The 72,089-nt window shown below is 32.0% G+C and overlaps 3 protein-coding genes across 5 annotated transcripts in view; 2 read left to right on the forward strand and 1 right to left on the reverse strand.

The window, feature by feature from the left end:
* The window catches only part of LOC139485423 (C-type lectin domain family 10 member A-like), a 15,963-nt gene extending 13,744 nt beyond the window's left edge, over positions 1-2,219 (forward strand). The window contains exons 4-6 of the mRNA XM_071269898.1: positions 267-355; positions 1,205-1,286; positions 1,872-2,219. Of these exons, the coding sequence (XP_071125999.1) occupies positions 267-355; positions 1,205-1,286; positions 1,872-2,098 (398 nt within the window). The 3' untranslated portion in view covers positions 2,099-2,219. The remainder of the gene's footprint in view (positions 1-266; positions 356-1,204; positions 1,287-1,871) is intronic.
* A 20,625-nt stretch (positions 2,220-22,844) lies between these two features.
* On the forward strand, positions 22,845-36,122 carry LOC139485425 (leucine-rich repeat-containing G-protein coupled receptor 4-like). Of its 2 annotated transcripts, none has more exons than XM_071269901.1 (2): positions 22,845-23,283; positions 34,009-36,122. In XM_071269901.1, exon 2 carries the CDS (start codon positions 34,028-34,030, stop codon positions 35,636-35,638), a length of 1,611 nt encoding a protein of 536 aa, XP_071126002.1. In that variant the 5' UTR covers positions 22,845-23,283; positions 34,009-34,027; the 3' UTR covers positions 35,639-36,122. The 2 variants fall into 2 exon arrangements, with proteins under 2 accessions (XP_071126002.1, XP_071126003.1); XM_071269902.1 differs by lacking the exon at positions 22,845-23,283 and adding an exon at positions 32,008-32,304.
* Positions 36,123-38,918: 2,796 nt separating this feature from the next.
* Positions 38,919-51,921, reverse strand: LOC139485424 (uncharacterized). Of its 2 annotated transcripts, none has more exons than XM_071269899.1 (2): positions 51,623-51,921; positions 38,919-40,753 (listed from the first exon to the last, which is right to left on the reverse strand). In XM_071269899.1, the coding sequence occupies exon 2, from the start codon at positions 40,738-40,740 to the stop codon at positions 39,046-39,048; it is 1,695 nt and encodes a 564-aa protein (XP_071126000.1). In that variant the 5' UTR covers positions 40,741-40,753; positions 51,623-51,921; the 3' UTR covers positions 38,919-39,045. The 2 variants fall into 2 exon arrangements, with proteins under 2 accessions (XP_071126000.1, XP_071126001.1); XM_071269900.1 differs by lacking the exon at positions 51,623-51,921 and adding an exon at positions 43,470-43,582.
* Between the last annotated feature and the right edge of the window lie 20,168 nt (positions 51,922-72,089).

The following is a 72,089-nucleotide window of genomic DNA, read 5'->3' on the forward strand; positions in this document are numbered from 1 at the left end:
GGAAACCGTAGTCTCAACGAAAATGAATTTATAAATTCTTCTTCGTCAAGCTTGTCCGAATTTAAAACATTTCTTGTGAAGAATCCTTGGTATAATAGATAAAACAAAACTCTAGGTAAAGGTTTAATTGCTTGCAGTAACTTCGAAATACCAAAGGAATAAATAAAATATGAAGTTTAAAACAGCTAAAGGTTAACATACGGCTTTCAAAACTTCGATTGCCATCTGACAGAAACTATGAAATGTTTAATCAATTTTTCTTTCAGGGAATATTATATGTGAAGAAGGCTGGATATTGAACAGAAAACATTGTTACTATTTTTCTCAAAACAAACTTTCATGGCATGCTGCAAAGGTAATATATCAAAATAAAAGATAACACGATTTTGATTTACTTAATTCTGAATAATACAAACCAAAGAAAAAATAATAAAAAAAAGTGTTTTTGTTAGTGTATTTCTTAAAAGATTTTATTATTTTTATTTTGAATTTCAGCTTCTCAAATGAATGCTTACATACTAACTAGGAAAAAAGTTAAGAGCCCAAACTCAATTATGGACGAAAATCTCAAAATATGACACTCGAATCTTGTTTAACTTTGTTTGAAAGGCTAGGGATAACTTTTTAGCGTTTAATCCTTGTTGTTGTTTTTTCAGTTCCATGGTATTTCGTGATGCTTGTTTTCAGTTCTGGGGTTTTCTGGTTTATCCTTTACCATGCTTAACGGGGTAATCCAAGGACAACACAAGCAGCTTTGTCTGATTTGAGCACTAACCTTTCATAATATCAAAGACTGGTCCGCGTTAGAATGGTGCTAATAAATTAAAAAAAATTAAACTTGCTTCACACTGCTAGTTTGTTTGATAGCACGTTCAAAATTCTATTAATGATTTCGCTCAACAATAGAACAAGATAAAGACACACAACATTTATATGTTTGAGTTTATAAATGTGTAACAAATACTTGCCACTGGATAATATTATAACAAGCTATCAATCAACCATGTGCTCGAAATCTTTCGTGTGTGTGAAAAACAGAAGTGCAATATTGTATTTTTCTGTTTTTGCTGATGAAGAAGGTGTCGGTTTAACAACAATAAAAATGGTGATGATAGTTAGTTTTTTTCTTTTGTAACGTTTCATACTGAATTTCTTTTTCTGATAACCTGACATACACTATATTTCTTATTTCATACAACCTAAGGATGATTGCAGACGGAAAGGTGGTCATTTGGTCAAAGTGGAGGGAAAGGCAGAAAATGATTGGTTGCTAACAGCTTGGAAAGGTATGCAAAAAAACATACGTGATTTTGACCGTTTCCGTATGATATCGGATATGTTCCTTACGTCGTAACTACAATCCCCTTCTATGTTGTGTCATGTGTACTATTGTTTTTCTGTTTGTCTTTTTCATTTTTAGCCATGGCGTTGTCAATTTGTTTTACATTTACGAGTTTGACTGTCCCTTTGGTATCTTTCGTCCCTCTTTGATTCATTTAGTTACAAAATATGAAGAAGCGGTATTAGTACCAATGATACAACTCTCCATCCAAGTCACAATGTTTAAAAGTACGCTCGTTAAAACAGAGTCATATTTCCTGAAATGTAAAACAATTCAAATATAAAAACCAGCAGTCAAATATAAAAAAAATATGAAACACATCAACAAACGACAACCACTGAACAACTGTTTTATGTTGTTTATACCAGCGTTCTGCATTTTGGGCAATTGATTTCATTTGCACTTATACAATCTGTCTTATTTCTTTTAATATCAAGTTAAACATAAATCAAGATATTTTTATAGTTTATATTTTAATGACGGAAAAATAATGATATAATAAAGTAATAGTATTTTATGTATATTCTAGAACTAGACTTATATTATCCATGGATAGGTGCAAATGACATCCAAAAAAAGGGATCTTGGAATTGGGAGTCAGATCAATCGTCCCTCAGCTACAGTTTCTGGGGTCCGAACGAACCGAATGATGAACAGGGCATCGAAGATTGTGTCCATTTTTGGTATTTAAATACAGGTGGATGGAATGACATAGAGTGCACAGAACCATTTTCCTACATTTGTGAAAAACCTTAATCAAATAAATGTTATTGTTCATGTATATAATTATTTTGAATATAGTGGTATAACAAAGAAAAAATTAACTGTTAAGTTATGTAATACTAGTTTAGTGTGTCAAACAAATGTTGTTGCTTTTTGTTTTTGTTTTTTATTCTCATCTGTTTCTACGCGTGCATAATTTTATTTTCAGTTTTGTAGACTATTGATTCCATGCCATTTGTTATGCAAAATGATCATTTATAAAATCATCATGTCTAACCCCTCACCTCCAAAATTCAAATGATAGTCCCTTAAAGAAATGTCGATTAGGAAAAGAGAAGCGAGTCGTCGAAGGGTAGTCGGATTTTTCCTCCAGGAAACACATGATAATCTGGTCGGGGAAATACTTTGAGTACTAGTATCTAGATTTTGATACCAAATAGTATAATTTAGGAACATTTAAATGCCGAAAGTTAAGAAAAATTAAAGGAGGTGAGTGGTATCCGTTATTGAGAAAGTATTCAATCGCCACCAATAAGATAAATAAATTTAGAAACAAAAGCTCATTGTTTTCATGCCTCATTTATGGTCATTATGTTTTCTGGTCTTTGCCTCCGTTCGTCCGTCTTTTCATCTGTTAGTCCGTCTGTCCCAATTTCAGGTTTAAAAAAATTTCAGGGTAGGTGTTGATGAAGTTTAAGTCTAATTAACTTGAAACTTATTACACATATTCCCTAAGATATGATCTAACTTATTGTTATGCCAACTAAAAGAGGGACGAAAGATACCAAAGGGACAGTCAAACTCATAAATCTAAAACAAACTGACAACGCCATGGCTAAAAATGAAAAAGACAAACAGAAAAACAATAGTACACATGACACAACATAGAAAACTAAAGAATAAACAACACGAACCCCACCAAAAACTAGGGGTGATCTCAGGTGCTCCGGAAGGGTAAGCAGATCCTGCTCCACATGCGGCACCCGTCGTGTTGCTTATGTGATTACAAATCCGGTAAATAGTCTAATTCGGTAGGTCAAATTTATGAAAGGGAAGGGGATTGTAGTTACGACGTAAGGAACATATCCGATATCATTTGTGAAATGGTTATTCCATAACGGTCAACCAACTCGTGATGGCGTCCGTAAAATTTACGAAGGGATGATTTCAGCTTCACCATTTGGAAATCTTGATTTAATAGCTTCCTTGTGAGCAGTAACCCTCTATCAAGAAAATCATGATAGGAAATGCAAGCACGGGAATATCGTATCAATTGAGAGATATATACCCCGTATGCAGGTGCTGCTGGAATGTTGCTACTTAGAAATGAAAAGTTCACAATTGGAAAGCTGAAATCATCTCTTTTGTCGTAAAGTTGTGTCTTCAACCGACCCTCATTGTCAATTTCTAGATGCAAGTCAAGATATGAAGCTGACTTAACTGTATCTGTAGTATCCTTTATCTCCAATTCGATGGGATAGATGCGTTCCACATAGTCATCAAATTTTGAATTGTTTAGTGAAAGAACGTCATCTATATAGCGGAAAGTAGAGTTAAAGGATATTGCTAACTTCTTATCTTTCTTCCTAAGAAGTTTCTGCATGAAGTCAGCCTCATAATAATAAAGAAACAAGTCAGCAGGTAGAGGGGACCTAATTTCACGGTCCACTAAACATAGAAAATTATATTGCGATTGGAGCATCCGTGTACTATGAACACATTCTTGTTTTTGAAACTCTGTTCTTTAAATTTTTGCACTCCATTACTTTATTCTTTTTTGTTGCACTATTTTTTAGTACATCCTAATTTTTTGGGGATTCATTCTCCTGTATATTTTTCTTATTATCGCAATGTAATGACGATCTTGATGAATATGCGACAAAATTACAATAAAATCAATTACCTTATTATGTTCCATATATTTGTATTATAGTCATGTCATGTCATGTTGTCATTTTAATGTTATATTGAACATTTCCATAAAAGCGGAAGGTTTGGCATGCCACAAAACCATTTTTTTAATGTCCTGTACCTAGTCTAGAAAATGGCCAATTTCTATATAAATTATAGTTCGTTTCTGTGTGTGTTACATTTTAATGTTGTATTTCTGTTGTGTCGATGTTCTCCTCTTTTATTTGATGCGTTTCCCTTGGTTAAAGGATTTTGTTCTTCTCAATCGATTTATGAGTTTCGAACAGCGGTATACCACTGTTGTCTTTATTTATACGTTGCGATGTTGTACAAATTATAATTTGTACAGATTTTTTGTACAAATTATGGGTGCTTCTCCTATGCCAGAACTGTCTTCTGGAAGATCAATATCAACCTAATCTTCAGGTGTGTAACCAGTCGTGTTAAAATAGAAGGTTCCAATTATCGTTACACCACGTCACGTTCACATAATTCAACTAAAAGATCTAAAGAGCCTGTGTCGCTCATCTTGGTATATATGCATATTAAACAAAGAACACAGATACATCCATGACATAATTGTGTCTTGGTTATGGTGATGTTTTTATAGATCTTACTTTACTGAATATTTTTTATGCTTACAATTATCATTATCTATGATAAACTTGATAAAGGGCAATAGTAATATTCAAGATTATTACCAACAGCTGCATGATTTTTTTTAAATTACTAATTCAGAGGCAGCAACCCAACAGCGGGATGCCTAAATGGTCTTAATATTCTAGGGCATATATACCTTCACCTAATGAACAATTTTATCCCAGTCAGATTTGCTCTAAAAGCTTTGGTTTCAGATATATGAGCTAAAAAGTGCCTGTCACCCTATGTACTATTTTTAGCCATGTCGGTCATCTTGGTTCGCGAGCGGGGTCATCGGACACAATTTTAAAACGAGATACCCTTCTGATGATTGTGGATAAGTTTGGTTGAATTTCTTTTAAGTAGATTTAGAGGAGAAGATTTTTGTAAAAAATTACAAAAATAAGAAAACTTGTTAAAAATTTACTATAAAGGGCAATAACCAATAAAGGGGTCAACTGACCATTTTGGTCTTTTACTTATTGGTAGATCTTATTTTGTTGATGTTTACAGTTTATGTCTATCTATTATATTTTTAAAATATTAACCAAAAATGGCAACATTTCCTTAAAATTACAAATTAAGGGACAGCAACCAAATAGCGATTTGTTCGATTCATCAGAGATATATGCCATAATCTGTATTTAACCCCTTTGTTCTATGTTTAGCCATGACAACCATCTTGGTTGGTTGGCCGAGTCACCGGACAATTTTTGTAAACTAGATACCCAAATGATTATTGTGGCCAAGTTTGGTTGAATTTGGCCCAGTAGTTTCATAGGAGAAGATTTTTGTAAACGTTAACGACGACAGACGACGACGGACGACGGTCGACAAGTTATGAGAAAAGCTCACTTGGCCCTACGGACCAGGTGAGCTAAAAATGAATCATAATAGAAATAAGTAACTCGAATCAGAAGTGTTCCGACACCCGGACTCTCTCCGACCCCTCTCAACCCCCGAAAACCCCTATCCAATCTTTGGAACCACCAACGAACTCTGTTTAATAGAGAATTTTAGGTTTTTGACGTACGTAATACGTAACATACCTTAACATTTCAAAAATGTCCATTGTTATCTCCCGTTGACCATTTAACTTGTAAATTAAACACAAATAAATTTTTTGACGTACGTGATACACCTTAACTTGTTCGTTGTAAAATTGTGTTTGTCTCCCTTTTTCCATTAAGTTCAAATCTATTTAAAAAAGCGTATTCCACGAGCGAGATTTTACACTTACTTGTCTTATATCTGAACATACGTAACAAACAAATTAAACTTTGCTCGCAGGGGACACAGGTATATATACCACTGGGTCGATGCCACTGCTGGTGGACGTTTCGTCCCCGAGGGTATCACCAGCCCAGTAGTCAGCACTTCGGTGTTGACATGAATATCAATTATATGATCATTTTTATAAATTTTCTGTTTACAAAACTTTGAATTTTTCGAAAAAACTAAGGATTTTCTTACCCCAGGAGTAGATTACCTTAGCCGTATTTGGCACAACTTTTTGGAATTTTGGATCATCAATGCTTTTCAACTTTGTATTTATTTGGCTTTTTAACTATTTCGATCTGAGCGTCACTGATGAGTCTTATGTAGACGAAACGCGCGTCTGGCGTATAAAATTATAATCCTGGTACTTTTGATAAATATTTACACCACTGGGTCGATGCCACTGCTGGTGGACGTTTCGTCCCCGAGGGTATCACCAGCCAAGTAGTCAGCACTTCGGTGTTGACATGAATATCAAGTATATGATCATTTTTATAAATTTTCTGTTTACAAAACATTGAATTTTTCGAAAAAACTAAGGATTTTCTTACCCCAGGAGTAGATTACCTTAGCCGTATTTGGCACAACTTTTTGGAATTTTGGATCATCAATGCTCTTCAACTTTGTATTTATTTGGCTTTTTAACTATTTCGATCTGAGCGTCACTGATGAGTCTTATGTAGACGAAACGCGCGTCTGGCGTATAAAATTATAATCCTGGTACTTTTGATAAATATTTACACCACTGGGTCGATGCCACTGCTGGTGGACGTTTCGTCCCCGAGGGTATCACCAGCCCAGTAGTCAGCACTTCGGTGTTGACATTAATATCAATTATTAATCATTTTTATAAATTTTCTGTTTACAAAACTTTGAATTTTTCGAAAAAAATAAGGATTTTCTTACCCCAGGAGTAGATTACATTAGCCGTATTTGGCACAACTTTTTGGAATTTTGGATCATCAATGCTCTTCAACTTTGTATTTATTTGGCTTTTTAACTATTTCGATCTGAGCGTCACTGATGAGTCTTATGTAGACGAAACGCGCGTCTGGCGTATAAGCGTCACTGATGAGTCTTATGTAGACGAAACGCGCGTCTTTCGTATAAAATTATAATCCTGGTACTTTTGATAACTATTGAATGATATTAAAAGTTAACAATGATTCCTATTTTCGTAAAAAAAAAGTTTCTTTTCAACTAATTTGTGAATATGACGTTTTTGTAAAAAAAAAAGTTTATTTCTAGTTTTGGAAGAAGAAAAAAATTGTTTTTGATTCTGAGAAGAAAACAAAATGTTTGTTTCACCCTTAGCTGCAACTATATGTAATGCTAAAATTGAGAGAAAAAATTGTTTTCGACTTGTCGCGAAAAAAATAGATTGTTTTCATGTTTAGAATCACTTGAAGAATGCAGATTCGCGAGTGACCACAGGGGTGTTGCAAACGGACGGACCTACGGACCGACAGCGCGATTGAAGGTAGCATTGTGTTACTATTACCATTTGAAGCATCCCTGATTAAAGGTTATTACTCTGGAAAAAAGAAAGTTATTGCGGGAAAAGAAAAGGTCGGCGTTTCGACATAATAAAATACCAAGCGACATCTATGTTATCCAAGGCGAGATGCGGTATCAAATAATGCAGAACAGGTTATAATATCTCAACCATGTATGTCAACGAAGCGTGACTTGATGCTTAGATTATTGGACCCTTTGACGACAATTAGCAAATAAACTTAAAAAATTGACTTTTACAGGCAATTTTGTGTTGGCTTAGCTGTCAATCAAAACAATACATTACCATAACAGGTAAACCATGCCGAGTAGGGTTTTCGGAAATAGCAATCTCAATATTTTTCCCTGTTGCTTTGTCTTAAATATTTGAGCCAAATAAGAGGCATAAGCAAGAATCAAAGCTGAAAGAAGCAGAATATTTGATACGTTTAAAATATCTGTCGTTTCAATTTGAGTAGCTATCAGACTATATCTTCTTCATGATAAAAGAGGGACGAAAGATACCACAGATACCTCATAGATTGAAAATAAACTGACAACGCCATGGTCTTAAACAAAAAGACAAAAAGACAAATAATAGTCCAGAAGAAACAACATAGAAAACTAGAGACTACGCAACACGGACCCCACTTAAAGATGGGGGTGATCGCAGGTGCTCGGGTAGGGTACGCATATCCTGCTCCACATGTTGCACCCGTCGTGTTGCTTATGTAATTACAAATCTAGTAAACAGTCTACTTCGGTAGGTCACATTCGTCAAAAGGGAAGGGTATTGTAGATAATCCAGACTACAATAAACTTGAATATATAGTAAAACCGTGGTTCTAAAGTGGTAGATTAGTAACTGGGGCGGATCCAGACATTTCAAAAAGAGGGTTCCAGAAAAAAAGAAAACAAACAATTGGTGTCTCCTTTACCGCAATCTTCACGTATTTTTTTTTTTAATTTTCGAACAAAAAGGTAGAATCCAATCACAGTCCCCGACCCCTGGTACATGCACTGAGTAAATTATTTGTAACTTTTTATCCGTTGCACATGGTAAGCTTGCATGGTCTGCTGGCAAACTACCGAAATTGATGCGCAGGATTCCATAATTGATGATCCTGACCTTTGCCTTTTTTAATTGGTTTTTTAGTTAAATTTCTTTTCTGATTCATAATTTTTTTTTTAAATGTATAAATAATATATTATTATTGTTCAGGATAACTCGTTTCCTCGATGTATTTATAAGTTATTGTGCTTCGAGTCATATAATCACGAGACAAGCGTTGTTTAAGTTATTTAACTTGTTTATTTTAAATTAAACTTGAAACACAAAAATGTTTTTGAAGTGTAAAACTTGCCACTAGTTACCAATAAGCAGACTGAAACGGCCAAATCGGACTTAAAAGTCTTAAAAATGTTTAATGACTGAGAAACAAAAAAATCCGTTTAGATTTTTCAGTTTTTACAGTTCAATTTTCAATCACAGGCCGTGCTGTAATGTCAATCAGTTTAGTCTGTTTAAATCACTCACCTCTAACCACTCAATAGTTGGTTTGAAAAAAAGGAAAAGGAATCGTCCTTTCTTAATTTATCTCAAGGACTGTAATTTGAAAAATTGTCTGAAAAGGTTTTTAAATATTGGCTATTTTATCTTGTAAGAACAAAATAAAAACGAATCTTGCTTGGCCTTATTGTGCAACCATCGGAACATATTTTTCTCCATCAATATCATTTATAAATTCAGCCCTTCCCTTTGCAAGTTCAACACATAATTCAACAATTCTCGAGAGTTAACCTTTACACTTGTCAACCCGTCGACCCATGCATTTATCGACTTTTCAACATGTCGACCTGTCAACCTAGGCCTGTTAACCTTTACAAATGTCAACCTGTCGACCTATGAATTTATCGACTTTTCAACATGCCAACTTGTCAATCTGTTAACCTTTAACCTTTACACTTGTCGACCTGTCGACCTATGCATTTATAGGAAGATATGTTTGCGCCAAAAATGCGTCCTTTTGCGCCACAATATTTTTTCTCAATTACTACGTATGCGCCACCTGTTTTAAAATTACATGGTATCATTTGCGCCAAAAATAAAACACACTATTGCGCCAATTAGAATAAAAATTACTTCCCTCCTTCTTCATTCGGACTTGGAACTGGCAGTTTACACTGCAAATGGTTTCTTTTCTGAAACATACTTTCTTCTTACTGCTGTTGCATGGGTATTTCACAATTGAATGCATGTAGTAGCTTATTACTTCACTTTATTGACAAAAAGACAATCATTGAAGGATGAAATGCATGAAACAGTTCATAATAATTCCTATGGAATGCTTCTGCTCCATTACTGGTACGTCTTGTGGTAGATAGAGTTTACCGACTTTTAAACCTATCGACCTGTCATCCTTCTAACCGTAACACTTGTCAACCTTGAAGACATTTCTAAGGTCAATTTGTCAACCTTTCTAGTGTTAATCTGTCGACCTGTTACTCTGTCAACTTATGTACAAACATGGCCAATAATCTTGTTTTGCGGCCATTTTTTGGTTCTGCCTTTCGATTTTGTAAACACGATTTCAAAATTGATTTCATCATAAATTCGAGGATCCTGCCTATTTATTTTTCAATTTGATCTAGGCCCCTCTCAGATAGATATGACTGTTATGAAAAAAGATTATATTTAACGCATTAATATAGAAAAACCTTATATTTTCTCGAAATATCAATGCTTAGAAACAGTCTCGCTTTTTACCTGTTTCTTAGCTTTGTACAAATAACATTGATATTTCGAGACAGTTTACGGTTATTCTGTATTTAATTTTCAATGAAGTCATCAATCATTTACATTTTTTTTTTGGGGGGGGGGGCTCTGACATTAAAATTTTGTTTTAAAAATTAACTAATGGGCAGAAATATCTTCATTTTAAATTCTCAGCACCCCCCTCCATCCCTTTTCCCCCTCAAAAATCAAATGGTCCGTGTCTGTTACATGAATGTTATTTTAGAATTAAAACAATATTATATCTATCCGACTGAAATCTGAAATACAGAAACCGGCGAAGTGAGACAACCACAATTTATATTATGTCGTATAAGTCCGTTTCGTTTAAAACATAATATTCTCTATTACAACACTTCACTTTTACCTAGCTGTATTTGGCAAAACCTTTATGAATTTCGGTTCTCAATGCTCCTCAACTTCGTACTTTTTTTTGTCTTTTTAACCCTTTTGGATTCGAGCCTCACTGATGAGTCTTTTGTAGACGAAACGCGCGTCTGGCGTCTACTCAATTTAGTCCCGGTTTCTATGATGAGTTTATTTACAACCACTGGGTCAATGCCACTGTTGGTGGAGATTTATTTCCCCGAGGGTATCATAAGCCTAGTAGTCAGCACTTTTTGTGCTGACATGAATTGTCATTGATATGGTATTATTTATATAAATTTACTGTTTACAAATTTTTGAATTTTTTGAAATACTAAGGCTTTTCTACCACAGGCATAGATTAACCTTAGCTGTATTTGGCAAATTTTTTAGGAATTTTGGTTCTCAATTTTTTTACCATTTCGTACTTTATTTTGCCTTTTTAATTATTTTTGGATTCGAGCGTCTATGATGAGTCTTTTGTAGACGAAACGCGTGTCTGGCGTATATACTAAATATAATTTAAAAGAACTGTGTAATGCTATCTCTTCGATAGCTTTGATTTTAGGATAAAAGTTATATATTTCAATCAAATGGTATCATAACATATATTTTTTTCATTTTCTATCAAACTTTGAATTAACTGTGAATAATCTACTCAGATTACTATTGTTTAAAGTATTTAAGTAGCTGCTAGGATACAACATGTTTTGCTTATATTCTTATGTTACACTTGAACATCTATGAAAAATAGATTAGTTCATTCGTCCATTAAATATTTTTTCTTGTAAGAAGGTATCCATAAGGAGTAGTGAAATTTTTATGAAGCTAGAATGATCTATAGAACTTGTGTTTATACTATTTTTATCAAGTTTGGTGTTTTTGTTGATTGATTGGTTCAACCAACATCTCCTTTCAAACATGTTCTAAAGTAATTGGCTTGAGCAAATTTATCTTAAACAAAGTACCATAAGGTTCCAAAACCTTGTACAAAAAACTAAATTAAACTTTTTAAGAGAGGAGCAAAATACAAACTCAGCAGTTTAATACAAACTGTTAAAGTCTTTTCAAAAGATTTAAAATTCAAAACTAGGCAATAAGAACCCAACCTCAAACCGGGGATGATCTCAGGTGCTCCAGAAGGGCTAGCCCAGCCTCTCGTTTTGCTGATGAAAAAAAAACTTAATGTTTTGTTAGTAACACTCGTTGCGTTATTCCTGTGAAATTCCAAAGAAATCCTATCTGGTGATAAGCACCACACAATATTAGGTTGATGAATAAATGACTGAAAAAAATTGAAATCGATTGAGGGTACATAATGTTTCTGTTTTCAATAAAAAAAAATATATGAAAACCTGAGAGTTAAATTTCCCTCGTGATTTTGAATTCGTGTGTCCTTATATTTTTATAACAAGGACATCATAATCACCAAGCGAAGGACGTTTTGTCGACCAGTCCGTAAGTAATATATTACAATGAAAATATTAGGCATATTCTTATAGTGTCCTGAAATATCATATTTATTTGTATGAGGCTAAGAAACTGGTGGGATATGTGAGGTTTACCGAGTATCTCCCCTTGTTTCGTGCCGAATACAGATAAATTTAATATTTCAAGACACTACATTATACGCATATTGTCTTTATACTGAAATCGATAGAAAATATCCACACACAAAAAACACGTCACAAATGTTTTGTCAAAAAGAGAAAAAGTGTTTTGAGTTTGAAGACATAAAAAAATTAGATCTATAAACGTTTGACCTATGTTACTACACGTTGTGATCAAACAGAATTTGGCGCACGTTCATAAATCCTGCCTTTCAAAGGCTCATCTCTAGTTACATAGTTAAACGAACGAATGGTGTATTTAACACCCACTTAAAGTCTATTACACTTTTAAAATCTAAATCAAAAGATAATTTAGATTCTAGATATTCACTCCTTTGACTGAGTGGTTGCAATCAAATCTTTCTTTTTATTCACCTGTTATGTTTATTATATTGTATAACGCCTTATACTAGTATGCAAGGCAAAGCGGAGGTTACTTATGATGTATTATACAAGGTGAAGAAAGTCTGTACATGAACATTGCATTGGCAGTAACAGAGCAAGACACTTACATCCAATATTAGTTGTGTACTAATTTCCAGTTTTAATTATGTTCTACAGTTTGCGCAGAGCTCACTATTATGGATAATGTATAAAAGTTCAAGCAAGTGAGATTTCTTAGCAATAGCTAAAGCAGGATATGAGTGAATTAAATGGTTTCAATCGTTTTCCTGGTAAAATGTTCCATTTTAATTTCTAGGGGGGGGGGGGGGGGGGGGGGGGGTATATGGAATGTTGAAGATTGACGGCCTATATCCTTGTTTCTGCATATGTAAGCAATTGTGGAGATTTCTTGGCCATTCTGATGTATAAAGGTAACATTAAGATGGGCCCCTTTCTGTCAATTTGATGTTTTGATATCTACCACCTATATCACAGTTCCAATCAACACACAAGACAAATTAATATTTTGGTGAGTACTTATTAATTCTTTTTCTTAATTGGTCTAATATATAATTGAACTCAGAGTTAATGTATTTGGAACCTCTGCATAGCATGTATACACAGATCAGGATGTATGTGTCCACGAGGGTATGACCATCCCAGTAGTCACCACATCGTGTTGACATGAATAACAATTATATGGTCATTTTTATAAATTTCCTGTTAAATTTATTTTTTGGAAAAACTGAGGTTATATTATCCCAGGTTTAGATTACCTTAGTCGTATTTGGCACAACTGTTTGGAAAGTTCGGTCCTCAATGATTTTTGTACTTGTTTGACCTGTTTTTATCAGAGCGTCACTGGTGAGTCTTATGTAGACTAAACGCACGTCTGGCGTATTCAATTATAATCCTGGTACCTATTGATAACTATTTGGAGATACGTCCACTTTTACACAGACAATTTTCTCATTGATCTCCTCTGGTTTCTCTATCACATGTTTGATCATTTCCCTCCAGAGTATGAAAACTCAACCATACCACGTCGTCCTGGAGGTGATTCAATTGTGTTGAGCGTATCTACTGATTTTACGGTACGATTTTTTAAGGTAGAAGTGTTTATCACATGTTGGTTAGATATTGATTTAAATTCAAGGCTGCTCTAGGTTTCTGAATCTGTTATTCCATGATGTATGTCTTTTTCTTTAGTTTCTACCGTTGCATAATTCAATTCTTGTGTTATCGTATTGGAACATCCAACATCATTGGAAGGTTCAGAATCAGTTCGGAGCTTATTAGAAATAGTGGAGTTTAGTTGAAGAGGGAGACATATGGAACGCCATAGCTGTCTTGTGTGGAACTCTGATATTGCGTTATTTTGTGTTACTATTCAACTTGATATTATTTGTCTTTACTTAATATGGTTTTGACATTACGTAATGATATTTCGATATTACGCGATATGGTTTCGTATTGAATTGGTATAGTTTTGTCATTACTTAATATGGTTTTGTCATTATTCGATGTGGTTTCTCCATTTTTTAATGTGGTTGTGTCATTATGCAATGTGGTTATAACATTACTTGATGTGTATGTGACATAACTTACATGTACATAGTTGTTTAATTTCATGATTTCATGATGCGGTTTTGTTATTTCGTAATGATGATCTGCCTTTCTTTATATGGTTTTAACAATGCGTAATAATATTTCAAAATTTGACGATTTTACAAGACATAATGTGTTTGTTTCATTCTTTGATGTGGTCTTGTCACTCTTTAAAGTGATTATCCCATTACTGTATTAGGTAATTCCACGTGACCAATTCGGAAAATTCTGTTCTATTTTAACATGTTTAAGATAAATTTCCATGATGTATGTGCCTTGGATGAGTGTGGCCATCCATCTAGAATTGAATTAGAGTTCAAATTAAAGTTCGGTTCACTGTTCGAGTTAAACTTTGAGTTAGTCTTAGATTTCGAATCAAGCAATTATTAGAACTAAAGTTCTAGCTAGCATTGAGTTTCGTGTTGAACTTCGAGTAAGATACGAATTTTTGTCTCATTGATTAGATAAACTAAGATTTCGAGTTGAAATTTGAGCTATCGTATATGAGTTCGTATCGAAAATCTCAATCGCGAAATAAGGACTTCCGAGAAGAGTGCCCGTGATATTCGTAGAGAAGATAAACAATAGTACAGTATACAAAAGGCAACATAGAAGTTGAAGTAAGTTAAATTTGTTGTTATTACCAAATATACAACTATAAACAAGAGTTTAAATGCAGCGGATGTAAGAAATCAGATATAGCAACCGTGCAGCCTTCAACACACCGTATAGTCAGCGACAAAAGAACATCATTGGAAAATTTGAAAAAAATCAATCGAAAAAACTAACGGACTTATTTATAAATACACAATGTACAAAATCAAATATAACACACATAAAACAGCGACAACAATTGAACTTCATGCTCCTGACTTCACTCACACTGTCTTTGCATCGAAAGTAAACACATTTTTTGTTTTATAAAACTAGTTGTTTGCATGATAGGGGTTACGTTGTTCTCATAATTTTTATAATGGCATGATACTAAACACTTACGGGAGAGGTTGTGCTTGATTTTCATTTTGCATAGTTTCTTTCGTTACCTATTCTAAAATCGAAATCGATCTTCATTTAAACTGCGTTTTATTATGTGTATTATTATTAGGTATTGATGTGTGTATGTTTTTCTACATTGGTTTAATAAACGTCTCATAGATACCAGGACTAAATTTTGTATACACCAGACCAGCGTTTCGTCTACAAAAGACTCGTCAGTTGCTTGAATTCAAAAAACATGATAACACCAAATAAAGTATGGAGTTGAAGAGCATTTAGGACCAAAATACCTAAATGTTTTGCCAAATACAGCTTAGGTAATCAAAACCTAAGGTAGAAAAGCTTTCTAAATTTTGTAAACAGTTAATTTATAAATATAACCACATCAATGATAATTCATGTCACCACAAAAAGAGCTGACTACTAGGCTTGTATAAAGGTATAAAGGTATAGAGGTGGGTTGAAATCTCACTAAACACGTTTTACCCCTGCATGTTTGCTTCTGTCCCAAGACAGGAGGTTCTGACCTTTGTTAGTGTTGTATGATTTTCGATTTTAGTTCATTTCATTTTTTTAGAGTTTGATATGACCTCCATTAACCTTGAACTAGAACCCTTTTTCGTATAAGGCACAACTAAAGCACGCCTTCGGGTGCGGGATAATTTCGTTCAGTTGAGGATCCATCGGTGGCAATCGTTTGTTTTGTTTTTGTGCTCTTTGGTCGGGTCATTGTCACTTTTACACCTGAAATTTTCCGTAAAAAGTGGCTTCATTTTTTAACCATGAGGACTGATTAGAATATATTCATCCGCTCATCGTTTTGATTTTACAGTTTCTCTTTTAACTTAAAGTGTCTGCCAATTCCAGTTCCTCTCCCTCGCTCAGAACCACCAACCCCAATGGAACTTCGCTATATCGGGTAGAAATATGTATATCAGACTATCAACTCCTTTAATGGGTATATAACGAATCGGACACATTGACCATTCTTGTAGATTTGTTAAGATGATAAACAACATTATTCTTCTTAAATAAACAGTTCACGTTTGCTCCATTAAGAGTAATGAGGCGAATATTTAGTTGGCAAATGTACCATGATTAAAATTTAGTACGCCAGACACGCGTTTCGTCTTTATAAGACTCATCAGCGACCCCCAGATCTAAATAGTTATATAGCCAAACAAATACCAAGTTGAAGAGCATTGAAGACCCACAATTCCAAAAGGTTGTGCCAATTAAAATCAAAATGGACTTTAATGTTAAAGAGTTTGTCGTTCAATAAATTTTCTAAAGACTAAATATATCTATATTCTAAAATATGTGTTGTTGAGGCGTTCAAAGACAATTCATAGTAATCAGATTATCTTATTAACAGCATAGTTTTGCTTTACATATAATTTCAAACAAATATCATATATATTTTTATTTCAACGTGGTATCGTTTTTTTTGGGAAATATACAAAACATTTGAAGAGGAAAGGTGTTACCACTTTACACCTGACAATTATTTTAGCAGATAACAATATTGATTGTACGTTTAAAATATCTTTACAATCCGTTGTATGTATTTATCATATACTAAGAATTAATATTATAACTTTTGCATACGTGTAAGGAGCAAAACTACACAAGCCATAGTTTCCCACCCGGGCTCATAACCCATATCAGGGGTATTTAGTGCAAAACAAACCATAACAGTGCCTCTTGTGCAAGTTACTTCCGGTATTTCCGATTTGGGCTTTTTACTGTTCTATTGTGACGACATATAGTTTTTATTATGTTAGACACTTAACATTATCTCTACACATGTTCTTTTACAAAATTTTAGAACTTCGCTCAACATTGTTTAGACTTGCTTTCGATTTGTTGGTATTTTGAACTTTGATGAACCATTCAAGGTGGACATTATTGTATATATGAAATATTATATATACAATTCGTCTAAACATCAACCCAACAATGTTAGATCTGTCAATATGCTTTCGTAAATTTTTGGTTCTTCCCTCGCCGGGATTCGAACCTATACTACTGTGATATCGTGACACCAAATCGCCTGCACAGCAGCCGTCCCGCTAGACCACACGACCACCTGGGCTCTACAAAAATAAAGCTTTCAGTTGTCGTATGTTACCTTTCCTCGTCAGTTTTAATCTAGCGGCATTCTATAGTACATGATACATAAGGCATGATGATGTTATTGTTACAGATCAGCTAAATTATCTATAGTAAAGGATCCTACAAATTAATGTAAGATACAGTCACAGAACATAATTATATTCATAAGTACGTCTGAGTCAGTGACAACTCTACAACAGATGTATCCATCGTAAAATATTATATATATATTAATAGGTAGATTCGTTTCTGATACTGACTATATCATATGGAATATCTAGACGAGCCCGTTAGGGCGAGATGAGATATTCCATATGATATAGTCAGTATCAAAAACGAAACTACCTATTCTAACATGACGTCCTTCAAACGCTTTGAGTACACACCCGTGGTAAAATTTGAATATATTGCATGGGCTGTTCCGATCGTACTTCCACGTCATATGCTTTTTTGTGAATGAGTTTCGCGACGTCATAATACGATGACGTTAGAATATGAGCATTTTACGGGAAAATACACGCTTGAAAAACCGAAAATCATCACAACATGGCAACGTAAACAAACGATGCTAAAATGTGTTATAAGCCATATTTGTTTAAACATTTAAGACATATAAGTAAATTATCATTTAAAATAATTCAAAACTATCTTTATGCGTTATTTTAAATAGTTTAAGCATGTCACTAATTCAGTTTGCTCCGTTCTTTTACGCCAATTTAATAGTGCGTTTATTTATGGGAATGGCAAATATTTGCCTCCACCTAGAGCGCTTCGATGCAAAAGAATTGCCGTATTTGACCTATTAGAATCGAAATAATTCATGGGGGCTTGAATATATCTAGATTTTACCACGGGTTGTCCCTTCATGCCGATATTTTACCCCTCGCTATCGCTCAGGGTAAAAGATTTGTCATAAAGGGCCAACCCGTGGTAAAATCACGATATATTCAAGCCCCCATGAATTATTTCTTAATTATTCCGTTTATCGGTAATTATGACGTCACACAATGTATTGCCTTATATTTACATTGATACAGCTAGTACGTTGATACTCGAAAATATTAGTCAGTAAAATCAAAGGGAGAATGTACGAATTACCGATAAAGTAGATTATTAATGCACTTATTACTAGCAATTACACTCAACATGACCGGACACCATAGCTTTGTTTCATTTCTTTGTACATTGTATATACTCTTTGGTAAGTTTGGTGTTTATAAATTATATTTGTTTTTTGTTTTTTTGCTTAAGAAATTTGTAGATCTACGCCTACGTTCCTTGTAGTTCTTTATAATGATTTGTTTAATATGTCTTTAATATGCATGAAATAACTAAACTGCACGTTAAAAGGAAAGATATAGCCGTTTTTACAACAATAAAAGTTATACGTTTTTTTTTCTTAAAATCCCGTAGAAATTGACCACTCCTATTCTAGATTGTTTAACTGTGTTAATGATGACTTTATCACTTCATCTTAGATACCTCAAAGAGTACTAATACTTCAATTTGACACGTAAGAAATGGCGGACTAACTGAAATTCGGATCTATATTAGTATACTCATCGCAACTTTATTAACTGATGCGATATGCTTACGAATTGAGTTTCTGATTATCTTGTAATAGCTTAAGGAAAAAAGAATACGTTTTCAGTTAAGATCGAAACAAATATGACGTAGACATTACAGTGCAGTTATGAAAACCATGATAACACATTTAAAATCAATTTCTTTTCAGGTTCTGCAAAAACCTTGTAAACTAGTCCAACAGTTCCAGAAACAGGTTAGATATAGTATAAATAGTTCTAGTGTATGCTTCATCAAACATCTAATCTGTATTCCGTCATGTCACGGATTATTTGGAGTACTGAGTGTGCTATATTAAACTGTTTTCATACGTCTGGTATCGGCCAATTGGTGCTATACGGTTTGGTAATTATCAATTTCAAATTAAAAGCGTCACTTTTCTAATCAAATGGTAAATTTACAGCTAAAACACTTTAAACAAATGGATAGCACCTGTTATATTCCTGATGACCTATACAGACATTTTCATTTTTTTTTACCAAGGACCTTAAATCAAAAGACCCTAGGCCTCTATCACTAATGGTTTTCCAGTAACAAATTTATTTCATTTATTTCAATACAAAAGGGGAAATAACTCTGATATGGAGTCTTCGTAAAGCTTCGGTGAAAATTAAACGTAACATCCTGAGGATATAACGAGCAATTTGGAAAAATAAATTTGTCGCTTTCTTTTACGGTTGCGGAGGAGATCTGATAACAAGAAAAACAGTGTTTGGGGAGATAACTGTTACAAAGAAAAGTGTTCGGTTAAACAGGGTCAGTTTCAAAAGCGTATAGACTGTATGATATCATATACAAAAAAAACTAAGCGACATCTTTTGAAACATTTTTACACCGCAAGAAAAAAATTAGGCGGAAGAAAAAAAAAATAATCAGAACAAATTCAATAGGTCTTTCCACAAGAAAGGTGGAAAGACCTAATTAGATTAAGCAACACGTGCAATTGGATTTTTATAAATCTGTTAAATTTTGTAATACAGACTCAAAATGTAAGTTTACCGTCGTTTTCACCTTTATAAAAATGACTTTTTGTGGATCGAATCAGTTGATCAAATTATTTACCTTTGTTTCACTTTCAATGTTGACATTCTTTTCCTTAAAATAACCGTACACGGACAATGCATGCATTATTCTATCTCTTTTACTGGGTTAAATTGGAGTTCACATGAATACGGGTTTAATAAGGTCGAATTACTCACTTGCAAGTGAATAACTCAGTATCAATGTTTATTAGCTTAATTTGACAAAATTGAACCATTTTAGCTGATAAAAACAAATTATTATTTCACTATTTCACTTTCACATTAATGATTGAACAAAAAAAATCATACTTTCGATTTTTTATATATCTCGTAGCTAGTGCCCCTTTACAAAAACCATTTAGTTGATTATATATCACTGCTTTAAACTTTTTGGGTTTGGACGTTCCTGATGAAGGCAAATCTAGAAAAGCGCTTCGGACGCACATTATTTACGAAGTTTAACAATATTCTTACGTTTTATCTTCCCTAACAGTTATGAAGAACAACGACACAATTGACTACTTTACAATTTCTACCGTGGATTGTTTGATCGTTACACCAACTCAAAATTTTGAAGTGATCAATTGTGTCGTTATTCTTCATATAACTTTGTTGGAGAAGTTTTGAGTTAAGATCACACAACTAACATATATTTAATGAATATATTTTATACACTTTCTGATGCTGACCTCATGATCCCTGTTTTGTGTTGTTGTGTTTCAGTCTCATTGGCATAAACCACCCACCCCTCTTTTATTCATTAGTTGATCATGAAAAACCCGATTATATTTATGTCAACTTTTAAAATTAATGAGTCTATGTGGCACCCTGATTATATTACCTCTAGACAATGGGGAATACTAGTATGTCAAAGAGACAACAACCCGACCATATAGCAGACAACAGCTGAAGGCCACAAATGCACATTCAACACAGCGAGAAAATCCCGCATCCGGAGGTGGTCCTCAGCTTGGCTCCTCTATAAAACTGTGTACTAGTTCAGTGAAACTGGACGTCAAACTAAACTCCAAAACATATAAATGAACAAAATTAAAAATTATACAAGACTAACAAAGGGCAGAGGCTCCTGACTTGGGACAGGCACAAAAATACTGCGGGGTTAAACATAATTTGTGAGATCTCACCCCATCCCCCTAATACCTCTAGCCAATGTAGAACAAATGAACACATAGCAATACGCAAAGTAAAACTCAGTTTAATAGAAGTTCGAGTCCGATATCTGAACAGATAACAAAAGAAACTAAGCAAAATGACAATCATTACGATACATAAATGAACAAAGGACTACCGGGTACTAGCAATTGCTGACATGCCAGTTTCAGACCTCAATTCAACTGATTGAAAGATTATGCCTTCATTACATGAAAATCAAGTACATTGCGAATTTAAAGACCATATAAATGTATTAATAATAATACCAAAAACATGTAATCCTTACTGACTTGACAACAGTATCGTAACTATATCCTTTCCGCATAAGTCTGTTTTAAGGTTTGGTTAGATTTTGAGGTGAATTCCGACATTTTTGTGCTTTGTAAAGAATATTACCATAACATATTGAATGTTTGCATGTTGATTTATATTTTAATACGAATAATGCCCTTGTACCGATGATAAAATTTAGTAAATTTTTTGGCTTGTTTGTGATATCGAAAACCCTGATGTAATAATTTTTCAGTAATAAAGAGATTTCTTTCGTTGAAATCAAATACGTTGTTACATACACGAGCGAATCGAACAAGTTGAGATACATTAATAACACAATAAGATGGTGACAAGGGAACGTCACCATCTAAAAATGGATAAATAACAATATAAAATGAAAAATCATCTCTTTCTATCATGATTTAGGTATTAAGCTTTCCGTTAAAGATATAGAAATCAAGATCCAGGAAAGAGCTGTGTTCATTTTTAGTATTAGCTTTATCTAAAGTCAGTTCAGCAGGATAATCTCTAAAGTGTATATATTACATATATATATATATAAACAAGTCTAAATTGAAAACTACGTTCAAACCTATGATTGCGTTGGATAAAAACAGCAATTTTTATACGTGTGCATGTAAAAAAAAAATCGTTGTAGTCGTCATAATTGAGAGCCAATATATCATCTAAATATCTACAAGTGTTATTAAATTTTTGAATCAGATATTGTTTTGATGGGTCTTTACTGAATTTAGTCATAAATTTTAACTCATAACAATACGGAAATTTAACAGCCGGGACCAAAAGCATATTCCTTGGCCTATGAAACAAGAAAATGTGACTTTTCTCAGTCTGTAGCTGTACAAAATATGAGGTTGATGTTGGTTGTTGTCTGTCATATTTGTTTTTCGTGTGTTGTTTTTTCACACATCAGTCCTTATTTTTATTGTTTGAATTGTTTCACATTTTGTCATGTCGGAGTCTTGAATGGTTTGTTTTATTGCTGAATGTGTATTAATGAGCCAATAATTGGAAAATTGTCTAACTGGCAGTCGTACCAGACCTCCTTATTTTAAAATCGAGAAAAAGAGGACGGAATTGCTGCTCAGACAATTGCTACATATCCGTTGTCATTATAGAAACAGATATTTCATAACGGTCAACCCATCATAAATTTTTAGTTATATCAGGCAGCGGCATAAGAAAATGTAAAGTACATAAAAAAATAGTGATTTCAAAATGTCTACAGTATCTAAAAGTAACCAAAATTAATTGAAAGTATAAATCAGACACTTTTGAACAGATTTGATGCAAAATGTGATAGAAATTTCAGAAATGTACATACTAAGCTATCTATTTTGATTAACACAAATTTCTATGTAGTCAGCGATAAAATGATGCATAAAGAAAAGTTATCTGGTGTGTCAAAGGAATTTAAATTGAAAAGATGATTACAAACTAAATCCTCAAATGAGTTAATTTAAACAGATCTTTATAATCAGGTCTAATATATGTGCATGTATGATTTCTTCGCTTTCAAGTAAACTATCCATGGTCACAAAGACATCATGTTTCATACTGCTTAAAAGTGTATTGGAAATATTATACAGATGAAAAGATTTGCATAAATTTGCATGAATTACATCTTTTTCTGGTGACTGCGTTCTTTGAAGGGCAGATGTTTTCTACACATTGTCATGCCAATCAAAACGGGTGGAATTTCATTAAGATATTTCGTATCTTTTACGCATTGTTTGAGATTATAGGATAAAAACTTAAAATTTATTCATTTTGTGAAGAAATTTCAGGAGCGAAAGTTTTGCAATCAGTGATATAAACAGTGGAACTTCGTTTATTTGAGTTCTAAAGTTACCATGACTACAACAAAACATCCGCACGTGCAATGAAAATGCAGGACTATATTGTTCCCGTTAAATTATTGCTTTGAAGTGCAACGAACAAAGAAATCAGGTATGTTTATTTTCACGACTTCTTTTATCTTAGCTACAAAATACATATTGTAGATAGTTTTAGGTATAAGATGTGAGGCATATTGATCATAAAGACATACATTTTTATTGAAACGAAATATTGTTGTAAAGATTTTTCCTAATCAAATATAATTGCACTTCATTACACTTCGTTGTTCTGTGGTGTAAGTAATTAATGTTATTTACGTGTTATCCATCTGTTGTCCATTGGCGTATTAACATAAGGTAAGAGTGTTTTTTCACTTCATTACGTTTGTAGTCTCAGGTTTATATATTTTTTTTCAAATCATCAGACCGTGAAAATGTAAACACTTTATAATTAAGTAAACAATTAGAGAAAACAAATTATCTAGATTTCATTCTTTTTATTCAATTCATTTGTGCACACCATTGTTTTAATAGAAGAACTGGTATTATTCAGTTAACATGAGCCACTGGTATGAGAGTTTCATATCAAACCTTCCGCGGATTTTGTTAGCATTAATGAATGTACAAATGTACATAAGTCTGTTTTAATGACAAAAAGTAACAAACAAAAATACTGAAGTTTCGGGTCATTTCAAAAAGGAAGGAAATCATAAAAACTGACATGAATTTTATACTTAATTATACAACAACGTAACGAATTGAACACAACTGTCATATTCTTGACGTGGTGCCTGTTCATGCATTTTTCGAAGAAATGTTTGATTAACCTGTTTTATAGCTATTTGAACCTCTCTCTTGTATAACAGCTGTTTATAGTTCCGTTACTTTGGTGAGCCAACCGAAAACGAAATAATCGCTTATATATTGTGACACTTTTTTTAGAACCAGCAGTCATATTAACTGCAAACGTATTTCATAACTGATGAAAACAATCAAAATATACATGCATACAAATAAATCTAACAAAGACGAAAATTACTTTTTTTTAATAGTTAATAGTAAATTTGACAAAGACGAAAATGAAACATGTTTTTTGAGTTTGAAGCAGAGATGGGTCCGATTACTATCAATGTAATTGATTAAATTACAATTACTTTGTCATTTGTACGATTAAATTAAATTAATGATTACATCAGTTCTGAAAGTATCTGATTAAATTAATGATTACATTGGCAAAGTAATCATGATTACATCTGATTACAATGAATTTAAAAACAAAACATTTTGAATGATGTGGATGAATAAATGTTTATATAACTATAGCATTTTTGAGAACGTATTTTATTTGGTTCAATTATAAAATGATAACTTCAAATTAAACTTCATCTATTTAAATAAACACCAAACTTCACTACATATATATGTTACAGTGAATTTGTATAATCAGGGATTATGTAGAATCCCTGATTTTTCAGGGAATATGTAGAATCACTAAATAATTCCTAAACTAGCCTGTGATTCTACATAATCCCTAAAAATTTCAGGGATTCTACATAATCACTGATTATACAAATTCACTGTAACATATGTTACATTACACTTTATCACCAATGATCTCTAAATTATTTTGAATTGAATTAAATAAAGATATATCATAATCTAGAGTTTTTTTGTTTGTCTTCTGACCTCTTTCATAATTTATAAGTATTCCAAGTTGCAGTTTATGGAAGTTTAAATATGGATGAAATAAAGTTACATTTGTACCAGTTAAAACTATGTTAAATTTTAATAGAAATGTTTAATCAAATTGTAAACAATATGTATTAAAGTACTAAAAATCATCATGATCATTGCATTTTACATGTCCAGTCCAAATACAAATAAAATTTAAACAACATATTTGTCCAACTTTTAATTTAGTTTGTGCTAATTAGATAAATTTTCATGTCTGATTTATCTTTTATCATATATATTTCCCTACAGCTATACTCAATTGGTAATTGCAATAAAAACAAACCTTAATTAGTCTCCTACCTGTCAATTCAAAGTTGACAAAAATCACAAAAAATTAACAAAAGATTATAAATCAGTGTTATTTTAAGAAAAGTATTACTTGAATATGTAACAGTTATTATCAAATATTAATATGAAGATCATTATACAACGATGAATATGTACAATATCTTTTACTAAGATAAAGGTTTATAATTGTATTATATGTCTCTGCTTAGGCTAATGATGACTTTTAAATACTGTAAGTTTATTTTTTACTGAAGTAGACATGCTTAAAGTAACCAAACCATTTTAGTATGTTAAAAATTTATCAAATATGAACAAAGAGGTTCATTTAATGATCAAAAACACATTTTTAGATATTTTTTCATTGTAATTAGAATGTAATCAAAAAGTAATCATGATTACAGGGTATTTTGAAAAGTAATTGATTAAATTAAATTACATGTAATCAGATTTTTGGCTGATTAATGATTACACTGATTACTTGAAAAATTGTAATCAATTACAGCTGATTAACGATTACAATTACAATTACCCCAAGTCTGGTTTGAAGTTGATACATACATAATTCGACTGATGTATAGAAATGTGGTCATCCGGACTTCACACGTATGTAGAAGTAGAACCAAGACTAAAGCAAAGATTTCTTTGTCTGTTCAGGATGTATAAATACACATCCACGTCCGATTGAAATGGCTAGGTTATATTTGAAACCACGTATAAGGAAGGTGTGATGCTCTCTTCGCATTAAAGAAAGCTTAACAACTCACTTAGTAGTATGTAGGATATGCCTATTGCGAGGTTATTTAAACTGTACGCGCCAATGCGACAGACACGTCTTTTTCTGTGGTAGCCTTTTTTTTCAAAATCTTAATTCTGGTCATGCCCCCGGGCATATCATATTTATTGGTGATTTGTTTCCATCCTTAAAATGATACAAATACTTGCCACTGGACGTAAAACAAACAAATTTCAATTTATCAATCAACATATTTTTTCGTATTTGCACCCAAAACTCGATATTAGAACTTAAAACAAAAAACCTAGTAAACTTGGTCTGCTTAAAAATTTGAATGCCTTTGCAGATATTTGAATCTCCGAAATAAAATGCCGACTTTTGTCATCATTTTCCCCAAAATAAATTTGACCATTTATTATATTGTATAATCAATTTCAGTTCAAACTAGTGTAACGTTTCTTTTGTTTACTAGTATATAAGTAAATGTACTTTTAAGTAGACTGAATTGTAAAAACTTCGTAAATGTATATATAAAACCGAAACTTATAGATATAGACTTAACGAAAAGATGCTAATAACTAATTCTAATACCAAAGGTTTCAACCTAATTTTATTTACGCTTGTGTTCAGGCAGATTTTCGATTTGAAATCTTTTCTATTTCACATAATTATACATAAAACATAAAAAAATTATACATAAAACATTTTAATAATTATACATAAAACATTTTAATCAATTTTTTAACGTTTCTTTAAATTAAGATTATAGCATATCTAAATGATTCACACTAGCATTTTTAATTAAATCAATATGATAGAACATTTTTCATATTTATGACTCATTCAAGTCAAAGATTTATCTAATTATACTTTTCCCTGTCAGAAACAAATGCTATGTCGGAGCATTTTTGAATTACAATATCTCATATACTGTATAACTTTAGAGAATATGGATCCACTTCGGGGAAAATACAAGCAAAGTAATTAAATTGTAAGTAATGTTCTCTATTTAATTGGTAAGATACTTTTCGGTGTCATTTTAGCTATCAGTTCGATTAAATATTTAAAATCTAAGTAAACTATCAAAGCTTTGTTGGTTTGGATGTAAGTTGTGGAAAGTCGACCCATCATTGGTCATATGATATTCATAGACGTGTTAAAATAATATTAGGTGCAGGTGTTTGCTGAAGCTTTTATTGAACATATTCATTGAAACACCAACGTATCAAAAGAGATAAACTATCAAATCAAACATGAAAAAGCTGATAAAAGGGAAATTTTAGACTACAGAGTGTTTTGTTAATGTCTTTCAAAATACATTGAGAATTTTGATATCATCTAACAGTAATAAGATGATTCTTTGTGATAATGTAATAACTCTGAAAGTATCAAAAATCCGCCATCTGCTAGCTGTACTTTTAATAGTACAATAATGGCTTTGTCAATTTTTTCAAATGTTACTATGGCAAACATCGCATATCTTTAAAAAAAAAAAAAACAAAAAAAAAAAAACAAAAAAAAAAAAACAAAAACAGGAAAACCACATGCACGTGTACAGATACTATAAATCGTGCAATAGACTGTGTTTTTTTTTTTTTTTTTTGTAATTAACATAATCACATTCATCCATGTTTTAGATCATTTTCTTAATAAAAGCATCTTTTCTGGTAAATTCTCATAGCTCACGCGTATGGACAAACAGCAAATTGCAAAAGAGAGGACTAGGCCAAATTCATAATCCTTCCGCGGTAGTTTTTTTTAAGGTTTGATTGCCAATGAGACTACTACAGAATGACCCTCCAAAGTCAAAATGACATGGATGTAAATACAAAAAAAGAAGATGTGGTATGACTGCCAATGAGAAAACTCTTTACAAGAGACCAAATGACACAGAAATTAATAACAATAATAGGTCTCCGTAAGGCATCCAACAATAATTTAAGCCCATAATGCATAGTCAGCTATAAAAGGCCCTAAAATTTAATATAAACATTTAATTTGCAAAAGTATCAAAAGGGATTGCATCAACATAAGACCTCTATCATTCCATAGATGTGTCACAGTGAGCAGTTATAGGTTGATCTTCTTTTGAAACGGACAATTTGTTATCTTAAAGGGAAACTCGATTAGTATATTTATATTTTAATACAAAACTGTTACTCTAACTTCCTTAACAATATATGCTTATTCAAGAATCGTTCAATGTGTTTTCATTGCGCTTCTATTTTCATAAATCTAAAATTATTTTTGCAGTGAAAAAGGGCTTAATATGAATAACAAATATGGGATTCTGATTAAGTCTCCCTATCGTCATAAGCTGTGCAAAATACTATCATCATAGTAAAATCTATGGTTTTGAAGTCTGACAAACCATTTAAAAATGTCAAGTCTGGCCTAAAAATATAAAAAGTAGCCACTACACGTGTAGATCCTTCACCCATAACATCTATATAACTTCCACATGTCACATGGGTAAAACAAATGAAAAACAGATTTAAAATTATTTCTAAGATCAAATGCAATTGATTTGATTTTATTCGACTAAGCTGTGTCTTGCACAGTGCAGCTAACATGGTCAAAAGCTTCGACTCAAAGACACACAGCTGTCATTACTAGTATCTGTGAGAATTAATCAACACGAGGCGCGCGCTCGAGACATTAACATGTTTAAGATGTTGCTTTTGATTGCTATTTAATGGCTTAATGGCATTCTCTAAATTCACTTTTATGAATGATGGCTATCAGATTTGCCATGAAAAGAGAAAATATGTTATTTGGAAATTGTATAAAAAATAAACAATATGATTTGTTTTGACGATTTTTATATTCTTTTTTTTATCTGTTCCATGTTTGTTATAGCTAAACAGCGATCATCTGCTTGCAAGATGTGTAAATGCATGTAAACGTTTATAAAGTGTTGCACAATCACACATCATATTGCCAAAAAGGATTACAGATGGCATATCCATGAAATTTTATGTAAACATGAAAGATGATGAAAGTGATGTCGATCTGCCAAAATAAAATTTTGTTCTAAACTTAGGACGAGTTGCTATTTAATTTAAAAAATAAAATATGACTTTTTCCAAAATTGTACTAGGTACGTGCACCAACAAATTTCTATTCTCTCTATCTTTTATTTGGTAAAATAATTAGATGTTTGTCTATATATTTAACCAATCAAGATTAATACAACTGATCAAACATTTCTGATATTCGATTACTGCTAGAAGCGAACATTCTAATCTAAAAATATTTGTAGATAATATGATTCGTAGGATTCAACGTCCAATATTATATTTTGCGCTTTAGGGGAAATAGAACCGTCAATCTCTTTCTCAGTTATTGCTTTTTACAAAAATCGAATGATAGTTTCAAAACATTAAGTAAAACAGTTTAAATTACTTTGTCCTACATCTATATAATAATAAAAGAATACAAGGAATTATACATCTACCGATTAATGTTCTTTAAATCTAAAAGTTCTGTTGACACCTGAACTGTTATATACAAGAAAAAAGTAAAAAATAGTTTTTGAAGTAGCTTTGGCTCTCAAAATATCATTAAGCAGTATGTTTCTTCTATTATCACGTTCACTAGAACTAATTTATTCTCTCAAACGTCTTTTGCCTTCTATCTCTCAACAGTAGGCTTTTAATTACGTTACCATGCGATTTCACGCGCATTTTAAATTGCAACAATTACTTTTGCACGTGCTTTGCGGGAAACTGTAGATTTTCTTTCAAAATATTTATAATCGAAATCTCATTGTTCATTTTGCGAGATAATAAACAAAGTGACAGAAATAGCCCATTACCAATTGAGAATGCACTTCAGAAGTCAGTTCTCCTGAAATTAAAGACCCGTTACTGTCTTGCAGTAGCAACATTAACTTTCCAAGGAATTAACTAACTTCAAAGTAGCTTGTGATATGTTAAGCAATTGTTCTAGACAAAGAATTAATTAATAGTAAACATACATCTTTTATCACTCTTTATCTCATATATGCCAATACTCATGAAGTACTTGCTACTGTGCAACATTTTAACAAACAATAATCGATAATTGATAATGCATTAATTTTGTAAATATTTTTCAACCATATTGCACCATTTCAAGTTTATTAATATTTGAATATAAATGAGTATACACCAAATACGTTGTATTTTTTTTCAATTATTATCTGAACGCACGGAGAGATTTGTACCGAGTATTATCTAGATCGATCTCAATGAATAAACTTGCCAAAAAAAATCAAAATAAAAATCCTTGAATCATTAATTTGAATAGAATACTGTTTCTATAAAATACACGATGTTTTCTTTTTCCTATTTTTCCTATTGAACTTGATCTAAGACTCGGAATTTATTTCATGGTGTTTTACCATTGAGGCCTGCGGTTTAGCGATTACTGTGACAGTCTTGATTAACGAGAATTAAAACCTATTAGTGATGGAACTCGAGACACATGGTTATTACAGTGACAATCATTAGTACTTTAAGTTAATTCAATCATGCAAAATTATAAGAATCATTGAATTGTACAACATGGTGGGTCTGACATATAAATAAAAACAAGAGGGTTTCCTAAGTACACGGATGCCCTTTCTGCACTATCATTTTCTATGTTCAGTGGATCGTAAAAATGGGGTAAAAAATTTATTTGGCATTAACATTAGAAAGAACATATCATGGGGAACATGTGTATAATTTTCAAGTTGAGTGGACTTCAACTTCATCAAAAACTATACCTCGACAAAAAACCTCAACCTTAAGCAGGACAGACGGACGGACGAACGAACGAACAGACGAACAGACCAGAAACATAATGTCCCTAAATGTGGCATAACGATAGGGTTTTCAGGATTTCGAAAAGCAAGGAGAAGAAATGTCTGAGATCCCATACAGTAAGCAAGCGGTTTCTTATTTTTCTATTCACATCAAACGAAAAAATAGCATACATGTACATACGTTTTTTGTTTGATGGGGGTGGAGGGGGGGAGAGATAAAAAAAAATGTTATAAAACACTCGTTGTGTCTCGAATTATTCATTAGAACTTAAATTAAGAGTATTGCATAAAATTTTAAGAAAAGCAGTATATAAATAACATTTGATATAAGTAGCTGAATCTTCGAATGCAAGTGGATATGACGTTAAATTGTTCTTTCATATTTTTTTCTCGTTATTTACTTCTTGATATCGGGATGGACTGGTAGGACGAACATTGGGAGAGGGAGTATACGAAAAATGAATTACAAGTGAGAAGGAGTTGTATGACGGAGATAAGGGGAGTTAGTTTAAAGATAAGTGAATTAGAGGTAGGTTAGGCTGGTGGTACTGATATTAGTAGATAAAGTATAATAAAAATGAATTAGAAGTGAGACGGGCATGTATAATGGATATTAATAGGATATGAAGTTTAAAATAAGTAAATTAGACGTGGGTTAAACTGGTGGGACTGATATTGAGAGAGGTAGTAAAAGAGAAGTGAATAAGAGATGGGTATACTAATTAGGAAAAGGACGGAGATTAGAAGAGGGAGTATAAAATAAAGAAAATTAGGAGTGGATTATATAAGCTAGAAGGACGGAGATTTGAATTGAGACAGAATAAAATAAGGGAACCAGGGATGAGTTAAGCTAGTAGGACGGATATTTGGAGAGGATCATAAAATAAGTGAATTTGAGGTGGACTGGCCTGGAAGAATGGAGATTTTGAGAGGAGTATAACATAAGAGAATTTGAGGTGGACTTAGCTGGGAGGACGAAGATTTGAAGCGAGAGTATGAGATAATTGAACATCGACCACAACTTAGTATACAAATGATGTTTCGGGTTTTTACTAGCAGATATGTGCCATAAACATGATAAAGTGACAAAAAATATTCCAAAAAATACACAATTTTAAAAAAGAAAATGTGTTGCAGTGAAAGAATCATTCAGATAAAACATTTTCGTAGGAATTCGATATCTATGTCTATCTCCAAAACATGCCGTATCGACTAACGTAAGTTGATTAGCTGTCTGTATGGCAGTTAAATAAGATTACTTTAACAAAACTCTATCTCCAAAATATTTATCTAATTTCCTTGTTGCACATCGTAGCTGCACACTTAATGCATTGTTTATATCCAACGAGACGAGCTTTTTACTTTGATGATTATTTACACAAGGGAACGTTGACAACCATAAAGACTACTTCATCAAAACAATACATGTTAATAGATGAAATGATTGCATTACAAGGGCGAAAAAAGAAAAAAAAATGATTGATGAACGGAGATTATAAGTTGGATAATTTGAACATTTGTCATTTGTTTTAAAAAATAAGAATCAAGAAACGTGTTGTTATTTATATTGTATGTGAACTTCGAGCAAGGTAAGGCGCATTTTTCTGTTTATTAATAGGATAAATTAAGATAATTTGGATTTAGACATAATATGTAAATAAGATGACATACTGAGCATGGTTTATTTTTACCCCTTTATCACTTCTCTTTATTTTCTTACCATCCAGAAAAAAGTTGCCATCAATTTAAAAAAAGAAATAATAATTTTGTTTAAACCTAAAATTATAACTGATTTTGGCCAATTCTTAATAAGTTATCAAGATGACTGATTTTAGATACACGTAAACATATTTATGTCAACGTATATTTGTTCCGCCTAACTGATTTCAAGTTCCCCTAGAAACTTTGTTATAAACATTTCAATAATATCTGTTTCTGTTGGAACACATATTATATATTATACTATTTATTCAAAATAAAGTAATATTCGTTCCAGTGAAAAAAAGTATTTTAGAATAGTTTTTCTACATAATTACATTAAATGTATGTTTCATTATAATATTTTATTCTGATTGGTTAACTGCACATCACTTGTTATTCCGTAAGCAGTTGCATTGCTCAATACAACTTTTCACTCATGATAACACGTGCTCCAACAATAAAGTGCACAGGTGAATTAAATAATAAAATATATAAAATTCGTGTTTTCGTGATCATAGCTGAAAAATGTAATTATAAGTATTGAATGCTTCTTTTTGTAACTTTATATGGTTGTAAAAGCGTTGACCGTGCGTACATTTTTAGAATGAAGCGCTTCCGCGCTTCATACAAAATGTATTTCGGTCAACGCTTTTACACCCCAATAAATTTACAAAAAGAAGCATTCAATTCTTAATTAAAACTTATATTATGAAGGAGCTTTCATTATATAATGACTTTATTCAAAGTCTAATATGGTCGCCATAGACAATCGTAGTTTTGACATTCCTTTCACAACACGTTTAAATATACTATTACATAACTATATATGAATCAATCGAAGTATTTTTACATTTTGTTTATTATTGGATTTTGTACGTAAGAAACAAAAAAGGAAGTTCTTTTACCAAGAAAATATACAAAACATTGGTGTTACACTATATACATATATAGAAGCAAAACAAATATATTTAATCATAGTACAAAAATAAAACACAGTTTAGATTCAACAGTGATAAATAAAAAGTTTAAAGAGTACAAAGCTCTATCACATGTATGAGTTATAAGTAACAGTTCTTTTTGTTGTTTTTTTGCTTTTTTTTAGTTATTTTGCTTGTTTCCTTTCCATGCAAACATTTTGGCTAAGTATACACGTACGATATCGCATACATATATTGTCTACAATTTCGTGATTGCATTTGGCAAATCCTTATTTTTCAAATCTGTTTATAATCTTTTATGATAAACAGAAATGTTTACTTCCATTGTATTTTAGTCTACGAGAATAAAGATATAATTATATATCTTTGACTGTACTTTGGAACACTGCTTTAGTGCTTTAAATTATCGTTCTTCTCTTCTTTTTTTACCAGATGATTTTCCGAGTCGAGAAAACATCCCGATAAAAATGTATTACTTTTCAGCACTACATACATAATGTAGCAGAAAAAATGTATCTGGAAAAATGATATATACTGACTAATTTATCTTCATCATAGAAAACGATAAACCTTGTGTCATTAATCAAAATATGATTCCTTTAAGGATGTAAAAGTACATTGTATATTAACAAATGTTCTTCGTTTATTTTTTAGGGAATTCGTAGTATTTACAATGGATGTATTTGAAGTGCTTACTTTCTTCGTATTCTTCTGCGTGGTTTTGTCGGAATTTCAATGCCCAAAACAGTTGCAGACGACAGGTTGCACGTGCAAGCAATTAATATGGTGGAACAATGAAAACAAAACAATAGTCAATTGCAGCATGGCAAATTTACAAACAGTCCCTGATTTTAAAGTTTTAAATACGTATGAAATTTCGCATCTTATTCTAAGCCATAATAACATATCGGAAATTACATCTGGGGATTTTACTGACTTGATGATAAAGGAAATGGACATAAGTGCAAATCCTATCGTTTCTTTTGAAACAGTTTCTTCCATATTACCAAGACATCTAAATACACTAATAGCAAAGAAAAGTAAAATCTCTTTGGATGCAGATCTCGCGTTTTTCAGAGGATTAGAAAACCTAACTGAACTCATCCTCGACAGTAATGTTTTGGAGAATAATAACCAGACACTACCAGGAAATATCTTCAAGGATTTAAATCTAAAATCATTGAGGAAACTAAGTCTTCAAAGCTGTGAAATTGGCGGAATACATTCAAAAGCTTTCACTGGATTACGACAACTCGAAGAGCTAGATTTGAGTTATAATTACTTGGAGGAAGTTCCGGAAGCAATTCAAAGTCTTTATCATTTAAAGAAGTTAATTTTGTTGGGAAATAACGTTATGCATTTAAAAGATAATACATTTCATGGATTACAATACCTACACGATTTGAATCTTAATGTGAACGAAATCTCTAAAATTGACGTCCATGCTTTTTCTGGACTAGAACATTCCTTAAAAGATATAAGACTTCATTATAACAATTTGAATACTATTCCATATGAAGCATTGCGAAAATTGAAAAACTTGTCCTTCCTAGTTCTTTCTAGAAATAACATCACATTGATTCCAAAAGATGCCTTCGTTGGAGTGACAAATTTAAGAATATTGGAATTGGATAGTAATACACTTACATATTACGATGAAATGTTTAATGGATTGGAAAATTCTCTGGAAACTCTGACATTGCGCGAAACAGGACTTCGGGTTCTTCCGGTACGATCGTTATTGTTCTTAAAACGCTTGACCGACCTGGATGTGTCACATAACAGGATTATTAGCTTGTCATATGGGGATATTGGCAAACTGAAGTTGAAAACCGTTGATATTAGTCATAATCATTTGACTATAATCCAACCTGATACATTTATTGGTATAAGTAGAACAATCGGACTTGATTTAGATAATAATAAGCTCACAAATTTATCGTTCGTATTGCATGTCACTCCGTGTGCTTTTAGTTACATTGATGTCAGCGGAAATGACGTTATATGTGATTGTGACACAGAGAAAATAATAAATAGTGGAATTGTGTTAGGTGTTGGACCAACTGGTAATTGTAAAATAGAAGATGATCCTTCGAATCATAAATACAAATTAGGAACAACAGCGTTATCTAGAGAACTCGAAGATCGTTGTAATAGAACCGAACGCGTATTTGATTGTCAAACCATGGAGCTCCAAGCAAGCACTGCATCTTTAATTACAAAATCTTTAAATTTTGTTTTTACATGTACACTATTGTGTTATTTCGTTTCCATGTACAGGTGAAGTTCTTACGAGCACAATTGTGAATTGATATCTTCCCTACCATCAGTCGACAGGACATTATTATGTTGATAAGGTGACTGAACAGGATCCAGACTGTCCTAACCGTAAACAAACATTCCTTACAGTCTACTTTACCTGGATTTGAACTCTAAGTCTTCCAGTGTGCATAAAACTATATGGGAATTGCAAAAAGTGCATACTTTCTTTTAAACATGAGGAAAACATGAAAGAAAAATGTTCTTTAAGAACACGATGTTCAGACTGAACTCTAAGCAGACTTTTACATTATAGAGTTGTTGAGATCTTAAATGTGTTTGGATCAGTCCTTATGACGTAACGATTCAGCACAGAATAGAAAGATTATTAAAATAGGCTTAAATACTCATTTTTTTCATCAAGATGAACGTAGCGTGATGATTTTTAATTGGAAAATAGTAAATGTTTGTAAGTTGTTGTCCAAAAATAAAAGTTGTAGTGTTTTTGATGAATCAGATTATACATACAACTTTAAGTATCTAGACTGAGGTATGGTGCTAAATTTTCATTGGTCTGACAGTTGCTTTTATGCACTTTTTTCAAATGAAAGATGGAAATTTAAAACCAATTTACTGCCCCAATTACCGGATTAGGCAAAGGTATATCTTCTAAATTCGTTTTTTAAGGTTCCCTCCTCCTCATAAGTAGTGCATAGAAAATAATTGAACACAATGGATATTTCATAAAACAATACGGTTCTAGGTTATATCCAGTTATATCCAAAATAAATATGATATGAAATTCATTACTATAACAAAGCACGTGATTCCTGTATTCATTTGGTTATTTCATAAATGGATTCATATCTCTTGTATTGGATTAATGAATTTTGTACATCAGTAAACTTCTAATATACAGAATTCTTGGGATTTTTCATCGCGATGACCGTGAGGGCATTCCGATGTATTGCTGCCGACGAGATTTCCATTTACGTAACTTTCGTGTTTGACTGGTAACCGATCTATAAACAGATTTATCACATATTTGTTATGAATACCTTAGATTTTACACATGCAATAACCTCAAAATTCCCCGGGGCAAAAAAGAGTATATTGATATTGTGCCCTCCAAATGACGTAACGTCATTGCGTCCTTAACGACAATGGCGAACAATGACGGTTCAAAATTCCCGCGTTTGTGTATTGCCATTTTCCAAAATTCTCGCGTTTGTGTATTCTAAAATAAGTGGAAATGTGACAATAAATTTCTATGGAGTAAATGATAAAAACTAAAATGAAAATGTGATAAAACTTTTGTGAATTTTTTTAAAACGTTTTGTTTCATTAAATTGTTGCAAAACTTAAATATGTGATAAATAGATTATAACATGTCTTTTCCATATTAGCCCTGGTATCATCCATCAGCCGCTTGTTATAAGTTCCTTGCTTCCATGTATACTGATAAAAATATTTGTGTTTGGATCATAAATTAATAATATGAAAATGTTATTGTCGTTAGAAATACATATATTATATATAGGTAAAAATCATTGATAATATCTATGCACACGTACCGAACGTTGTGTTAACGCATGCGGAAGAATATCTCAAGAACGTTTTGCGTCAATTTAGATTGGTGTTGCTGGACTCAAATCCAATTTATTAGAAAAAAACATTTTTACAGAAGAGTGCCCATCATTTGTTTGTTTAGTATTCTGTTATTAAACTATTATGTTAGACAGGAACATAAAAGTTGACACACTAGCTAGGCGGTTGGTGTTGGCAAAAGATCTTTAGAAGACACTAATATATGTATTCATTACTGTCCCGACTCAAACCAATTGACCAATTACTGAGACCGTTGGTTAATGCTTGGTACCTTGTGTTAATTTTTTTTATATGTCATTTGAGTTCTATCTCTTTGTATATTCAATACTGTGTTTTCTATACTGACTGCAATCATTTTATCGACTAGATATAAACAGTGTATAATAAAATTGAGAATGGAAATGGGGAATGTGTCAAAGAGACAACAACCCGACCATAGAACAGACAACAGCAGAAGGTAACCAACAGGTCTTCAATGCAGCGAGAAATTTACGCACCCGGAGGCGTCCTTCAGCTGCCCCTGTGCACACATTCTGTTATATCGTATACACAGACATTACATTGTGGACGTAATGAAAACTTCTCACTTATAAAAGACATTTTGAAGAGAATTCCTCTCTGACCCTCGGTAGGGACCATCTTGAACTTGTAGTGAGCTCAGACTTAGCAAAACGTCACCAGTGTCTGAGCAGAAAGTAAACGAACCAGGGGTATGTCGAAGAACGTATCGTCCTTTCTGTAAAAAAATCTTTGAACGGTACCAAGACCTAGTTGATAAATATTCTGTATAAACTTCAAAAATATTCCTCGATGGTCTTGAAGTATTGATTATGTGTACTTACGTTGTTTATCATCTTAACGTAACGTGTTATCGTATTATTTGTCTTTTTGAATGTTACTTTTACTGTTTAGTCTATGTTTGATGATATCCATTTGTTATAGCTCGGTAGTTATACATCCATCCTTGTGCAAGGTCAATTTTTGTATTCTTGTGTTTAATTTTTGCTTATGTGCTTGTCTATATGCCCTTTTATGTTTCTTTGTTATTCCTTAGTTTATTTGTAAAGTCATTAAGTTTATAACACAAAGTTGACTGTTGTACACCTATTTTGGCATTTTTAACCTTTTGTGACTGTTTGCTTAGTTGTCAATTTAATGTATTTTTTTGCGACTGTCATACAAATAAGAGGTTTAACTAGCTATAAAGTCAGGTTAAATCCACCATTTTCTACTTAAAACTGCTTGTGACATTTGTTATCCATTTGTTTAATGTGTTTGAGCTTTTGATTGTGCCATTAAATAAGGGACTTTCCGTTATGAATTTTCCGGATTTCGATAATTTTGTGATTCTAATTTCTAGATATTATCTCCTTATTATCTTCTAAGTTTCATTAAATTCTGTTGTATTGTTTTAGAGGAGTTGAGTTGAAAAACGACTACAGAAATATATTTAGATCAAAATTTTAAGTTCAAATGAGCATAACTCCTTGAAACAAAATTGATTCTTAATTTTCTCTCTATATGCACATCTACATATTCACCGTGACATATTATGTCCTATGAAGATAAAAAGTTACATGAAATTATGTCGTGTTGTTACAGAAGAGTGTGATGACAAGAACAGGACTGACGGACGAACGGGTAAAAACATTATATCATACGAAAATTTGTTCCGTGTGGCATAATAATCGCAGAACTGATTTCTTTGTGATTTAATAAAGATATTTTTTTGTAAACAAATCAATCTAGCTTGAAAGCAATCTAAGTAATATTTCTATCATTGGTATTAAAGTTTATCTTTCAATATCTTTTTAACTTCTTAGATTATATTTTGAAAATGAAAGCACCACCCTTGTTAATCACATCCCAATTCGTGCAAGTAACCAGCATGGTTCCTAATTCTTTGTTGATGTCAATGGCATACGGTTCCATCATTCCGTCATCCTCACACAAAACTGTTCTACTTGTTTTACCATCTGACGACAGGACCACGATTCTATTTTTCCCACGAGAAGTTATATAAACAAACCCGTTCATATCTACTGCTATTCCCTCTGGTTGATATATATCCTCGTGAGTAAATGTCCATAGATGTTCACCAGTTATTCTGTAGCAGTCAACTCTGTCTTCATAATAATAAGTGCCATAAATTTTCCCATTAAACAGTGAAATACGATGGACACGAATTTCTTCTAAAACTTTTTGGGTCATATCTTTTAGGTTCAGTATTATAATTTTACTACCCCGTTTATGGCTGATTACGATAACTTCACTATCACTAGAAACTCCGTAACAGTTAGAAGCAAGTTCAATGGTTTTCAAAAGTTGAATCTTCTCTATATCAACCAGGAGCAATCTTGTAGATCCATAAAAAGTGACAGCTACTGTATTATCCTTAACAAAGCATAGATCATATGGTTGTTCTTCGAATGTCATCAGCTCTTTCATAAAGGTGCCATCACTATTGTACTGAACCATCATGCTATTCTTTTTCTCATGAAAAAGTAATAATGTACCATCCGGTAATATTCGACTGGTTATTATTTGAAGGATTTCACCGTTAGGAACACTTAAACTGTTCAAAAGAGTAGGCTGTATTTGCTCTATTCCATGAACCGTTGGAACTAAATGTTGGGCTTGATCTTTTCTTCCAGTCTTGGTTTGGAAAATTTTCCTTGATGATTTGACAGATATATTTCCAAAGGATTTGACATCTTGTAAAATGGACTTTACAGTAGTAGAAACGGATATCTCCACATCATTGAACTGGCTGCTACTCTCTAACTCATCCAAGTATTTTGCTGCTTGTGATGTAGTTTTTTCGATTTCACGTAGGCCGATATATGTTTGCACTTCAGTTGCATGCTTAGTCATTGTAGAAAAGTCTTCCTGTAGTTTATCAATCAGTTCTGCGCGGTTTTCCGTTTGTTGAACCAGTGCCTCCATGTCTGTTGCCAATTTCGAATGTTGTGATTCTAAGTCGGTAAGGATTTCCTTCTCTAATTTGTCGAAGTAATCATTTAGTAATTTGCGCGTTGTCCTTACTTCTTGAATGCCATTTGTTTTTTGAATATCGATTGTTTTGATTTTGTCCCTTAAGTGTTTCAATACTTCTTCGAAACTCTCTCGCAAATCTTGTAAATCTTTTTTAAGTAACGGGACAGCAGCAGATGATTTGAAATCTTTCAAAATATCATCAAGGGGTTTCAGGTCTTGACACTTTTGGTGCTTATTGGCGATACAATGAATGCAGCAAGGACATGAATGAAAAGCACAATAAAGTTCATACTTTTTGTCATGGTCTTGGCACCGGTTGCTCGTTTCCAGCATAAATTGTGGTAATTTGTGATAATCAACAGTACACATTGTACTATGTTCTTTAGATGCCTTTGATCTTTTGTGATGTTTTTCGCAGTCTGTACAAAGAAATACTTCACATTCTGTACACCATGTGATTGCATTACTGGATATATCCTCCTCCTTGCAGAGTGTGCAGATATCTGCACCCGATGATGCCATTCTCCTTCTATATCTGAAATGTATTTGTGAAAGTAGTATTGCAGGTGCAGTATCGATATACTTATTTTTCACAATAGACCACTTTCGAGTTCATCCGTCACCGGAAAAAACTCGTCAATTATACGCGCTTTTATCACCGTCATTTGTGCGTTTTGGGGCGTCGTCACTTCCCTTCCAATGTTGAGCGAGTGGTTGGAAAACTATAATTCTATATTATACGAATTATTCGGCAAATTGAATTCTCAAAATTAACAATCAACACTGCTGTCATTAGGGAATTGTCAGTAAGTACCTACAGAGCAACCATTATTTCTAGTTTATCCTGCACAAAGACGTTCACTAAGACGCTTGATGAACGTAAATAGTGCAGGGATACAGGCGACCCCCTCTATCTGGTAAATGACGTCATAAAGGCGTGCATAATTGACGAGTTTTTGCCGGTGACGGATGAACTCGAAAGTGGTCTATTAGTAAATTGTAATATGTACTAATATATATAATCAGAATGGAAAACTAAGCTGAGTGTAGAATTAAGTTACCTATGAAAACTAAAACAAGAAAAGAAGATTAACAGTCACCATTACTTATTTTATGTATCGTTTAAACAAAACTCGGCTCGAATTGATTTTTATAATAACTAGTCAAGGATACTGCCAATTAATTGTCCCTATATACACGCGTCGAATTGCTCTAGATTTTCGTCGTTTTCCGATGGAAATAAGGTAATTTTTAGTCTGTTTATTTGTAAAATCATATATTACATAATACTTTTCAAATTCTTTATTACCTTGAACTTTACAGTTCATCGGTGTGAATACAAATTTTCATAGTAAACAAATAAACAGAGACAGAGAATGTCAGAAACTTAGAAATGGTATTATATACTGTTTATCTATATTTTAGTATTGTACATGGTCGAACATGATCATGCATCTCTCAAACTGTTTGTGGCGTTTTTACACAAAATCCATTGCATGTATACTGATTAATACTTTAATCAGTGAGAAAACGTTTATATTGTTTTCGTTGGCTGTGAGTTTGCCTTCAAGAACTTTTTTATCGATGCTTATTGGTTCTTGTTTTATGTGAGTCATTTACGCTAAGAATGCACATGTAGTATAAGCAGCTAACACTGTCTTAATCTAAGTAAAATTGATATGTTTGATTATAGTGATCCTGCGAAGGTTTAACACTTATTCTGCTCGAACATGTTTTTGTTTATAGCCCGACGTATCTTATACAATTAAAGCAGGGTTCTCTTTTTTTCGTTTTATTCATTGTTTCTATCGCCACTTTTTGAACGTTGAAATGTTCCAATACAACAAAGTTAAACTAGAAATTATTTCGGGATCAATCATCGTTGTAAATTCTAGCACAGAGTTAATTCTCAAATTTTGTCGTGATTTCTTTTATTAAAGTTTTTACAGCAAATTCGAAACCTTAAGTCCGTTTTGAATAACATTACACAACTAAGTGATCGCAATCAAACCTTAGAACAGAAGAAATTTTCTCAAAGTACAGGCGAACGATACAAAAGGAGCATTCAAACTCATAAGTCAAAAACAAAATGACAACGCCATTGCAAAAACATCAAAACAAACCCAACCACCAGCTAAACCAAGGGTTAATAGCAAGTGCTCCGGTAATGTAAGTAGATCCTGTTAAATATGCGAGCTGTTTTTATTAAAATAATTTTGATTTTATCATCGAAAATTGTACACTGGTAACTAATTTGGAATTCAAAGCAAGACCTAAATGTAACATGTTGTTGAAATCCTACCACACCCATAAGTTATTGATTGTTTGAAAAAAAAGTTTTAACCATATCATATGCAACGCTTTTAAATTACTTCTACACTGAAATGTGATGCCTAATTTTATGCAGTATAATGTAAACTGAGTTAGAAACGGTCTATAAATCTCATTTCTATTATTCTAGTGTGACTCATAGAAAGAGATTTATCCCAGAAATTGTACCTTTTTGAGCAGGTTGAGGACAACCCATCAAATGGAGAACTGTTCCCCAAATGAGTAACAATCCCTCATTTGAATAATCATTTTGTACTGCTAAAAAAAATTATTACTTAACTGAGGTTTATTTCTTAAAATGGCACATATTCATAAAATGCAGCTAATTTTCCTAAAGATAATTATCCTTATTTTGATTTACTGAGAAGATACAAACCTATGAAAAATCAGAAAATTTGACTATTTTCTAGGCTTCTAACTTTTTAAAAATCCATAATAAAACTATAGTTCTTTGAGAGAAGTTGTTCCATTTTCTATACATTTGTGTCATTTTACCTTAAAAGACCCATTAATAGAAAATTGAGTTTTAGCACTATGAAATGATTACCCAAATGAGGAATTGGTACTCAATTGAGGAATAGTTCCCCATTTGGCGGGTTATCCCCAACCTGTTCAGCAGCACATACACGGTTGTCAAATTTCGAGCAAGATCTGAGTGCCCTTTCCGAATAATCTATGAGAAGAGGTTATTGTTCGGGTTTAGGTTGCTCAGTTTTAAGTTTTCTCTGTATTTTGCGTATAGCTGCGTGTCATTTCGATTTTGTTTGCCATGGCGTGGTCAGTTTCTCTTCGACTTATGAGCTTGAAGTCCCACTGGTATAATCCGCTACTTTTATTCTGACCATGAAATAATTTCTGAACGTATTTTGCACAGTTGATAATTAACAAAAAAGAGAGTGAAATATCAAAAATATTCTTACCATACTATATAATTGTTGAAGGCGTTTGAACAGGGAAGTCAACGATCCAAGCAATGGTAAATTTATTCATAATGTATCGTTTTATACATATAATTTAAAAAGTAGAGGTTTGCACAATTTACAGTTGAACGCTTATGAACAAACAAATCTAACAAATAGATATCTTGTTACCAAATCATGCATATTCTGTTTTTTTTGGTAAGTTAACTTAGTTTTATATAACAGGCATTTTTTTCTATTTCTTGTTCATCATGTAAAATTTTAAAATGGACCTGATTGCAAGGTTTAAACACACAAACATTCAAAGTAAACTAAGATGCATACACAAAAAGTATTAATATGTTGCAAATTTACTTTTCAACGCATCACTACAAACCTGTACAAGTCTGAAATGTACAGTCGAGTAAAGATATAGGATCTGTACTCGACTTTACTGAATCGGTCTTAAATTTTCTTGATGATACTCGACTGTAGTCTGAACCATACTTTACAGTCTGAACTTGTACTCGACCAATACTCAACCATTTTATACGTGTCTGAACCATGCTCGACCTAGTCTGAACCGTGCTAGACCTAGTCTGGACCATACTCGATCCAGTGTGAACCATACTCGACGAAGTCTTAACCAACCTAGACCTATATTTTGTATCTACATGTATCGATTGCATTTCATCAATTTAGGAACTGTTTCCCTTGGCTAGAAAGGAGTAGGCCCCAAAATATAGCAGTTTTACAAAATTGTCAACTTTTAGTTATTCATTAAAAAAGAAGAATGCTTCTGCTTTATAAATATGGGCCTTTTTTGGACAATATAATGCACATATATCGGATACTAGCACCATTAAGTCATGCTGAATTACTGAAATTTTCACAATTTTAGCATTTTAGTTAAATATTAGACGGTTTCCGTCTTATATGAAAGTGGCCGCATTTGTGTTCATTCTTAATATTTAAATGTAAGTTGTATTTGAAGATAATACATAACATATATAAAGGTTGAGGATGAACACGGATGCGCCACTTTCATTTTTGACAAAACCCATCTGAAAAGTGAGATTTTTTTTGGCATATTGGTTAGATTTTTCATATTTAAGCTTGAATCGGAGTGTTCTTAATGACTTAATCAGTTAAAATCTTTCACATTAACTAATTGAATCAACTGAAATAGACACTCAAGTGTTTAAAAAGTGTCCAAAATTTTTCGTCAGATGAAACTGAAATTTGAGGCCAAATCGGCTCTTACCGGACCTACTCATTTATATAGAAAACATGAAAAGTTAAATGATATGATAATGCATATTCATTTACAATATTTAAGAAAAGTAACATCAAAAATTTAATTAAACATATTTAGATTACGTTTTCAAGTGCTAATATTTACGAGAGCAGCAACTCTCATGAAGATAGTTGAGAAAATAAGGGATTCTTGAATTTTGTGTTTGGAAAAAAAGGAAAAGATTTAGAGTGTGTCAAATCTCTGTTGGGGTAACTAAAATTTCACCGTTCTTCACAAAATTGATTTTATGATATTGTACCTTTTTATGAGGATGTTAAAATTAATTTAAATCGAGGAAAAAGAATGTATTTATTAATTTCTCTATAGGAAACAACAACGTATAATCATCAAGCGGGGCAATTTATAGGGTATGTGCTACAAGGACGTAAACTCCGAAATGTGTTGCGAAAATAGCAGTGTTGGATCTTAACCTATCATATATATATTTCATATATTTATTAGATATTTTTTCTTCTCATTTTGTATATAAATTATGCCGTTTTTTGAATATTTTGGTTAAAATTGTTTTACACTAGTAATTTTTGGTCCCTTTATAGTTTTCAGCGTTGAAAGTATGACTGCTTACTTTAACAGATTGTGTCTTGAGTGGAAATATATCGCATCTGGCAATCATACATGTACCTCATCTTTTTTTTTTTAAAGTATATATTATATAAACATTAAGGGCGTTAGCCTGATTGAGTGCGTCTTTCTTACACCTATATAATGCAGAACGACAAATTGAATAATTTAGGACAGGGGCTTTCAATTATAACAGATTCCCTGTTTACTACATGTAGGAGATCTTTCAGCAAGTTGATAATAAGCTGGTATTGAAATGCAAGGTATCCAATTTACGTATCGACAACTTTGTGTAAAAAAGAAAGGTGTATAAAAGTGATAGAAATCAGACACTTTTTCTTGCATAATTCAATCTTTAATAATTGAAAACTATTATAATTTATGGGCATTTATTTAAACATGATACACCACAGCCAAATTGTGCTGTTTGGATTAAGATAACAATTAGACGATATAGGTTAGAAAGTCACAAAAAAAGAATTAAAGGACAAAACGTTACTATATGATTTTTTATTTTTTTTCGGAAAATGTTTATTTTGGCAAATATTTTTTCGTTAATGTTTTTGTACATAAATTAGGCCGTTAGTTTTCTCGTTATATAAAGGATTGCAGTTATAAACAACAGCAATTCATACCTGTAGTTTCAACAAAGAAGCAAAGGGTGTATAGCTTGCTACATGGTATATATGCTCATTGTTGAAGGCTGTTTACCCATATTTGCTAACTGCTACGATATTTGATGTCTGGTGGAGATTTGTATCAAAGGAAATCATACATATATCTTTAATATAAATTAGCTGGCCAATTAGTTATTGAAGATGAGAGACATACATTGTCATTGTAAAAAGTAAAATCACATAAATACTTAACTAAGAGGAAAATCAATTCGGAAAGTCCATAATCACATGGCAAAATCAAATAACAAAACGCATCAAAAACGGATGGACAAGAACTGTCCTATTCCTGACTTGGTACAGGCATTTTCAAATGTAAAAAATGGTGGATTAAACCTGGTTTTATAGCGCTAACCCTCTCACTTTGATGACAGTCTCATCAAATTCTGGTATATTTACATTGATACGTTAACTAAACAGACACAATAAGTAAAATAGTCAATATAAGGGTAAAATAAGGCGTAACATTAAGATTTATTTAGAGTTTGATAATACAGGACTACTGGAGATAGACGTAGGGTGGTCATTAAGGAAACGAATTGCCATGGCCATAGTCCGAGCAATTTACATGTTTTTGTAACTATAGAAAGATGAACAAAAGGTGTATACAAGACAGATAATACAAAATTGAATGAATGACATTATTAGTAATAACACGTAAAAACTGTGTGATAGTGGTTTTAGTTCGTAGCACAAGTTCACGTTCGGTAGTGAGGGACTGTTTCATACCGGGAACGGTGGAATCGATGACATCCAAAACCTGTAATTTTAGACAATTTTCACCATTTAGACCTTAGTATAGGTTTATGGTGTCATTTCAGTTGTAATTTACTGATTCTGCAGTGGACTTGTTCTTTATTGAAATATATATAAAATAGTATATAAAGCAAGTTAACAAATAAAAAAAATGACACTTTTTATTTTGTTAAACCCAGAATTTAATATAATCATGATAATAGAACTTCCATAGCAATCCTTGATAACCTTTTTAAAAAGAAAATGTGTTCCAAAGTTACAGTAAAAATTTATTTCAATTAAATTTAAATAGTTTTTTTTCTCAAAAATAAGGTTCAATTACCTCAGTACATGTGTGTTTTACATGTAACTATAAGTCACATCTTTCTAAAACTCGTTTATTACTTATCTAGTGAATTCAAAAGGCCCTGCGATTCAAGTTAAACAGGATGTTTCAATTTTTAACGACATTTATTCAAAATTTAATACTCTCTGAACAGGTGTGATCCTTTTAATGAGTTTGCCCTTATCAGGAGGTATTACTTTATACTTCACCACTAATCAGAAAAACAATTTTATTAATTTCTGTAATTTTTTTATCCCTTTTTGATATATAAATTGTATATACTATATCCCAAATTATAATAAAAGATATAATTCTAATATAATGTTAAACAATATCAGTATGTTGTTGGCTGTTGTTATCTCATTAAAAAGATAATTATATTAAAATGTAGGACAGAAAGTCACAGGACAAAAAGTCACAATTTAGTTTTTAGATTATTTTTCATTGAACAAGAAAACACTTATTTAAAAAAAATGTTTCGGAAAATGTTTATTTTGGCAAATATTTTTTCGTTAATGTTTTTGTACATAAATTAGGCCGTTAGTTTTCTCGTTATATAAAGGATTGCAGTTATAAACAACAGCAATTCATACCTGTAGTTTCAACAAAGAAGCAAAGGGTGTATAGCTTGCTACATGGTATATATGCTCATTGTTGAAGGCTGTTTACCCATATTTGCTAACTGCTACGATATTTGATGTCTGGTGGAGATTTGTATCAAAGGAAATCATACATATATCTTTAATATAAATTAGCTGGCCAATTAGTTATTGAAGATGAGAGACATACATTGTCATTGTAAAAAGTAAAATCACATAAATACTTAACTAAGAGGAAAATCAATTCGGAAAGTCCATAATCACATGGCAAAATCAAATAACAAAACGCATCAAAAACGGATGGACAAGAACTGTCCTATTCCTGACTTGGTACAGGCATTTTCAAATGTAAAAAATGGTGGATTAAACCTGGTTTTATAGCGCTAACCCTCTCACTTTGATGACAGTCTCATCAAATTCTGGTATATTTACATTGATACGTTAACTAAACAGACACAATAAGTAAAATAGTCAATATAAGGGTAAAATAAGGCGTAACATTAAGATTTATTTAGAGTTTGATAATACAGGACTACTGGAGATAGACGTAGGGTGGTCATTAAGGAAACGAATTGCCATGGCCATAGTCCGAGCAATTTACATGTTTTTGTAACTATAGAAAGATGAACAAAAGGTGTATACAAGACAGATAATACAAAATTGAATGAATGACATTATTAGTAATAACACGTAAAAACTGTGTGATAGTGGTTTTAGTTCGTAGCACAAGTTCACGTTCGGTAGTGAGGGACTGTTTCATACCGGGAACGGTGGAATCGATGACATCCAAAACCTGTAATTTTAGACAATTTTCACCATTTAGACCTTAGTATAGGTTTATGGTGTCATTTCAGTTGTAATTTACTGATTCTGCAGTGGACTTGTTCTTTATTGAAATATATATAAAATAGTATATAAAGCAAGTTAACAAATAAAAAAAATGACACTTTTTATTTTGTTAAACCCAGAATTTAATATAATCATGATAATAGAACTTCCATAGCAATCCTTGATAACCTTTTTAAAAAGAAAATGTGTTCCAAAGTTACAGTAAAAATTTATTTCAATTAAATTTAAATAGTTTTTTTTCTCAAAAATAAGGTTCAATTACCTCAGTACATGTGTGTTTTACATGTAACTATAAGTCACATCTTTCTAAAACTCGTTTATTACTTATCTAGTGAATTCAAAAGGCCCTGCGATTCAAGTTAAACAGGATGTTTCAATTTTTAACGACATTTATTCAAAATTTAATACTCTCTGAACAGGTGTGATCCTTTTAATGAGTTTGCCCTTATCAGGAGGTATTACTTTATACTTCACCACTAATCAGAAAAACAATTTTATTAATTTCTGTAATTTTTTTATCCCTTTTTGATATATAAATTGTTTATACTATATCCCAAATTATAATAAAAGATATAATTCTAATATAATGTTAAACAATATCAGTATGTTGTTGGCTGTTGTTATCTCATTAAAAAGATAATTATATTAAAATGTAGGACAGAAAGTCACAGGACAAAAAGTCACAATTTAGTTTTTAGATTATTTTTCATTGAACAAGAAAACACTTATTTAAAAAAAATGTTTTTTTTTCTTGAACTATTATATATAAAGCAACTTTGTAATTAAAATTTTTCAATAAATATCCATTATGATCAAGTTATTGTTATGAAAACAAAATGTCAAAGTTACTTGGTATTAAATGACTTCATGGTGCTAAGAAATATATCCGTTGCATGATAACAATTTAATAATTTTTAATCTATCAAGGCTTATGAACAATTTCCTACACATAAAAATGAATATAAAAAGAAAATATTTCAAGGTCTTTTTCTTATTTCTTTTCCATCAATTGTCAACACATTATTTGCGACTGTTTGTCCTATCAAAGTTGTGACTTTATATCCTGTGACTTTTTGTCCGATTACCTTATTCATGTATAACTATTGTTTGTAACCATGAAACCTATATATTTTTCATTAAGGAATTCAGGAAAATCAAAGATTTGTATTTGCCTTACTATACATATCCTTGGGAAAATTAAGTATTAAAAAAACACATGCCAAACAAGAAACACCTTCAAAATGTTCAATTACCCTCAGTAAATGGTGAAGTATGGTTCAGACTGGTTGAGTATTGTTCCGACCTGTGGTCGAGTATGGTTTAGACTGAAAAAATGGGTCGAGTGCAGGTTGAGAATGGATTAAGACTGTTTCAGACTGGTCGAGTAATAGTTCAGACTATTTGCAATGGCAAAGATAAGGGTCAAGTACTAATCAGTGCAGTCTAGTATGGTTAAGACTGGGGTCGAGTAATGTTGAGTAAAATTCAGATCAATTCAGAATGGTCAGGTAAAAATCAGTACAGTCAAGTACAGATATAGGCCATTTTAGACTTTTATTGGTTTGTAGTGCATATGAACAACCATATCAAATATATAAATATTTTGTTTCCAAATGACAATCTGTATCTGTGAGTTTTATATTTCAGGCATTTTTTTAAATCTACTGTGCGGTATGTCAAACGTACGTTTAAAACATTGTATATTCTGGTAGCAAAGACTAAACACACACACACACACACACACACACACACACACACACACACACACACACACACACACACACACACACACACACACACACACACACACACACACATTCAAGGTAAACTTACACGCATACACACAAAATATTATTATATTTTTTCTATATTTTATCCTTAACTACTAGTACTTGAAACCAACTCAAACCTTTGGCCTTATGAGATTGAATTATGGGAAATAATTCAATATTGAGTTAAAGCGTTCATTAAAAAGTAAAGCTTCATGCATCATAATTTGTCTTAAATCAATTATAAATATAGTTATTAATGGATTGGTCAAATGACGTAGTAATGTTCCAGTAAATGTTTACTATAAACACGTGTGTGGGTGTTTGAATCAAGCACATAGTGTGTGTTTTATGTTCTATAAGATATGATGACATAAACCCGTAATGCCGGTATATGCGCTCATAAGATTCATGAAAAGCATGATTAAGTATTACTTATAATAAGGGGTTCGTCAGAGAAAATAAAGTTATTTGAAGTTTGCCTTAAGTTAACGAAGCAGCAGTTTGTTATTATGTTTACCCATCCACCCACCCCTTTTATGATTTGGTTATTGTCAATGTGGGTATTTAAAAATATGACGTTGTATTAATATGATTTTTTCCTCTTTTGTAGATAGATTTTGTTGGTGTTACTGTATATTCTATTATATGATAGGATTGGTAGTGTTTTGCCTGAAATTATAGTGATGGCCTTTAGTTTGACGAATTGTGAATGTAATTGATATTAAAGGCTGCTACACTTGTAGTCATACTTATTCTATTTACGTGTTGTTTTATTTATTAAATAATTTATATTTGTTTGAGCTGTCAAATAAGAATATAATGGGCATTTTAAAATGACACGAAGTTCATATTTAATAATAGACCTATAGTTAAATCATGTCTTCTCGTAGACTTCTTTTCTTTCATATCTTCCAGTGTCTTTTTTAGTGGGGCTACTCCACATCTATATTTAGCAAAAGAACCTCTGTTTTTTATTGACATAATATTGATCAAATAATTTTTAGTACTATAGTTATTTTTAAACAATTTGAAAGTCCTCAATTTACTTCCCTGTGCATACGAAGCAACTCTTGTTCACCAGTTTAACCTAAATTTATTAAATACATCAGTTTTTTTTAATACAATTTTTGTTCAATACATTTGATTCAAAATTACAATATAGCTCTTAATTATACATTTCTTAATTTTTGAATTACACTTTCATATGGACCACTGAATTTAAAAAAAAATCCTGTGTGGGTCCATTATGTAACACCGAGTCCAATGTCTTAAGACACTTGACAATTGTTTAATCATAAGCTATTAACAGTTGTATCTTACCTTTCTCCGTCCACTTTAAGACAACCTCATTTAGAGTAGTAAATGTTGACCTACATCTATATACACTATGTTACACACACGTTATCGGTTAATCAGTACAGTAGAGAAATATCAATGTTTCATATGATCAACGTCTCAATGAAATAACCATGCTTTTACCAATTTTAACGCTACACGATTATATTATATTAGGTATGCTCTCGGCACAACAACGGGATACGTGAGTGGCAATGTTCCGAAAATATGAACATATCACATCACTGAAATAACCCCATTCTCTTTTAATGTCTAAGATCGGTATCTTGCTATATCATGTATATGTAACGCATACGCCTACACATATTTTTAAATAATATCAGTGCTTCGTGATCTATTTGTGCTTCTATAGGCAAACAAACCCGGACAGGATGAAACTAGAGTCTGGTGTACATATTGGTAATGACATTATTCTGTTCTGTAAGGGGTCGATCATTTGATATATTATTAATTCGTTTATTTTAACAAATTTGATTCGTTTAGGGATAGTCACATGTTAAAATATATTTTCGAAGGTAGAGAGAAAACGGCGGATAGCAAAAAGCATATTGACCGGCAAAAAGCATATTGCACGGTTATTTTTAGAATTTCTAAAAACCGATATACTTTGTGACGTCATGTAATGAATTTCAGGATATTGGTAAACGTTTTGAAACAAATGATATCTGTGATCGATTATTTGACGAAAAAAAATCTTCAAATACATAAGATGTCCAAAAAAAAATAAATGAAATAACAACTAATATGTTGTTATTGTCAAGGAGACAATGTAATATCTATAAAGTTCCAACAAACCTAAATGACGATTTTGATACAAACATGGCGGGAAATTAATAATATAACAAATATAGTCTTTGTATGAGGTCAATACAGGATATATCGACCCAAAGAAGTATATCGACCTCGGACTTCGCCCTCAGTCAATATAATTCTTTCAGGTCAATATATCCTTGTATCGACCTCATACAAAGACTATATTTGTATAATTCGGGTGGGGGAGGATTTGTTTTGGAATGGTTATTTATTTATTTTTGTAAACTAAGACGACTTATTTTCTGCACTGTTGAAGCAAAATTTATCATTTTTAGTTTATCAAGGGACCGATTTTTTATTTTCACAAAAATATTTATATCAATATTTAAAAACATACAATTTTTAAATCGGTTTTTTTTGTGATAAATAATACATGTAACTGTTATGTACCATTTAATCAGAATTAATCATCATCCTCTGAGGAAATGAATATATTGGCTTTTTAAAACGTTTTGCTAAACATTGTTCGCCGAACGACGCCATGCACATTTTTTGAAGGGTTTTGGAGCCGCTGAAGGCCCAAAGAAGCTATAAATCATGCTTTCTGTGTGTTTCCTAGACCCTTTCTTAATCTGAAAATGCAATTCTGTTTTAATCATTTTTTGAAAATATTTGGTCTCAAAGCAAAATGTGTAGATTCAGTGTAAGACTTAAGGTTTTAGAGACAACATCAAAAGACCAAAATGTAGGATAAAGCAAGACGCTCTCCGTGAAAACAATTTGATATGTAGACAAGCTTTTGGTTTTGAAATTTCCTACACGAGCCCATTAGCCTCAATGTAGGTTAATACCCTGTAATAAGAGTGAGGTAAGTGTTCCCGAGACAATACACCTCAAGTTAAATGAAACCCATTTTCAGACATTTGAAGTATATCTAAATAATATTTATAGTTTTATTATTAAAGTTTTGGGAAATGTTTCCCCGATTTTCTTTTGGGAAAAAGATGAATTTTATGAAGAATCTGGTGCTTTCTCATACTTTCGAATAGACCTGCTGATTTATTTATTTCCAATGCATTGTAAGTCCGGTTATTTATTTTCAAACTACCACAGAACAAACCATTCATTTTTGTGATTATCAAGGCTGAGTTATCTATTTTCAAAATCTTCCTGCCCCCACCCCAAGAATATCAAATGGTCGTCCCCTAACTGTTTTTGGAATTTTTCTAATTGTAAGATAACTTCTAAATCGTACGTTAGAACAGGTTGTATACAAGTTTTAATCAGATGTATTGAAGTAATAGGATCGAGCCCATTCTCAACATGTAGTACTGCTGACATTAGACTTTCGGCGGCTGTCCTAGATTTTGTAATGTTTGTTCAGTTTTTTTCATTTTTAGAGTTCTTATGAAATGTTAATCATAGAATTCCAAGATGCAGAGATTTATCTACAACTGTCATAGCACTTCCGTTAAAAGTTAAAACACTATTTTAGATGGTTTCTTACGGTTGTTTGATTCCATTTGTAACATAATACTTTTCTGAGGCTGTAATATATAGTGATGATTTTTGCTAAATTTAGCGGCTTTATTTATAAAAAATTGTAGTTCTGTTGGATTCTCACTCATTAACGCAACATCATCCGCACAGGCTATTGCATCAACAGAAGTTTCTCCAATTGTACATCCCTGTGCAACATGTTGAAAGTTGTGAAGCAAATCTTCAATGTATATTATATACAAATCAGCACTTAGAATACCTCCCTGCTTAACTACCTGTTAGACTGGAAACTGTTTTTATGTATTTCATCGATCAATATCCAAGTTGCTGGATTGACATCGGAGAAGTGTACTTTCCGTAGTATAATTTTTAAGACGAAAACATCGAAGGCAAATTTCACCTCCAGTAATGCTATCATAAATGGTGTTTATTTGTCCATGTATTCTTTATATACTTTTACTATAATTTCTTCATTCAGTGGTGAAGCATTCGCAGTGGAGCATCTCTGTAATGATGACTTTAGATCGAGAGAATGTTTTCTCAGATCATCTTGCAGTATGTATTCAATTATTTTCAGTAGTATTGGTAGAACAACTATACCTCGGTAGTTTTTGGAGTAGGATTTATCTCCTTTGTTTTGTAAACTGGTGGTAATAGACCCATCTTCATAAAACCAGGAATCAGCTTTTTTCGGAACGTAGAAATTTCAAAAATTCGTCTCCTCCTTATAAATAATTTTCTATGGAAACGCCATATACGTCTTCTGTTTACCCTTATTAATGGATTTAACTGCTTTAAGGATAATATCCAGACTTACTTCTTTTGATGTAAATTGGCGACTTATTTCTAAGATTATATTATAGTCCATTTCACATAGTTGTAAATGCTGGTTATTAAAAGTTGGATGTTCAGTTGGTACTGCTATATTGCTTAAATAGGTATGTCATCCAGATAAGATATCATCTCTTTCAAAAGTTTTTCCATTGACATTTAGGTCAGTTATAAAGGTATTGCCCTTTTGTCTTTGCTTACGTACTAATTTGTAAAATAGGTTTTTTTTGACGCCACTAATGGAGTGTATTTAGGTGTTCCATTCTTTATGATTTTTTTCTTAGCTCTTCGTTTCTGATTTCTGTTCTAAATGTTTTTCTTGTCTTTTTTTATAATTAATAATGGGTGATCGATGTTCATCGGACGTCAATTGGTCTTCCATATCTTATATGCTTGCTTTTTTGCTTTTAATTCGTCTGCAATTTCTTTGTTTCAGATGTTTTGTTATAGTTTTTCTTGCCATAGATCTTCTGTTTACTAACTCTAAAAGCGGTTTCAAACAATAGATTTGTTGTTCCTTTAATGATCTGGTCTATGCTCACATTATCATCTTCTAACATATACGAATATTTGATCCCTTGTTAATGATGCCAGTGTAATTTTGTTTATCTAATTTTCCCCATTTAAATTTTGGTTGCTGATTGTTTGAGCTTTGTTGAGAATTTTGAATTAGGAATCATTCTGTTTGGAGAAGTATCGGATGACTAGATGATTTGTTATTCTCCTGGATGTTTCTATTTCTATGTAGAAAGCACTATTTCTGATATATATGAACCAGATGTGTCCATAAAAGTTTGTCCTTTATGGTTTGTTGTCAATTTACATTCTTTCATAAAGTCAAGAAGTACAATTTTGCGTTTAGAGTTATTTGTTTCTTTGACACTTTATTCGTTAAAGTCCCCACCAATCACTATATCAGGTGTCCCTTTGTATATTTGAACTCTCTCATACAGATGGTCAATACAGTCATCAAAGCTAATTTTGCTGTCTGTTGTTGATTTAGTTGGTAAGTATACTGACTATAATAACTGGTTTGTTAGCTAACAACTAAACGCATTGAATACGATTCGAACCGTCTGAAATGGGCTTAATGTATTAACCAATGGCTTTATTCCATGATAATGCTACCCCTCCGTAGCCACGTGGCATGTATGAGGCTGATATTGGGTCAACCGAATCTACGGCTTTACCACTACCCGCAATTTCATCATGAATTTCTGATAATTTCTTGTAATCAAAATATATCTCTTGCCTGTTTCATGTCCCAAATAAAGTGACCACTTGTTTTTAAATTCTAACAGTTAAAAGATTAAATGTTCAACTTCTTGCAATTAGCCTGTTCTGAGCAAGAATCACTTCGCTCTGATGCTACGTTTGGCTGTATTGGGGTTGGCTGAGTCCTAAAAAATGGTCTTTTTGTAGATTATTGAGATTGTGGCTACTTTGCTGAATACCGTGCCAGGTAAAATTTCATTTGATCTCTCTGGTTCTTTCACTCTTTGTTCAAGTTTGTTGATGTAAGTTTGTAACCATATCTTTTCCGTTTGAGTTTCTTCTATAATTCTCCCCCTTATCTTTAATTCCTCCTTTTCCCCTCAGTTTTGACTGATGCTGTCGTAGTTCTGATTGCTAAGCTCTCTCAATTCAAAATCTGTTCGTATGCTATTGTTGGTAGTGTAATTTAATGAAGATGTTGGTTTCTGTATTGTACAATGATCTATAGTGACATTCTGCAATGGAGTAGACACATCTATGGTGACATTCGGCAATCTAGGTGACGCATCTCTGTGTTGTATGTTGCCCTATTTATTGGAATAATCGGTAACAAGGTTCATGATCTTGTATATGTGACGTTTTGTGTTTTACACCATGTTTGGTAGTGTCGTTCATGTCAATCGAGATTGGTACTAAAGTATGATCATTTGTTGTTATATTTGGTGTAAATTGTCTAAGACTCAAGTCTTGATTATCTGGAATGCCACTTTGAAGTTGTTGATCAGTTGTTTGTGTCATCAGAGGTATCATTTATGTCTTTACACGGATAGACTATTAGTGACAAGACTATTCATATGACAAGTTTGTAAACACATTTCACAATTCATAGAGTTGTTAATTATTCTAATATCGCTCACAGCACATATTATTTGGATCTCCTCTAACATAATATAATTAGCCGAGTGTAAGCATTGTTCATGATTATCAATTACTTGTTCGACACTTTTGAGTTCTAGTAAGTGAGTGTGTTGTTCTGACTTTGATTCTGCGTATATAATACAATGAAAGTTCTTTGGACTAATATCTTCTAGTGCAATAAATTCAGCATTCTTTAGTTGTGCATAACTGTAGTGAATCCAGTGTTCAATAGCTGAGCAGTATACACCTTTAGTTTGAAAATTACATGTACATTTTATACACTTGGCTGAATCTATTTTAGCAAGTTTTTGGCTTGGTTTATTAGGTTCTGATACAGATGTTTGTCTTTCTTCAAGCATTTTTTGTAATTGTTCTTCTAAATGTTTATTGAGAGATTGAATATCAACTTTGGTACCATTTAAAATCACCTGATAAATTGTCCTTTGTATTTAGGGTAGATCAATTGAAAACAATATCATTGTGTCCCTCCCATTCACGAGTAATGAGCATGATGTCGATTATACAGATAATGTGTAGCTTGGGATATCATTGGCGGTAACCAAGCCAACTGTAAGGCCTTTCTTATCTAGATGTCTATCAACCTTGATGTTTATATACCTATCATTGGCATCTAGTTGTTCATAGTAATGTATTATAGCATTTTTCACCAGTTAAATGATACAGTATCAGCCTTTGCAGCAAATCCCCCTCCTGTGAGTTTGTAGGTTACATTGACACTTGGCGCTTGGTAGCTTCATGATTCTTTGCAAGTGCTTTGTCAAGATTTAGTTCAAAGTTTTTGTGCCCATTATTGGTTACAATTTTTTGCTCATCATTATAGTATTGCGTTTTAGGACATGTGGAAATTGTCAGAGTGTCCATTTTTTTGATGATTATACTCTGTTTTGTAAGCGTTCAGAAGATATTCCTGTGATTAGGTGATTGATAGTCCACACTATGATATGTGTTTTGAAATGTCACACAGTTTTTAGTACATTATTTACGAAAAATACCCCGTATGTGTTAATTTAAAAACAAAACCAACACTTCTGTGCTTTCCTTGCAGTTATTAGCATGAGTAATCAGGGGAACATTTTTTTACCGGTTATTTTCATAGCTTACTATTCTTTATGTTTATTTGTTTTAAGACTGATGGATGACATGTAGTTGCTTACTTTATAAAAATAAGGAGATGTGGTATATTTAATTGGCAATGAGACAACTGTCCACCAAAATTCAAATGAACTGGTTCTGCACGACTCAAAGCAATCGAACAGACTTCATGTCATCAATATCAATTGATCTCCGTATTCTTTGTCATTTGATCATCGCTGGATAGATGTTTAATACGACTGTGTCCCATATATTTTCAATTTGAAAAAAATAAATAGACGTCTATTCGCTAGAGACCAAAATGACATAGAAAATAACAGCTATAGGTAACCGTATGACTCAAGACAATGAGTAAAATCATACATCATAGTCATCTAGTCTCCAAAATGGTAATCAATTCGAACAAGTTAACTAACGGCCTGAGTTATGAACAAAACAATGATTGAAGAACAAATATGATATACAACAACAATCGGTAACCAATTAATTACAGGCTCCTGATTTTGGACAAGCACATAATATGAAGGAGTTAAACAAGTCAGCTGGCGCCCCTCTCCCCGAACCTTAGACAGTGATGTAAAAGCACAACATTTGAATAAACGATAAAATCGGACAAAAAGGGCTAAACTCGTCATATTGATACAGAGCATGAAAAAAGTAAAAGGAACACGGACCACGTGGCATAGTATTTATATACCCACACAACAAAAAAGATACAAATTTGATAGTTGTCGAAGGTATTGGCAGCTTATTAAAAGCCAATAACAACTGATAAAAAAATCATGAATCTGACACCCACCATCCAATTAATTTAGTGAAAAGACGTCATTTACAGTCAGAGAAAAATATGACCCTGTGCAATGCCGACAATGTTGACAAACACTTCAATCACATTAATTTAACTTTCCTCAAATTTGAACAAAACCTGATAATTTCTTTTAAAACAAACAATAAATCCAAGATGGCAGACACATGATGCATAGCTAAGCTTTTCCAAAATAATGTTAACTTCAAATGATATCTATTTACTTATATTGGTTGGTCATTTTGTATTTTAACTCTACTAAAGGTTAATGACTTTTGATTAATGAACACATAACACAAATAAGATATAAAAACTCTTACTGCACACAGGTAGTTTTCTGATTTGTATTTATCCTTGATATGGTCATGTCTTCGCTAACTATAATGAAATCGACTTTTACATGATATTTTCTTAAACTGTCTTTGCAACAACTATCTTGTGTCTAAACATTTCTATCATAATCAATACATAAAATCACATATAACTAGGTTTCATAATGTACATGTTACCCATCTTTTAACTCCATTGCATATGTGTGCTATGGATAATGCCAGTCTGGCTCATAAATTTGGGAATTTTATACTTAATTTTGAAATTTATCTACAGAATACTGCGATAAGAATGATTTTATATATCTTTTAACCAAATTGCTTATAAATTTTAATTTCAAAAACATGTAAAATATAAAACGATATGCTATCAAATTGAGCGCTATCAAAATATTATCTACTAATCACAGCTATGAGAAATACTACATGAAGCACATGTAAAATTCTGTATGCAAAACGATACAGTAGCTCTATCCCATCAAAGTCCTTCAATTTAATGTGATTACAATCTTGAACCTATTTTTCGTATTTAACGATTGTTTTAAAACTGTGTTCTGACGAAGGACAGAACTGTTCCAGTAGCTTTGTTAAGTATGGTAAAATCCACCAAAAGTATTGAATGCGCTTCATCACCTGAATTTGCATGTTAAATATTATTATAACTGCTTTTATAATGTATTATATCATTGACTGAATGTGTATGTGACACATCACAATAGGCCTGAAAGGAAAATGAGAGTTCACTAAATGCACTTCAATGAGACCTTTTTTTAACTATCATGTTTTTGGCTAAAATGTATTGCACTATGAACTGACTTTACTTAAAACGAGTTCGGAATGCTGTCCTGGTTTTACCTTGCCCAGGAACGCCCAAATCCAAATATTTGTAGTTCAAGGGTGTATAATAATACACAGTGCTGAGCGATTGCCTAAATTAAATATATTATTGTTAGAAATGCCATCGCTTCTTACTTCTAATTGTATTTGGAATCGTTGGGAACTAACTGCGACTAACCAATAGAAACTGCCTTCGGAATGCGATATTTCAATACACGTTTGAATATTGCAGGGATTCAAACTGTTTATCGATAAATAACCTTAATTTCAAGTTATTTTCACGTAGAAATTTCTCATTTGTGATGTTTCAGATTTTTTATGCGATGATTTATTCAATTTTTTTTTCTATAAAAAGAAATACGAGCTTTTTCGAGACAAAAATATAACATTATGCGTAACTATAACCAGTCTGCACAACCATTGAAAGGAAACAATGATACTAATAAAGATAAAAAAAACCTTATCAGGCCAGTATCAATTTTTTTTTTACTTTTTACTAAAAGATGTATCTGTAGAGTATGGCAAAGAACTGAACTGAATGTGTTCTGCAATTGTACAATCCAAGATGGTGGTATACCATGAATCTACCTTAATTAAGGGCATACGATACAGTTACAGTGGAGGTAATGACGTTGCTAACGTAAAATGTTATTTTCGCGACGTCAAGCTACGACAAATCGGGAAAAGATGAATGTTTCGACTGATTTTTATCATTCAAACTAATTTAATTTGAAAACGAGTGCATGGACCCCATTTTGTTTCATTTTGCAGGGAGATTATGTGGACCAAATTTTATAAAACTTTAAATAGTGCATTTTTTTTTTAATTTTAATAAATATACAGCAAAAAATTACGTTTTTTTTTCTCAATTCTTGACCATTTGATAAATATGAGTTATTTCTTAATAAAAAGTGCATAAATTTTAAAGATACTTATAAAATACAGAAATTACAAATTATATAACAGAAAACAATTTGTGTTTATCTTTTAAAACAAAAAAGTTATGGCTTTTTTTCGAATGAGAAAATACGGCCTCAAATCCGAATTTTGAGCAAATACACAAAATTTCGACCTCATTTAACTCAAAAAGTAGCACATGAAGGTATATTTTTTTTATTACATATTTGATTCAGTCAGGCAAAACATAGCTTATATGGAAATTTTCATCAAACTGTAAATACGGGATCAAAACTGCATCTAGTTCAAAGCCAATAACAGATAATAAGAAATCGGAAAACGATCAAACGACTAACAACATTAAACAAAACAAATCACTAAGAACCTTTTTTTAAGAGGGGAATCTAATTTAATTGCGGCATACTATGTGCAATAACTTTTTCTTCCGTTAGAACTTGTTAGATTGACAAACCATTAAATAACATTACATGAACTTTTCGTCAATTTGAAATAAAACAATGATCGTTACTTTGAAAACAAGCAAAATATCAAAACAATGGTAGACACATGATACAAAATGCACAAATAAACTTAACTTCAAATGCTATCTTGTTTTTACTGATTGTTTTTCATTTTGTTTTTTATTTGACATGCCAATAACTTTTGGTACGTGGACGCATCAACGTAGATATTTGAGATTGTACTAGTGTTCTGTTTTCATGCAAATAATTGTTAGCTTTTAGCTTAACCGTGGAGAATTGTTTGTTCTAATTGAATAGAAATTAACTACTTCAGCTCTACTACACTGAGATGTCTATACATTCTCATCTTAGTTTACAATAACCTCAGCTAGGTGACACAATTTACGTTTCCTCTTCTTTTAGTTTCAATTTCATGTGTGCAGCTGATAATGCCAATCAAACTCGCAAACGAAAGGAATTTATGGTTTAAAATTATTATTCAAATATTAAGTTTATCTAGATAATGCTTTTTCAGGATAAGCTTCATAACCGTATCATTTTATCAAATTGGTTATAAATTCTAATAATCGTACAGTTTAGTTTTAATTTCGAAAACATGCAAACTATAAAACTGTATGCTATTAAATTGAGCGTTATCAAAATATTATCTATTGACACAACTATAAGAAATTATTCAAAATTTTATTATGCATGTAACAATATCCTAGTTATTTTATCATTGTACTTCAACTAATTGTGACCGGTAACTATATCACGGAAATGCCGACATTTTTGAAACCAGTATCTTTTACATGTGGAGCAGGATCAGCTTACCCTTCCGGAGCAACTGAGATCACCTCCAGTATTTTGGTGGGGTTCGTGTTGCTTAGTGTTTAGTTTTCTATGTTGTGTCGTCTGTACAATTATTTGTCTGTTTGTCTTTTTATTTTAAGCCATGGTGTTGTCAGTTTATTTTCAATCTGGTATCTTCTGTCCCTTTTTTAATGAAGGACAAGAACTGTAACTGTAGCCTACTGCTGTTCCAATAGATTTCTAATAGATGTTTTAGAGTTTTGTTGGCGTCTTTGTTAGATTAATTTGCAGGTTTTAAAAATTTATTTGTGTCTTCTGACGTATGTCTGTGATGTATGTTTACACAGATCTAAATTATTGTCAAATTAATATATAGAGGTATGTTTGTGTTGCTCAATAAACTTTGTCATATAACGGAAATTTGTACAACTGTCCTAATAGTGAAAGGTTTAGCTTGCTAAATATGAAGCCAGGTTTAATTCATTATTTTCTTTGTAAAATGCATGAACGTAGTCAGGAATATGTCAGTTGTTTTTCACATGTTCCGTTGATAGTAACGCTTGGTTTTGTAAGTTTTTATGGACTCCCCCTTTTTCAATTATAGCCTTGGAGTTCGGTATTTATGGTACTGAATGAAAATAAGAACCAGTATGTCTGCTCTAGAAAGTATTTTACCGTTGACTGACATGCATGTGATACGCTAATAATGGCCTATGGGGAATATGAGGACTCATTGAATACACTTTCATGGGACAAGTTAGTCATGTTTTTGTACAAAATGTATTGCACTATTAACTGAAATTGCATGAGACGAGAAACTCAGACTGTAACTATTAAAGGGTGAACCATTGCTAGAATTTGCATACATTTTGCCGATTTTTACTGAAATGTATTTCTTTTTTTCTTAGTAATGTATATTTCAATCGTCGGAAGCTGAATGGGACAACCACTCAAAATTACTTCGGAATGTAATGGGCCTTTTTTGTTTTTTAGAAATTATATTGGACGAATACCCATGTTAAATTTTAGAATGTGCTACTACACTGTTTGAAGCTAATTCTGTATTGTTACAATGGCTCTCTCCTAATTCGATATAACATTGCAGAAACCTTTGTGTGATGGATGCTATTGTAAATTGTAAAATATATGTGATGATTTACCAGTTTGACTTACCGGGTGTCATAACACACTAGTTCCGGAGATATGTTAAAAAGCTCATTATTGTGAAACTGTATTGCTACCGGAAATATGTGACAAGCGTCCAGAATGTAAAACTGCACTGATTCCAATGATGGTCGAGAACCGTCAAGAATATTAAACAACATCACTTGTTGTGTGACAAATTGTCTAAAATTGTCACTGGCTTGTGAAACAACTGTCAATTGTTTTAAAAGACAAAATATCAATCAGTACACACAATGCAAAAGAAATAGTGTAAATACTTTATATACAGTCTAGAAAAGCGTGATATTACTTTTGAAAATTGTGCATTATCTTGTGAAGGTTCTTTCTTATCATGCTCTTTTTAAATATATGAAATACATTAAGCTTTAATTCATACCTCCTGAATAAATTACTGAATCCGTATTTTGCAAAAAAATAAGGAAATGTTTGTCCTAAATGCTCTTCAATTTCATACTTTATTTTGCTTTTTAAATGTTTTTATTTGCGCGTCACTAATGAGTCTTTAGTAGACAAAAGCGCGTCTGACAAAAATACTACATCTCATTCGTGGTATATATGATGAGTTTATCTACATGCTAAAGGAAAGTTGATTCAGACAAAAAAAAGATGAAAGATTGTTCCTCGATAAATTTGTGCTAGGAAATGTCAAAAATAGGATGAACCAAATTATTTTTTATCTTTCTGATAATCGAATTCGTATAACAATTGTCATTTATTTTAACGCATGCCCAATACGTCATAGAATATGTTATTTTTACTAACATAGTCGTACAAATGTGAACGTATCGACGAGCTTTCTTGTCATAAGTACTCTCCTCAAGTCGTCACGCAAATATTAAACAACAAACATATGGAAGTTTTTAACGACTTTGAATGGCTATACATCCCTTGCACGTTCGGCTCGAATATTAAAAGCATTATTTTCTACCTGATTTCAAGAGCCAGATGGAATAACAGGTGAATAAGAGACACATGCTTTACCAATAGGTCATTTGTTTAAAAATGAATCTAAATCCTTCATAAAAATCTGTCCACGTGGATCATTGACAGTTATAATTTGGAAAGTAACTTACAGCAATAGACTTCTTTTCTGACACAAGTTAGCAGCCCATGTAATATGTCAATTTTAAAGCTCTCGGAAACGGCCCCGAAAAAGATCAAATTTATATTGCCCAGTTTTTTTACATGGTGTTTAATTTGCAAGCTAAAAGTGTATAACTGCATCAATCAAATTATTGTATCAGCACAAGGATTTTGATTACTAGCCTGAAACCTACCAACATTATGGGTGTAAAACATCATCAAAGATACCGTAAATGTTCAGTATTATTCATCGTATGCGATTCAGAACTTTAAAAAGTTACAGCCATATCTTATCCCCAATAAAACAAAAATGATACATCAACAGCTGTATTGAAACTCACCACATGAAATTAACAAAAATTGATATTTGTAGCTGAACATTTGTCAAAATGAAATAAAATAAAATTTATCAATAACTTATAAATGTTTTATCTTCACGAAATAGTGCAATATATCAAAATTTTGTGTTGGTACGATTACTTAATAAAATATTTCAAGATTGAATCTGCTGTTGTAACTTTTGATTAGTTTTATATTTGAAGTGCAACATTACAGATGATAACGTGGTTATTACACGTTTCTGATGATGTAACCAATGAAAGAAAAAGTATCAATACTGAGATTCATTAATAATAATTTAAGGTGTAATACCACCAAATCATAGTACGTCACATCCGGGTGTATAGAAAATAGGTCGAAAAAAAATATTCCCTTGAATTTGACAGTTGTAGGTAATTAATCCTGCATTTTATTGCAGTAAAAGATGTCTGTGTCATAAGCATATGTCTTGGGCAAAGCACCATTATTTTTTAATTTGGGATTTCTATAGAATATTTTGTAATCTTGAGGTTACATGGTGACTAAACCTTGTATACAGATAAAATAAGGGGAGACATTTGATTGGTTAATTTCCAGTAATAGTTATTTTATTTTATGCAATGAAATGTTATGTGAATTATTTTCTTTAGTACTGGACAGGATAAAACTTTACCCATGTCAAGTATTTCTTTATTTGAAACAAATTGAAAGATAAATTCTACACATTTTTTGAAAAGTGTAAATTTAACAAAGACTAATAGGGGGAAATCAATGGTGGTATTACAGCCTGAGTGAGTGCTAAGGATTAATAAGCGGTGTAAATAAAAAAGAGAATCTTCATCTCGTTTTTTTTTTACCTAATAATCTTTCTTCCCACTGTACCCCCTCCCTATCGTAAAGAGGTTCTTAAAATGTGCGCCTTCATCTTGGTTATATGACGTTATCAATTACAATTAGGCGTATGATCTTATAATACCATACATTGACACCTTATGGGGACAAAACGATTAACATGAGATGCGATTAGTCCCCTCTGTCATCTGGTTGTACCTACATTGGAGTGATATGCCGGTAACTCGTTTTAGCGGACAAGATGGTTAATATACATTGAAAATAGTCGGGTCGTCATGTTGATACTCTAATGAGGGTAGATACATCGTAGAACCTTCACAAAATAGTTTGGCACTATTGTTTTACATTTTTAGAAGTTGTTTCGACAGAGAGATCGTGGTGGTATATTATTGTCCCAACATGTAAGAACAGCTTCTTTATAACTGATTACTACCATTGGTATAACATTTTCTTAAACTGTAACTAGAAATTAATTACCAGTGGTTTAATTATACATTTATATTAGTTTAAATTTTGTAATTATTTTGTATTATACATATGATAAATCTACTTTTATGGGTGGTTTAATTGCACAATTATATTTCCTTAAATTTTAGATTTATTTTTTATTAAACATATCATAAATCTACTTCTACAAGAAGTTTAATTGAAAAATTATACTTTCTTAAATTTTAGATTTATTTTGTATTAAACGTATACTAAATCTACTTTTACGAAACGTTTAACTGAAAACTTAAAATTGATTAAATCATTCATAAAATATCAATTAAATTTAACTTAGATTTAACACTGTAAGTTTAATCAAATTTAATCAATAATTAGACTTGGTTAAATGCATCATTTCATGCAGTGTAAACTTCAAAGATTTTCTAAACAAAGGATTAAATTGACATTAATTAAGCATTGCATGTTTTGATGTTTTTTTACTTCAATGGCCATCACTATAAAATGACAAAAAGAATCCTGAAAAGAGATTAAAAAATTGAGCAGACTGTTATTTGAAATATAAACAGGTGTAATTTAAAAAATTGTTTTGCTATCTGCGGGGATAATTTTTATAACAAACACGTAATCACATACACACACTTTATTAAAATATACATCATATTTAGTTTTCAATAAGTTCCATATTATTAGTGATAAAAAAGTAACTTGTACCTTTGAAAAATCAAAGTTATCTTTCTTCCAACACTAAGATATGTTTAATCAAGAATTTTAATGTATAGACAAAGTACAACTTTATCTGTTCAAAAGGTTTGTTAAGTTGTTCAGTCAAAGGGGAAACATTACAACAGTATTTTTCTTCCAGAATGTTTGTTTTCTAAATAATAAATTTCATTGGTTAAATTTGTAATTTTTGTTTTGATAGAAAAGGCATCTAAGTATACATTTTGTGGTTGAAATCAATATCAGCTAATGTAAGTCGATCTTGTGAATTTTTTCGTTTTGAAATAAGAAATACATATACATGATTTGCATGATCATGATAATTTTACATGAACATACAAACGTGCAAAATATCAGATATTATATGGAAAAGGTACATACGATATAATTGTCAAGAAGACAGTTATGCAGCAGAAAACAAGTGACGTAGGTTTTAACAGCTATAATCATAGGTCACTGTACCACTTTCAGTAGTGAGAAAAAAAACCGTAGCATATATAGAAAGATATCAAGGCCCCGATATGAAAGTATATAACACAATTCGAAAGAGAAAACAAATGGCCTGATTAAGGTTACCCCAGTCTCTGGTGAATAAATATGCATGTGTATATGGAAATTATAGTCCAAACGTTTGATTTTTATGTTAGTCTTTTAAACTTATTGGGGAGCGGGGTTGGTTCTTAAACAGAATAGTAATGTCTATATATAGGAATATGAAATCATATTAATAGGGAATGATTACAGTATAAAAATTTAAGAAAGTATGTTTAATGTTATGTAGAGAAATGCATTTTCAAATTAGAAGGGGGATGGCGAAGTAAGTTGTTATGCATTATGGCTGCTTCTGGTCATACTTATATGAACATTATGAGCTACTATATCAATGGTACATCTAACTTATTTTGAACCCTCATTAGAAAATATCACAGTACAGTTGGTCTTCTATGAAATGATTCATTTGATGTTTAGAAAAAATGTTTAGTTTTTTATGTGATGTATTATATTCTGTGCCAAGTTCAAATGAGATATACGGCTAATATTTCATGATAACTGACGAATGCTTTTCATATTTCAGAATTAGAAGTTTTTACATTAAAGGACGTAAAATGTACATTGAGGTAATTGATATCTGTATAACCTATGTCGACACACTCTCTTCTAATGAATTATTCAAAGTTGACTTTTTTAAAACTTATCAGTCAGTTTTAAAAAAAACACCATTTCAAACTCTCCCTCTCATATAATGCCGCTTATGTTCAGTATTAAATTTGATTTTCACTGTCATTTGATTTTAAAATAATTAAAGTAGTTCTAAAGTATCAAAAAGTAATTACACTCGGCCTCGATTCATTTGCAGCTCATTCAATTCTCGCACTTTATTTCTTTTTATCTTGATTTGTTTGTTTTACATTGTTTTAATGAATATATGGTATTTGAGCAGTTGTCATTAATTTATTTTTATTGGTACTCAAATTAATATCTGTTTCATAAAAGAAACATACCCTACAGTCTTACATTCGTGGATATTCATAAGTAATCTATTATGTAATGAAATCTAATGTTTTATTAATCCGGAGCATCTGAGATTTTGAAGGGGTTCTTGTTGTTTAACCAGTAGTTTTATTTTTTGTGTTTTGTGTTTTGTGTTTTGTGTTCTATAGTTTGTCTGTTTGTATGTTTCCTTTTCAGCCATGATTTATTTTCGACTTCTGAGTTTGAATCTTTTGGCTCCCATTTTAAACAGGAAGTTAATGACTGGACTTTTTATTTGTGTAGCAAATCTTGGATGAGTTTAGTCTAATGACTTCTTGAAAGGCTATATTTTGTTTTGCTGTGACGCCTTTCTATGACGTCAAAACGCTGAAGCTATTTTTGTTGTTGAATTTTGAGACAGAATGGTTGGTTACACAAGCACACACAAGGTAAGCATTGATATATCTGTCAAAATTACTAGCTGCAGTGATATTTAATGGTAAAATGTTTTTTCAAAGTTGCGAAGGAAATTTCTCTCAAAGTCCAAATGAAAACTATTGGCTTCGGGGTTGTGACGTCGTATAATGTGTCAAAAGCAAAATAATGAGAAAGGCTTTCAAGACGTCATAATTTATTCGACTAGGATGGGTTGTGTTCATCATACAAGTCACCTAAATTCATAAGATAAATCCCAAAGGAGCAATGGACAACAAGTACTTGTATGAGTTTATACGAAAATATGCTGTACTTTTACCGATAATTGTTACTCCTTATGCATTGTCACCTGGACGGAGAGTTGTCTCATTGGCACTCATACCACATCTTCTTATTTATATTGCATTGTATTGAAGAATTAAAGATTATTTGGAAAACATATTTTCTTGGCTCCGAAAAGGTATTAAATTTATTACACAGTTTTATAGAATTATCAATAATTCTCAATACATAATGCAAGGAAAGAGTTGTTAACAATTGTGTTTATTATATACTAATTTTTCAGTAAGATGATAATTCTACGAAATTCTTTCAACACGATTCAATTTAAGAGAGTAATCAGCAGCTCTGTCGACATTTGTCTCGGCAATAAAGTATGTCATTAATAGATATTTCCCCAATAGACGTTTAAAATTAAAATATCAATTTAAATTGTATATTAAACTCGAAATCAAATGAAATATTTACATCGTATTAAACATACCCACATTAATATGAAACCTATTTGAAAATCATGCACATCCGTGGGGGAACTACGCAAGGTGGTTTAATGATGATGTATGTTACATGTACTTTGTATATTTTAATGTGTATCAATGATTAAATTTTATAACAGAAACTTTGGAATATAACTGTAGTGTATAACCAGACATGCTTAAGGCCATAGGGGATGAACGCTTGAGGTATTTACTGTAAATATTGTCGTCAGATAAATGAATTCTATGAATTGTAATCTTGATCTCAGCAAAGTTGATATTTATTTGCCTTTAGAAGTAACAGTTCATTTATTTAACCTTATTCTGGCACCAGTAGTGTTATATGATAACATTTGGAGGCGGTATCAGAGAGAAATCATCAACCGATCGAGAAAATATTACCATATTTGAAAATTACATACAGGCATTTTCGGGACCAGCAAGAACCAGTTCATTGCGGCGTTACTTCAAAAATTGTGCATGTGTGAAACAGACTCCAAAGTCCTGTATTGTAGATCGTGCTAATACTTCATTGAATAGCAAATATATGTGAAACTGAAAACGCCAGGAAATATTTAACTTTAACGTTCTACTATAAAACGATACGTTTTAATTCAACAACCATTGAACTTTCTCCAAATGAATTTTAAACTTACCATGCCATTTGCTTTAAGTTGTTGTGCATCTTGTTGAAACTTGTAGCAGAAAGAAGTCCGAGAATGAGTCTTGATGGTAAATCCTGTGGTACTAACAACATTGCGTTTACAGTAAGAAGACATGAAACGCAGTACATGATAACAAGTATAATCATGTACGCGTGTATTGCCATTATGGTGATCTGCACTATTTATATATGCTGTAAACTAACAATTTGTAGAGATAGAATTCAGTCAAATATCCAAAGGAAGCTACAAGAAAGAAATCGCCGTTCTGCAATCATTGTGGTTTTAATTTGCATTATTTTCATTCTTTCTGAAGCAATTCACGTAGTCGCCACTATCATTTTCTCAGATGCGAACAGTTCTGATGTTCCGGCTTTTGCTCAGAACGCGGCTCAATTTGTTTTAATCAGCTGGGAAATAGGATTTGCGCTGAACTTTGTTGTGTATTTCATTCTCAGTAAGAAGTTAAGGAACACAATAATTACCTGTTTTAAACGAATTTGTTTCTGCAAGAAAACTGCTAAAACCAGGGATTCTTCAACATCCTCGATTCAACTAGAAAAATTTAATAAGTTTGGATAATGACGTCTGTCATTAAACACCTGTATCTTTATTCGAAATTTATTATAGAAAAGAAAGGATAAAAGAATGTAAATAATTGAATGTGACATACATTGTACCAAACAGCCGAAGAATGAGCTGTCATCTATTGCTTACTACAGATACAAGATGGCATATTTAAGATTAAATACAGAACACTAAAGATACGTTATTTCACAAGACAAACAATACTGTATTGTGTATTAAGTTTTCGTACTTGATGAGAATTTTATTGTTAATATTATACCTTTATACTTGCGTCGTCACATGGATGTCTCATTTAAATGATTTTTACCGTTTTTTATATGTTTGATATAGTTTAGATCTTTGAATCAACTAAATTGGCAGATTTGTTTTAGCAGTGTGGCTAAATATTACATCTAAAATAGGTTTCATTTCAACTAGAAGAAAACCAAAGTGTCATTGATAAGAATAACTATTATGATATTCCGAACAGAATTTCAGACACATCTCAAAAATACATGAGTCAAGAGGAAGTGACAAATAAAAGAGACAAACAACAATCGTCAATCTCTAAAAAAAGAAGAATATGGTTGTGTCGTCCGGAAAAGCGTCAAATGCTGTGTACGTTTCGCTCACCATGCAAAGTCCCGATCAGTCAATATATACAATAGGAGATAGGAGAATAATAATGATACCATTACTTTATAATAAAATTTGTAATGACATAAGCAACACGACGGGTGCAACATGTGGAACAGGATCTGATCACCCTTCTGGAGCACCTGAAATAACCCCCAGTTTTTGGTGGGTTTCGTGTTGCTGAGTCTTTAGTTTTCTATGTTTTGTCTTTTGTACTATTATTTGTCTGTTTGTCTTTTGATTTTTAGCCATGGGGTTCTCACTTTATTTTCAATCTATGAGTTTGACTGTCCCTCTGGTATCTTCCGTCCTCCTTTTATACTATTGTTTACTGTTACTATAACTTTACAGGTTGATTTGACATTAACCCTGATTTTAAGGAAGATAAACATAACATTAGCAAATTACCATATTCCCAATTTTGTGTCAATTATTGAGCTAGTGTCTTTGGTTTTCTATGTTTTGTGTACTGTTGTTTGTCTGTTTGTCTGTTTGTGTTTTTCTTTATGAGCCATGGCATAGCATGTTTGATTTCGACTTATGATTGTGAATGTCCCTTTGGTATCCTATGCCTCTTTTATAGAAAAATTCAAAGAGAATTGAGATAAATTTTCATATTGATTAACACAGTTGCTTTCTTAGTAATTGTTAAACCAGCTTTTTATAGTATTTATATTTTATGTTTTGTTTTTGCATTTTTATATCACAATTTGTTTAATGATTCGTTTTCCATGTAAATATTTATTCATTATATCTATGTAGACATATAATAAATATTTTAAAAAAGATGCAGTTATTCGTTTAAGACTGAAAAGATAGTATTTAG

Source organism: Mytilus edulis, chromosome 8, assembly GCF_963676685.1.
Source record: "Mytilus edulis chromosome 8, xbMytEdul2.2, whole genome shotgun sequence".
NCBI lineage: Eukaryota > Metazoa > Mollusca > Bivalvia > Mytilida > Mytilidae > Mytilus > Mytilus edulis.

Bases quoted from the DNA above. Each gene is read 5' to 3' on its own strand.
- LOC139485425 (XM_071269901.1), top strand. From the start codon at position 34,028: ATGGATGTATTTGAAGTGCTTACTTTCTTCGTATTCTTCTGCGTGGTT.
- LOC139485424 (XM_071269899.1), bottom strand. From the start codon at position 40,740: ATGGCATCATCGGGTGCAGATATCTGCACACTCTGCAAGGAGGAGGAT.